Source organism: Daphnia carinata, chromosome 7 (assembly GCF_022539665.2).
Source record: "Daphnia carinata strain CSIRO-1 chromosome 7, CSIRO_AGI_Dcar_HiC_V3, whole genome shotgun sequence".
Taxonomy (NCBI): domain Eukaryota; kingdom Metazoa; phylum Arthropoda; class Branchiopoda; order Diplostraca; family Daphniidae; genus Daphnia; species Daphnia carinata.
The window spans coordinates 4,914,624-4,976,324 of record NC_081337.1 but is presented as its reverse complement, the minus strand read 5'-3'; the positions used below and the strand labels follow the sequence as shown (position 1 = coordinate 4,976,324).

At 36.5% G+C, this 61,701-nt stretch overlaps 2 protein-coding genes and 7 long non-coding RNA genes across 12 annotated transcripts; 6 read left to right on the top strand and 3 right to left on the bottom strand.

The window, feature by feature from the left end:
* Positions 1–1,236: 1,236 nt before the first annotated feature.
* On the bottom strand, positions 1,237–3,835 carry LOC130699889 (aromatic-L-amino-acid decarboxylase-like). The gene is made up of 11 exons (XM_057521955.2): positions 3,663–3,835; positions 3,185–3,305; positions 2,970–3,083; positions 2,790–2,909; positions 2,606–2,735; positions 2,385–2,533; positions 2,210–2,324; positions 2,026–2,143; positions 1,880–1,970; positions 1,615–1,815; positions 1,237–1,533 (listed from the first exon to the last, which is right to left on the bottom strand). The coding sequence occupies exons 1-11, from the start codon at positions 3,740–3,742 to the stop codon at positions 1,330–1,332; spliced, it is 1,443 nt and encodes a 480-aa protein (XP_057377938.1). The 5' UTR covers positions 3,743–3,835; the 3' UTR covers positions 1,237–1,329.
* LOC130699890 (uncharacterized) lies at positions 3,221–5,511 on the top strand. Its single transcript, XR_009003560.2, has 7 exons — positions 3,221–3,357; positions 4,115–4,241; positions 4,363–4,864; positions 4,927–4,977; positions 5,046–5,131; positions 5,194–5,298; positions 5,364–5,511. It is a non-coding gene; the product is annotated as an uncharacterized LOC130699890 (long non-coding RNA).
* Positions 5,512–6,144: 633 nt separating this feature from the next.
* On the top strand, positions 6,145–6,925 carry LOC132088161 (uncharacterized). The gene is made up of 3 exons (XR_009421438.1): positions 6,145–6,281; positions 6,347–6,394; positions 6,460–6,925. It is a non-coding gene; the product is annotated as an uncharacterized LOC132088161 (long non-coding RNA).
* Positions 6,926–12,284: 5,359 nt separating this feature from the next.
* Positions 12,285–13,134, bottom strand: LOC130699900 (uncharacterized). Its single transcript, XR_009003573.1, has 3 exons — positions 13,067–13,134; positions 12,893–12,990; positions 12,285–12,499 (listed from the first exon to the last, which is right to left on the bottom strand). It is a non-coding gene; the product is annotated as an uncharacterized LOC130699900 (long non-coding RNA).
* Positions 13,135–15,277: 2,143 nt separating this feature from the next.
* On the top strand, positions 15,278–15,833 carry LOC130699897 (uncharacterized). Its single transcript, XR_009003571.1, has 3 exons — positions 15,278–15,390; positions 15,457–15,507; positions 15,617–15,833. It is a non-coding gene; the product is annotated as an uncharacterized LOC130699897 (long non-coding RNA).
* Positions 15,834–22,021: 6,188 nt separating this feature from the next.
* Positions 22,022–23,346, top strand: LOC130699896 (uncharacterized). 3 transcript variants are annotated; one of them, XR_009003569.1, is made up of 6 exons: positions 22,022–22,106; positions 22,173–22,280; positions 22,341–22,470; positions 22,572–22,588; positions 22,660–22,814; positions 22,878–23,346. It is a non-coding gene; the product is annotated as an uncharacterized LOC130699896 (long non-coding RNA). The 3 variants fall into 3 exon arrangements; XR_009003570.1 differs by having other exon boundaries at positions 22,551–22,588; XR_009003568.1 differs by having other exon boundaries at positions 22,341–22,588.
* Positions 23,347–32,411: 9,065 nt separating this feature from the next.
* Positions 32,412–43,965, top strand: LOC132088137 (uncharacterized). The gene is made up of 9 exons (XR_009421394.1): positions 32,412–32,543; positions 32,693–32,956; positions 42,388–42,659; positions 42,715–42,848; positions 42,930–43,013; positions 43,098–43,208; positions 43,278–43,365; positions 43,434–43,548; positions 43,709–43,965. It is a non-coding gene; the product is annotated as an uncharacterized LOC132088137 (long non-coding RNA).
* Positions 33,679–41,064, bottom strand: LOC130699885 (serine/threonine-protein phosphatase 6 regulatory ankyrin repeat subunit B-like). The gene is made up of 5 exons (XM_059496289.1): positions 40,798–41,064; positions 40,228–40,733; positions 40,040–40,155; positions 39,936–39,964; positions 33,679–38,609 (listed from the first exon to the last, which is right to left on the bottom strand). Exons 1-5 carry the CDS (start codon positions 41,037–41,039, stop codon positions 34,001–34,003), a joined length of 5,502 nt encoding a protein of 1,833 aa, XP_059352272.1. The 5' UTR covers positions 41,040–41,064; the 3' UTR covers positions 33,679–34,000.
* Positions 43,966–44,008: 43 nt separating the features above from the next.
* On the top strand, positions 44,009–47,755 carry LOC132088138 (uncharacterized). 2 transcript variants are annotated; one of them, XR_009421396.1, is made up of 4 exons: positions 44,009–45,307; positions 45,395–45,476; positions 45,664–45,968; positions 46,034–47,755. It is a non-coding gene; the product is annotated as an uncharacterized LOC132088138 (long non-coding RNA). The 2 variants fall into 2 exon arrangements; XR_009421395.1 differs by having other exon boundaries at positions 45,395–45,968.
* Positions 47,756–61,701: the final 13,946 nt, after the last annotated feature.

Sequence of the window (61,701 nt, the reverse complement as noted above, 5' to 3'; positions counted from 1 at the left end):
GACTATTCCATTTGCTTGGCCAGGAATACTATTCGTGAATGAACAGTCTTCTGTGATCAGTGAAATATCAAAAAATGGGTTCAAAAACATCCTTCATGGTTTTGACCAAAGAAGTATTATACCTAAATGTTTTTAGTACTAGTTTCTCGTAACCTCTAACTAATCCGCTATTTCTCATTGGAAATGGGGGAATTATAGAAGGTGAAATTATATCAGTGGGCACGTTAGCATGTGACTGCTATTTGGTTTACGTGTATCAAGAAACTCTTACATGACTAAATTAAGATAATTTTAATATGAAACTGTTCGATCATAATGTTTGGATTTGGATGGTTTGCAATTCATTGCAATTAAAATTTTCCATTATGATCTATTGTTATGTTTTTATTTTGAACAGTAGTGAAATCGCCTAGTTTTTTGTGCATCTTGATGAAATTATAATTATCCGTTGTAATTGCAGATCCGTACCGTCTGCAAAGATCAAGAAGTAGCAACAGTGGAAATATTCTGTCTGCTTCCTCATTTTCTACGAGATGGAAGGATCAAGTCTAGTCTGGCAATTTGTAAATGTTTTGCAATATTTCTGAATGTAAATGTAATTTTTCAACTTTCTTCTCAGGAATATAAGTGTTAAGAAATGTCACTGGAGAATACACCTATTTGGTGAGTTATAAAAGTGTGCTACAGAGAAAATTTCAGAGGTTGGCTTTTACGTTATGGTTAGGAAGATCGTAAAACTAGTAGGAAGAAACTTGTTTTATAGTTCGCTAAGATTTGCACACACCTAACATAATGCGGGCATCGTCAACGAAGAATCCTCGAGTGTGGAGACCTCCATAGTATTTCAGTGGTAACCCAGTATATTGCTTGAAACATTTATGATTACTTCAATAATAATATGCAAATAGTTAATGGATTGTATACAGGAAAGTCTCAGCATAGCAAAGCTGTAAGGGATGTGGAAATTCCTAAGTATTTTGAAAGATGAGATACTGTTCATTATCATGTAACGCTGGTTGATAGAAAGAAATATTTGGTGGTGAAAAATGGTATGAAGTTGATGACGAACGTCTGTAAAAATTTTCCTGGCAGTGATTTCACAGCTTGAAGGTAATCACTTGTTTCATGTATGCGTTGCTGTGCTTTTCCATTTTATTTTATTAATATTTTCAATTCGACCTAAATTTTCTTCTAATGAACAGTTCGAAAGCAGTTTAAATGGCGTCCAAAACTTAATTTAATTTTGTTTTTGAAGGTTGCTGTATACATATATTATAAGCAAAACAGGGAAAAAAAACATCAAATAACATTTAAAAATGGTCATGAATGTTACAGCAATTCTGGCTGGCCCATGAGATTGTCGGCTTGACTGCTGACCTCTTGCCAAGCATAAACGATATCGCGTGATTCAGTGTAACGAGAGCAGACAGCTAAGCGGAGAACAAATTGTCCACGAAGTTTGGCCGGTACCATGTGTATGCGTCCAGAGTCGTTAATTCTTTTCAGTAGTGCCTCGTTCCGACTGTTTTCTCCCTTTTTAAATTCAACATTTTTATGATATAATTTTTCATAAGGTTCATTCGTTAAAAAAAAAAGGGGTAGGAGTTATAATACCTTCATACGGAAGCAAACAAGGCCCATGGCAGGTGGTACAGGAATTTCGAAACGGTCATCTTTAGCAACGAGTTGGTGGAATTCATTAGCCAGCTGAATCTGCTGGCGGATGTGACCCCGCAGGCCCTCTGCCCCGGAAGAGCGCATGACGAACCAGAGCTTCAATGAACGGAATCGTCTGCCAAGGGGGATCTGCCAATGCTGTTCGATACCGTGTAAGTGTAAAGTTTGTTGTCATCTTTAGTAAAGTGCATGTAATGACTACCCTGTAATCTGGGGCTTGTCCCTGTCGATCATGTTTCAGGTACAAAGGGTCCACGTTGAAAGCATCCACCACGTCATTGGCATTTTTCAACCTGTCAACAAAAAATGTATTAAAGTTTTATTATTATTTTTTTAACTTCTCCTTACCACATGGCGGAACAGTCGAAATTGATTAATAGCCATTTGTGTGGATTAAAGTTGAAAGAGTCAGCCATTTCAAGGCCGTTTAAATAATGACGATATTCGTCACAAATGAATGCTGAGCCTATTTTGAATCAGTTCTTGTATGATTATTTCTTTTCTATGTGCTAGGAAGTTGTCACAATGTTACCAGCGTATGCGGCGTCAACGTGGAGCCAAATGTTCTGGAACTCTTGGCAAACGGATCCAATCTCGGAAAGGTCATCGAAAGCGCAGGAAGGAGTGGTACCCAAAGTTGCGGTAACCTAAATATTGCATAACTATTTATTGGCTTGATGATGCTAATCAGGCTGCTTGTATTTTACGAAAAAAGGGATGAATCCTTTGGCTCTGTCTTCTTCCATGGCCAATTTGAGAGTTTCTCCCCGCAGACTGAAAAATTCGTCAGTCTGAAGAAGACGAACACGAACGCCGGCCAGAATACCAGCCCTTTCTACCGACGAATGAGACTGGTCTGGAATATGTTAATGAAAGTTACATGCTAAGTATACCTTCTTTAAATAATTTGTTGCATTGAAAGACTTACCTGACGAATAGGCCAACAGATTACCAACGATTTGGCTTTCATCGATGTTTGAGTCCATTAACTTCAAACGTTTAATGGCTTTGGATTTGGCCGCCAAGAGAGCTACAAGTGTAGCTTCACTTGCTGTTCCCTACATTTATAATGAGGTGAAATGGCATTTGGCTAGAAAAAGTGAATTGCATACCTGAATTACCCCACCTCCTGTACCCCCGGAACAAGCAAGGAACTGAGAGGGTAAACCTAATAATTGTCCCAGCCAATCCATCATGACTACTTCCAGGTCAGTGCAAGCAGGACTCGCAATCTTTATATATTATAACCGTCGATAACATTAAATAACAGATTTGCAAATGGTCATAATTACCCATGAAAAACCAATGCAGCCGATAGCGTCGCTCAACATGTCAGCCAGAATAGCCGGCCAAGAGTTTCCCGTCGGGAAATAAGCGTGAAAATGAGGAGAATGCCAATGCGTGACCTAAAGGCAAGTAAGGTTTTTGCTTTTAATATCTGCATTTTGCATTGAAACGTGTGTAAATTCAATTTTGATTAAACAGATGAATTTTTAAATATAATTACTCCAGGCATAATGATGCGTTCAATGTCCTGGAAAATGGCCTGCCACGGCTCCCCGCGTTCCGGAGCAGCTTCAGGAATCATTTCCCGTATGTAACCAGGCTGAACTGTTGGTAGAACACGCCTACATTTTTCATCAACGAAATAAGCCATACGACGAGGAGGAAAAACCCAATGTAATATTATTTTCTCCACTTCATTAGTTGCACGATAAGCTTGGTAATAATTCAGTCAAGACGAGATCCCAACTTAATTGGACGATGAATCAGACAGTCTTATTACTTTACGCAAAAGGCCAAAGAAGATGATGAAAGGGATGGGGAGAAGCTGACATTTCCCTCGGTTTGCGGCTCGAGTTGATAACACTCGCAACAGCTTCCCTTGGGAAATGTGGAGCTCACGAAAGAGGATCAGAATTCTTCTACTTTGAACGAAAAATGCGTATATCAACGCGCCAGACTAGCTGGAAAATGTTACAAACCTGCTACGTATGTTTTCCAGATAGTCGATGATAAAGTCGATCATTTCGTGGGCGGCAGCTCGAAATTGTTGCGCGTTCATCTTTGAATGAACAAAAACACTACTTATTTAGAATGCAAATCAAACAGAAGCGCGCGTTGCTTGTCGTCCAAGAAAAAGAACTGAGAAGAACAGTAACGAGGAGTGTGGGCTTTTATACGCGTTAGTTGAGAGGGACGGCTGCGCGCATGCCTGTACATTACGATGGGAAATGTAGTGCAGGAACGGCCATTGTTATGTTAAGAATACAATCAAAATTGATGAAATTACAGTTCAGCTCAATGGATTGCATTAGCGAATGCTGAGCGGTATGGAATAATCAAAGCGAGATCGATGGATTCAATTTTCTGAAAAAGCTTTCAAATGCCGGGGGGGGCAACGATCATTAATTCAACGTTTTTTTTGTATTTTCAGGGATCGGATCTTGAGTGCACCGTGATGGCTAAACAAATAGCGCGATAGAGAATCGGGCATTTCAAAGAAGAGGCAAGAGCCTCATCCATTACACTGACGAAATTGACATTCAACAGGATATCCGATGGTATTTCTTTTTTATTCCCTTTCCGTATTATAAAGAGTGCCGAAACTTAGATGCAATCTCGTAATGATTCAACATAAAAGTTTCTTTGTTTTTCATTTGTGTTTTGGTTTTTTTTTTTCAGTTGCAATCTTTAAGAACAAGTTGCAGCATCTGCGCGATCTACGTTGCCTGCGTGACAACCGTCTAATTGCTATTCTTTCCTCCTTTTCATTCTTCGCTGTCGTCATTCGTGAGAGGCGAAACGAATCATCTGGGTTGAAAGTGGCTCTATCGACGTTCCAGCACATCCGCAATAATCTCAGTTGAGTGAGCAACCATTCCAATAAAAGACAAATTGTCCTATACAAAAGAGATGTAACGAGCGAAGAGCGGATTTTCGACGAACGTGTCTCTTCGTATGGAAACTATTATTCTCTTTGACTCATTTTCTGTTCCATCGATTTTTTTTTAAAATTACAAATCGAGTAAAATAGGCACGGCTAAAAATGTACGAAGAGATAAAATCACTTGGGTCTATTAATTGGAAAACAATTGCGACAGTCGACACGATTATTATGAATTTCATTCGGATAAACAGATTGACACAGACGGGACATCAAAAGCCAATCGGCGGTAGGACCAAGGTATTCTTTTTCAATTTACATTTCATTTGTTTCAGTGTGATTCACATTTCATTTTGATGTAGGCGATGGTGTCCTGATGTAGGGATTGTTGTCATTGATTTTTGTTTTTAGCGGTAAATTTAATTTGTAATTGTTCGTTATTAATTTTTTTAAAATTTCATTTTCTCGATATGCATTTCAGACGGGCAATTGTTATTACGACGAGAGGAACTTCACGCGTGAAGCATCATCGCCAATGAAATGAGATGGCCGCCAAGAAGTTGTCAAGTACCAGTGTAAAGAAATATATCTTGTTTGTAATTCTATTTTTTTTTTTAAATCTATTAAAGGGATAACCAGACCGACAATCACTTTTCTATCTCCTTGCTATTCGGACCGACCTCGCCCTGTTTCGGACACGTGTAATAAACTGTTACTGAAGAATGAGGGAAGACGTGAGTAGAATGACAAATAACTCGAAGACATTCCCGATCATTAATACGTTTGCGTTTGTTGCCAGATCAACGAAGAAACCGAAAAGGTGGAGTCGTTCTATGCCAAACTCTATTGTGATGCATTCTGCCAGAGAAAAGTTGGACCAAACATCAGAGGATTTGCACTCATATTGTAACTAATTCATATTTTGTTATTTTCACATTACTCTTAAATTTCTGATGCACTGCCTCTTGTTTAGGGGTGATTCATTTTTTTTTTATGGGTGCTTTTCCCCAATTGCTTCGCTATTAATTATTAACAACTCTTTGCTTTGGTTTAGTTTGATTAGATGTTTTCTTCATAAACAAGGATGTATTGAGAAATTTCTTGTTCCTTCAAAGTGGTCCATTTGCTTATGCAGAGCTTGCAAGTGGCGAGCATCATAACATATGGCACATATATTAAAACTAACAAAAATCACAAAAATCACAGGTACTTGACCGTTTGCCAGTCGAGGAAAGAAATCTTCCATGACAAGATTGTTTTCCCCATAATTTTTTATGCCACTATCTTCTGTTGGAAACACATGAGAAGTGGTTTAATGTCAACAGGAAAAATGATTAATTTTAACTACTTGGTTGACGGTTAATAAAGTTTTTTTTTTTTTTTGCAAAGAAATTGTGATGATTGTTACTGCCAATCAGCAGAAACTGGTGAGCTGTTCAACTGGCTGTTAGCCACTCACCTTGAGTATATTGTATGATCTCATACAACGGTCAGATTGTATAAACTTTATTTTGCCAGCTTCAGAAATCTTTCAATTGTACAGAAAATTTTAACTAACATTAAGAAATTATTATAGGAAAAGAAATGCAGAATGCTACAGTTTCCTCAGTAGGCCTACGGATATGAACAGTGTAGCAAGTCCAGGTCACCTAACCTGTATGCCATGAAATCTCTAACAACTAGTTTACATAGATGATTTGAACCACTTATCCAAAGGGTAACAATTTGAAATTCATCGAAACAAAAATTCCAATAATGTTCTTCTTGACTTGTTCTAAATAGGAAATAAAATTCGACATGACTTTTTAAAAAGTATGGAGGAGTTAACAGGTAAACATTTCGATAAATGTCAATGATGATCAAGTAAGTTGAATTAAGCATCATTTCCATTTCAGGGCCTGATTCCTGAAACAGTGACGTGGGATAATACATTTGCAGGTCAATGGGTTACCTCTTACGCTTCCAATTCCGGATTGTGTTCCCGCAACAAGATGGTTGAGCACGTTCCTCAGTGATTTTGTTTTATGTTACTTCATATCTGTTTTCATATTTGCTTTTCTTTGTAAATGTGTGGAGTTATTAGCATTTAAGTTCTAGTAAAAATTACATAGAGATGAGTGTTGAGGGGGTGGTGGAGGGTAGTATGATGTAAATTTGAAATTAATTTGTTAGATAGATTGGGGTAGGTTGTGCTAATCAATCCTAACTTGCATGGGGGTAAGTTTCGAATAGGAAGTTGAGTCAACTTAGTAAAGTTCCTGACTTTTGTAGGCTAAAGGTGAGTTGGGGAAGGAGGAATCTACCACATGTTTGTTGTGTGCAATAGGTAAATGTGTGTAAGTATCGCGAAATTTAATCAAAAAAACCATACAATATGTGCAGGTAAAAGTATAATTAAAAAACCATACAATATGTGTAGGTAAAAGTATAATTAAATTATAGTAATAGCAGCATAGATGTAAGTTGTGTTGTAAACTAATCAAATGTTGGTAAGTTAAACATATTGAGGTTACCTGTTTTTCATTAATTTATATGAAAAGTTGGTAGTTAACTTATTTAACACATAAATATATATAGCTAAATCTTCTTATTACCCTAGGTTCAATCAACGCAGTAATTGCTATTATTGCCCTTGTAACCCAGCAGATTTTCGTTTAGTATTAACACCTTAAAGAATGCATGTCAATAAACTGACTACCATTTTATTTAGAATTAAAATGATAGCCAAAAGATAAATATACTATTGGAATGATATCGTTATATGTTAATTACGCGAAAAATTAACAATAAAAATTCAAGAATTTTTATCAGAAAGTGGCCGCCAAACAGTATCGCCATCTATTGGTACAACATTCAGTTGAACTATTTTAGACTCGGTTAAGAAACATGCATGCGTAGCGGAAAATGCTCTAAAACATATCCCCAACATTTGTACGTTAAATTGTATGTTAGCACCAAATAATAGTATTTAACAGTATTAAACGTCGAATAAAATATGAGTAACAACTTTGTATCATGAATTTCTTCCGCTGACGGTCCCCCAAACACTATAGCCACCTATTGGTACGATATTCAGTTTTTTACATTGGGTTTCAGTTTTTAATACTTCAAATGCCATAAGATTCACGTGTAAAAGACATCAATTTTCGTAATCCTTGCTTAATTTAGTTTAAAATACATTACTCCGATGCGGAATTGAACACGGATCACGAATATCGGCTCTGTTTTGGCATTGGGCTTAACAAAATGGAGAAAAACGAAAAAAATGACCGTGGGAAAATTGCCTCCAAAGCCGTCAAAAATTTACCATCGTCGGAATTGCTTGAAAATTACAGAATGTACTCCAAATTTAATGCTGATTCGATAAAATTGCTATTTTTGTCATAACATCAAACGTTTTGGAAATACACCGAATTTAAAAACTACTGGCGCGCCAGTACGCTACAGCGCTAGCGTGACACATCAAAGTTATTCAATCCTATGTATTTCCATATGTTATTTTCACTAGTCACACTTGTTGCAGTGTTTTACATGAGAAGAAACAATACAGTCCCCACGGTGTCGGGCTTATTTATTTTGTCGGGTTTATTTTCAAGCCCTAATTTCTTGAACATCGGGAGCCGTTGAGTGAAATATAACTGGATACCTTACCACTAGATGGCTATACTGTTTGATGGGTCGTCTGTCAGTGTAAATTCATTGTTTATCGTGCTGGTGCGTCAACATTAGGTTGAGAAAAGTCGGGATTATTTTTTCGAGCTTATTTTGTCGGGCTTATTTTTAAGCCTAACTTCTTGAATACCGAGAGCTTTTGAGTGAAGTCAAACTTGATTCCTTACCAATAGATGGCTACACTGTTTGGTGGGTCGTCAGTCAGTATAAATTCTATGTGTACCACATGTAAGCTTACAGCATTTTTGTTATGCTGGCATGTAATCTTAGTTTTGTAATTTTAGGTGATGGCATTCGCGTTACGTTTAAGTCCAAATCTACTCTACAATGGGATAAATTTTTCGTAGAATCTCCTAGAGCTTTGTGTTGCAGTGTCATGCTGATGGTAAAATATTTATTCAATTTTAAATAACTTTTGAATTTCCTTCTCTGTATTTGCAGCGACGTGACACTACTGGTTGGTGGGGTTAGCTAGGAACACATCTTTTCCATTTTCCCATCTAATCTGTGTAACAACTTTGATTGTTCGTTATAACTACACCAACATTCCCTACGTAACCCAGCAATACAAAACTTACCATTGTAAACCCGAAAGACAACCAGCCATCTCCTTGTTTTAATTTGTTTTTTGCATAGTATCTTCCTGTGCGGGAGAAAACTAAAAAGTTGTGTCTTAAATTGAATTCGCCGTATATTTTGAAATGTGTTGCAACGTAGCTTGAGTTTTGTGAACAGCCATCAGTCGCCATTTGCTAGTTCATTGTCGTGTGTGAAACATGTGGTGTGCATCTGATGGGCGAAATATTGGATACATCAGGCAGAATTGGTAGAGTAATACTTGAGTGAATGTTTCGTCAAGAAAACATTGTTAACCAAAGACATTGATTCTAATTCTAACAAAAACATTGTTCCACCAGAAACTTTAATTTGAGAATACCTGACGATATTTGAAACTTCTTTTCAAATTACAAAATGAATGGTACATTATTAAGAAGAAACCCTTGTTCTTGGCCCTCGTTCTCTCATCTCCATGCCAGATGGCCATCAAGAAGGATCATAAATGTGTGGTAATATCATTCTTATTTCAGCGGTTTACTTAGTTAGGCAAATCGTTCAAGAATGCTTTGTGTTACAACTATTTTTTAAATTATTTTTAATAAAAACATTTTCATTCACGACATTTGCAGGTACTGAGCACTGAGAAAAGATTGTTGCTGATGTAACGATGGACCCCACAGTCCATGACAGAAACAAGTAGGACAGAAAACACCATTAATAGCTTATTGAAAAGTTCTGCTTTTGTTTCCAGGTTTTGTTTGATATGCTATGTTTAAAGAACTGACGTTGGCACCAGCTTGATGGAAAAAAGTCATTTCCAACATGGTAGGAGATTTATCTAGAATTGCATTAAAATAGTAATTAAACACGAGAAATTTTCTAGGGCACAGGGAAACTTGGATTTATTTGGTGATCAAGAGTCGGATGGTTTTCCTGATGTTGCAGTCTGAAATAACCTTTCAAAGCCTTAACTCATCTTCGTAGAAAGGGACTGGTAAGTAAACAAGAAGCATTTGTATCTAACTTACATAATTTTCCATTCAATAGTTAATGTTGTTTTTTTTAAAATAAAGGTGGAAAGTAACACTGCCTCTGTAAATGTTCAATGTTCATGTTCGGCAAGATATTGAATAAACTGATTATTGGATGGAAGACATGGAATTTCTACACTTTATTCATACTCCCCAAACGGTATTTAAAATTCAAAAATTGAAGTGCATATCTGGGCTCCCTTCTTTCTGTAGCCCCGTTTCCCCTTGACTTTATAATAAGCCCGTAGGGGTCATGCCCCTACTGTCGGTATATTTAAAAACAACATATACCACGGTTTGGAGGGCTCTGGCCGGAAAGGGGACGTGGGGGTCCGCTTAGTTCGATGATGTATTCACGGAGGGCGACGTGGCTACCCGCAGATCCGAACTAAAGGTTAATCGCTCCTGTAAAAATGTTCCAAATCTTCGGCTCTTCTTCCGGCTTCTCTTAGCCAATCACCGGGTAATCTCCCCGGTGGGTCAACAAGGCAGTGTCTCCCCCTGCCTGGGTTGACGGCAACTATGAAAGGGCTATTGTGCTCTTTTTAAGTTGCAAAATAATTCTAAAGTGCAGAGAATTGTCAATAAATTTTTTTAAATAAAATATTTTCTGCAAAATTTATTTCTATCATTGTCTGTTATCGCACTTTTTGTTTATAAGTATACCTATAAATTCTTTTGGGGTTCGAACCCTAAACCTTCGGCATACTATTCCAATGCTTTACTATTACGCCATGTACACTCTTATATGTAACAAATTTCTTACTAAATATCCTTGTTTATACTGCAAAGGTAGATAGGCTTAAAAAATTGGATCACCTTAAGTACAGAATTAGGTAGCTCAGTGGTAGAGCACTTGACTGTTATGTAAAAGGTCTGAGGTTCAAATCCCAGTATAGTGTGAACGATTAACCAATGGAAACAATGCTAACCATCAAAGGTGGGAAAAACAATAGAGGTAAAATTGAGAAATCTAAATAATTTCATGTGTAAATACAGCGAAAACAGACAATGATAGAAATAAATTTTGCAGAAAATATTTTATTTAAAAAAATTTATTGACAATTCTCTGCACTTTAGAATTATTTTGCAACTTAAAAAGAGCACAATAGCCCTTTCATAGTTGCCGTCAACCCAGGCAGGGGGAGACACTGCCTTGTTGACCCACCGGGGAGATTACCCGGTGATTGGCTAAGAGAAGCCGGAAGAAGAGCCGAAGATTTGGAACATTTTTACAGGAGCGATTAACCTTTAGTTCGGATCTGCGGGTAGCCACGTCGCCCTCCGTGAATACATCATCGAACTAAGCGGACCCCCACGTCCCCTTTCCGGCCAGAGCCCTCCAAACCGTGGTATATGTTGTTTTTAAATATACCGACAGTAGGGGCATGACCCCCTACGGGCTTATTATAAAGTCAAGGGGAAACGGGGCTACAGAAAGAAGGGAGCCCAGATATGCACTTCAATTTTTGAATTTTAAATACCGTTTGGGGAGTATGAATAAAGTGTAGAAATTCCATGTCTTCCATCCAATAATCAGTTTATTCAATATCTTGCCCCAAACCAAGAACATTTACAGAGCCAGTGTTGCTTTTCACCTTAATTAAAAAAAAAACAACATTAACTATTGACAGAAAATTATGTAGGTTAGTTACAAATGGTTCATGTTTACTTACAAGTCTATATCTACGAAGATGAGTTAAGGCTTTGAAAGGTTATTTCAAACTGCGATCCAGAAAAACCATCCAACTTTTAATCACCAAAGAAATCCAAGTTTCCTGTGCCCTAGAATAGTTTTCGTGTTTAAGTAGAATGATAATGCAATTCTAGATAAATTTCCTACCACGTTGGAAATGATTTTTTTCCATCAAGCTGGTGCCAACATCAGTTCTGTCAATATTATCAAACAAACCTGGAAACAAAGCAAAACTTTTCAATAAGCTATTAATGGTGTGGTATGCTGAAGAGGTGTTCACCAAGAACTTGTGCTTTTACCTTTTAGAATTCAACTTCACATTGGAAAACACCCTAAGGAGAAAAACGATTGTGACAATATGGCACACTTGGCGATATACTGGGATTCGGCAAAAGATTTCCAATTCGCGAGGCAACCATTATTATGCGATGTAGCCCACTGACAACGAACAAATTGACAGTTGAGTAGAGTACTCAGTAACGAGCAATTCCTCCGCTAGATGTCTTCTAAATATAGGTGCTTTAAAAAATAAACAATTTTTGGTTACATGGTCACAAAAAATACTTGTCGCAAATATGTTCGTTTTTGCTACTGCAAGTGTTCCATGGCTATAAGGATAGGAGGTATTCAAAGTCCTAAAATAAATGTTTTATAACATTAACCTTGAGTAAAAAGTTAACAATAGAATGGGCAACATTACCAACCAATCACCAGACAAGGAAAATTTGTTCGAAGCAACTACAAATCTACATGGCTGCCAATATGTACTGCTCCTATTTATGATAACAATGTATGAAAGGTAGTAATAGCAAATGGTTTTATTGCTGTTTTGTTTCTAACCTAACCTTAAAATGCAGACCTTCCCTTTTGTTTTCAAAGAAGATGGAATTATCTGTCCTACTTGTTTCTGTCATGGATCGTGGCGTCCACCGTTACAACACTCTACATGAGCAACAATCTTGTCTCAATGCTCGGGATCTGCAAATGTTGTGAATGAAAAATTGTTTGTTAAAAATAATTTAAAAAATATTCTAACACAAAGTATTATTGAACAACTTGCCTAACCAAGGAAATGACCAACGTTTGTCTCCACAATCCTGACATGATTGAAATGACAAACTTTGTTTGTTTCATTAATTCTAATTTTAAAAAAAGTACAAAGCCCAACTGCATGGTTGAGCAGTTTGCCTTGATGCCTTTTTTAAAAAGCAAGAAGGTAGCAATAACTATTATCTCAATGTGCCTGTTGTGCTTACTTTTAATGACACGAGTTACCGTCCATGATAGCAAGCAAATAAACTCTTATTGTGTGCATGGTATGAGATAAAAATAATGGCAAAGAATAAAGCAATAATGGAAGAATGATATTACCACACATTTATGATCCTTCATAATGGCCATCTAGCATAGAGATGAGAAAACGGGGAGCCAAGGTACCACAATGTTTTGTTCACAACTTGTAAAATTCCCTAAAATTTAGAAAGAAACAAACAATTACTTAGAATGAAAAGAATTACTTCTTATAGTTTCTTATTAATAATGTACCTTTCATTTTGTAATTTGAAAAGGAGTTTCAAATATCGTCAGGTATTCTCAAATTAAAGTTTCTAGTGGACCAATGTTTCTGTTAGAATTAAATCAATATCTTTGGTTAACAAGGTTTTCTTGATGAAACATTCACTCAAGTATTACTCTACCAATTCTGCCTGATGTGTCCAATATTTCGCCCGTCAGATGCAAACCACATGTTTCACACACGACAATGAACTAGCAAATGGCGACTGTTGGCGGTTCACAAAACTCAAGCAACGTTGCCACATATTTCAAAATGTACGGCGAATTCAAATTATGACAAAACTTTTTAGTTTTCTCTCGCACTGGTAGATACTATGCAAAAAGCAAATTAAAACAAGGTGATGGCTGGTTGTCTTTCGGGTTTACAATGGTAAGTTTTTACTGTAAGAGAATTTACACGTTTCGCGGTGAATTTCCTGGCTTTTAATGCCGCCTGCATGAAAAAATGTTAAATTAATTTTAAGTGAGGAACCTTACTAAGTTAACCCAACTTCCTATTCAAACCTTACCCCATCCAAGTTAGAATTGATTAGCACCACCTACCCCAATCTACCGATCAAATTAATTTCATATTTACATCCTCCTACCCTCCACCACCCTCTCAACACTCATCTCTGTGTAATTTTTTTCTAGAACTTAAAAGCTAATAACTCCACAAATTTACAAAGAAAAGCAAATATTAAAACAGATCAGAACTAACATAAAGCGAAATCACTGAGAAATGTGCTCAACCATCTTGTTGCGAATTGGTTTTAGACCAAAAATAAGAGTTGATAATAACCAATCAAAGTTGCAACGGCCGAAGTCAACCATTGGAATAAATCCTCCATTTACATCGTTCGTTCCAAATGATTCCTAACAAAGCAAAAAACAACCTGGGTGATAGAATGCTTTACATCTATTTACCTGATTTTCTGAAGTTCCATTTTATTCTGTTTTTCCATTATTCAACATGACCTACGTACCAATCATCGTTAAATAATTGCATTATTTGCGGCTTTTTTTCGACATTTCAGCAAGGAATCCTCGCATTCGCATGTGTGCTGTTTTAAATAAACGACTTAAATCATTTCACTGAAATTTATTCATTTTAAATTACATTTCACTGTTACCTTCACCTGTGCTACTTCAATATTGCTTTACGTGGCTCCCATCAAGTGAATCATTCACAATATCCCATTGCCAAAGATAATGCTGTCAATTTGAAGAAAATAATGATTAATTAGTTTATTTGTGTTTACTTATTAACAATATTCCTCAACCATAAAACGGTCTGAACCCAGAAAATGTTTTGCCAACCTGTTGTTGAGTCGAGAATTCGAGTAACAAGTTGTTAATCCAATTCAATAAGCTATATTATATTTTCCATGTAATACCTTCAAAATTCTTCTGCACATGATGAAGCTGGGACAGGTATAGCAGTGTAAATTCCTCATCACCATAATTCCCACTTGCGAACTGCTCATCCACAGGTTCACATTGCCTTTTATATGAATAGAAAAGAATTACATTGTAGAATAACTTTTACAATTAATGTGATTCATCTACTTTACTTACACCAAGGTCAGCTCGTCATTAGCTTTTCTTGTCTTGCAAGACTACATCAGACAAGGCAGAGTAATTAATATTACATAATTGTTTTCTTGTTACATGCATAAAACGTGCGATTACCTTAATAATTGCCTTATTTTCGTACTTAAACTCAATAGAGTTTAGAATACTTGAGACGATGAACAGAACATCCTTCGTCCATCCGGATGATCGACCTAATGTGCCCTTAAATCGTGTCTAAGCGCGCCCAAATTTAATTTATCTAACGAACCAATGAAAACGAGGCTATTATAGCAGGTGGGTGTTTAGTAGCCAATGATACAAGTCGAACTACGCCATACTACGGCACCATACTAGGACTGTTTTGCATACTGATTTGCGTGTAACGCCCCTGGTGGCGATCGGTTATTGACCCTACAGGTTAAAAAAATAAACAATTTAAAAAAGAAATCATCATAATTTAACAGTTAAACAGTGCATATTTTTTAGCTTTAATTTCTAAATGCTACGAAAGGATAATATGATATTCGAATAGCCAGCTTAAACGGAACTACTACAACTTCGACAATTTTGGCGCGAAAAAAGTTAACTTTCTTTTGTTTTTGACGTCCTCATTTCTTCTTCTGAATAGCTATGTAAGGCAACCAATCCAGGAACTGAGTTTGTTGAACAATCAAAATTTATCTTGGACATTTACATAAAAAGAATGGAACATTATCCTGCAAATCACCTTCTTCCAAATGGTAGTTTTAATTGTTTATGGTTACGTAGATATATTTGGTCAATTTTTTGAAACTGTTATTTTACAGATCAACGGCAGGGATCTTATTCACCATCTGAAGAGCTAAAAATTAAATAAGGTATTGCTTTTGCTTACTTCTGCTGGTAACTTTTATTTTCCTAGTTAAGATACGGCTTTTATCTAAAATGGTTCAAAGTAACACCTAACTTTCTTTCTTCTTTCCTTAGGAAGTTAGCGGCAGTAACACAGATGTGTCATGACAATAGAATAAATGTAAAAGCGTGTTCTTCAGCAAAATAAGTGCCTTGCATTATTTACCACTAGTGAACAATTTTGAGCTGATGATACCTGGTATTATCACTTTCCTTGGTCTGCAAAGAATCTTGGATGTGATACTGTATTCATCTTTGGTCCCATGAAATGAAAAAAAAACTCATTAAGGTATACCAAGAAAATGCTAGAATATAATTAGTATGCAAACCTGTCTAGAATCCCCAGCATATTCAAAAAGATCCGGAATCCCAGAGACGAATAATTGCACTTGACACGTTGATGTAGGAAAGAAAACGTGTAGGATGGTGTCTTCTTTGACTTTCTTTCAGCAACAGCACATTTGTAGACAAATGGAAATCAGTGCACACCATCCATCAATCAATTGCACTTGTGTGTTCCAGCTTTCGACAATCATGGAATTGTGTTCTCTTTCTTTGTTTTCCACCGTCTCTGCCATTTACAAAACTCAAGCCACACTATTCTGCATAAAGAGGGAAAAAAACAAGGTTAGGAGTAGAGTCTTTGTTCTTCCCACTGGTTTTTCTCATTCAACCACTGAAGAATTAAAGACAAAACTTTTCTCTTAGCCGATGTAAGATTCATATAATACAAGCCGTTTATCTGAAATGATGGTAGGATTCACTGATGTTTGCGGCATAGTACGTCGAAGGTTAACTATAAATTCAACTTTCATTGGATGCATAAGGATCTCTTTAATGATAATTCTATCTTATACGATAACAACTATATTCTTCTTGAGATTAAGCACATCGTCTGCTTCATCCTTACCCTCACTAATGGCGAATTCCAATGGGTGCCCTAGAGTTGACCTAGGGCAATTTTTTGCCCTAAGTATGCTCCAATGGACTGACGGGGCAACTTTTTTTCGGAGCAACTCTGGTTTTTTGTGTTCCAATGGCTGGCCCAAATTTTTAGAGTTGCCCTAAAACTGCCCTTTCGAGCGCTCGCAAAAACTGACTTTTTTTCAGTTTTTCAAACCCTGAACGGGGTACTTTTTAGCAGACGAATTTTTTATTTTTTGGCAGACGAATTCTTTGTTGTTAGCAGATAGTTTGTTTGTTATTGTTATTTTGTTGTTGTTGTTTTATAGTGTGGAGACTTTTACTACGAGTTTCCCGATACAAAAAATGAGGATTAGAGTCCTACGTCAGGTAGAGTATTTCCCATTAAATAGAATTTTTAAAATATTTGGTAAGTTGCACCAGCGATCTGGAACGATCTTGGCTGATTTTCGCTCATTTGCCATTAATCATCAAGCTCTAAATTAAGCCATATCGGCGCAGTAACAGTAAAAAATGGTTTGAAATCACCAGGTAGGCTATTATTTACATGTTAAGGTACCACAGCACTGATTAACTCCAGTTATTTATAATATTACAGGAAACCATTTGTAGCCACAGCCACGAAAGCTCTCTCCAAGAATTAAAATGCAGTTATTGTAATGGTCTCTTGTGCGCTTTAATAAAAATAAAGAAAATATTTGAAGTTTTTTTTTGTATTGTTTTTTTCTAAATCAAGGTTTGCAATCATACACAGTTATTTATGAAAATTTTATAAATAATATTTCGAAATAAAAATAAAAACGGTTGGATTGAAATAGGACATAGGATGGTGATAGGAAGGTTTTAGGTATCTGATCTGATTCGTCAGAAGACGATAAACTTACCACAATTAATGATATTAACAAATTTATAACCTCAACACTTTCAATTTTTGCCATTTTTTGTTTACAAACTAGCGTTACAAGAGCGTCTGCTTGCACCAAGACAAAAAATGTGTTCCAATGGGCCACAAACCTGGCAATGCCCCGGCTGGTGCATGACGTCATGCCTAGTTTTCTGACTGCCCTAACCCTACTCTGTAGGGCACCCATTGGAATTCGCCATGACAATTGTGCTACACAACCAAAGTAGTGCTATTACCAATTGATAGACACGGGAAGTTTGATACAAGTATGGCGGCTTTCCGTACCACAAGTTTGACGCATTTAACACGTACATTAGCAGCCTCCCATACATTCTGTGAAAGAAAAGCGTAAGATTATAAGTTGTCTTGTTGAAAAACAACCGATAATGTTTGCTCAGCGTTTTGACGGCTTCTTTTACTAGTTAAACCTTCTCCCATATAAGTTATTATTTCACAATCATCTGCAGAATTACCCGTTGACTACAGTTCACATTTTAAAACTACGAAAACAATAGCAGTTTTCCGTGAACCTTTCAATATCTGGGCTTGGCATTGCTACGGAAACCATTCAAAGTATTGAAACATGACCCAACCCTAACGCACAAACACTGGTTTTGTTATGTTCATTTAATAAAATTAAGTTTTCGTGTAACAAAATAGTACGTTTGAAAAAAGAACAATGTTTAGTAGACTTGGATGAGTATGAATTCGTCGTTAGAAATTAAAAATTTTAATCCCTACTATTGTTAAATACGGTTAAAGAGTTGAAACGATCATCATCGGTACTTGCAGAAGATGACCCTATATAAAGCCACAGTTATTTGCTGGCGCCCTTGTTATTCTTTGGTAAAGTATGGTTTGTTTTAGAGGTTTGATGAGTAAGAGTGGTGATCTAAAGCTGCGTCTATACTGGCAATTTTTACAGACAAGTTACAGACATACGGCCATACAGACTCGATACAGACATACAGAGTCAGAAAGCTTATTCCGCCCAATCTACACTGGCAATTTTCCGTAGCCGTATGCCTGTATGCCCGTATGTCTGTAACGAAAAAAGTTTGAAAAGTTTCAAACTTTTTCCGTAAGCGAGAGTTTCTGTAAGCTAAAAAATAAGGTTCAACCAATCAGAATGAAGTATATATTTTTAAATACTTTTTATTAGTACAACAACACATAACTGCAACATTGTTTGTTGATGTTCGTATCCCACAGTTTTCGTGTGTATTTAAAAATTTAAATTTGAAAAATAAACGATATCAAAAACATGGGGCCTAAACTATCTCCAAACAAGAAGAAATCTCCGAAGAAAATAACAGAAAGGTAAATAATTGAATTGTATTGGTTACTTCTGCTCAGTTTTTGTAAAATTTTAATATTTTTTAGACTGAAACTAGAAACACAAGACATCGAGAGGTTCATTTTGTGTATAAAAAATCATCCTGTATTGTATGACACAGCATTGCATGATTACAAGAACGGACAAGTTCAAGCACAAGCCAGGGCAACAATTGCAGCCCAATTTTATTGCAGTAAAAGCACCATTATAATAATGCATATCAAACTTTAATCGTGGTCCTTTTTTGTTGCATTAGAAAGCTGTAGGGCTCATTCTAGTCCAGTTGTGAAACTGTTTTACATCACGGAGAGCAGCAGGTTGTAATAAAGTATGATACCATGAATGGGTATCCCGGTTTTTTTGCGTATTGTGTAGACGAGTCCACCTACGACCTTCATGAATTTTTTAAAATCAATTATAAAATTTCAAGTTTGAATATTATGAAACGTATATGACAGATTACCAAGAGGATGTTTCCTTCGATGTTGACGTTCCTTCATCATTTTTCTTATCTTCCACATAAGTGATAACATCAAAACAATTTCTGTGGTTTCAATAAGCTGGTCTAAACTAAGATCCATGGCTTAAAATTTAACAAAATACACAGTTAAGCGAATACTTCAGGAAGAACGAAACTTCGAGACTTGTTTCATCAACACTTGAAACAGACAGATTTGAGTTGACACTTGTTTGTTTTGACAACAAAGTTCGCCTAGCGGGATGTGCAGGAACTACCAAAAGGTTGCTCCGCCTTCTATAACGCCCATTTTCCGTATGATGTCTATAAACCTATGTGCAGTATAGATTGCGTTACGGAAAAACTGAAATAGCGTGACAGTAAGACTGTATGCCTTTATGCCTGTATGACCGTAACTTTTCCGTAAAAACTTCTAGTATAGACGCACCTTAAAATAGTAAAAAGCTGTAACAGATGATGAAGGTAATAAATGTTAGGTAGGGTAACGAACAAGCAACTGATTTTGTGTATGTTCATTTTGTTGTAAGAAATCTCCATGGATCTCTTACATCAAAATGAACTAGGTGGAAATTCAGACGTGTTGTTGAAATATAGCTTAGATATAAGATAAAGAAAAGACCGTCGAACAATATAGCAGATATCTGCTGCAGGATTGTAAGCTTAAGGGGGAGGTATAGGCTGTCTGAGGCATGTACGAACTCGTTGGCAACATCAGAGACGTTTGGACACGTTATTTATGTAACCAAAGAGCGTGAAGTAATAGGCGACGACTTATTGACAAATGGAGGAACATGTCGTCATCTTTCTCTTACAGATACAAAGAGAAATATGTAACGTTACGTAGACAGAGCCGGTTCTTTATATATTTTCCGTGTCGATATATATAGTCAGGAAACGGTAGATCACACATGTTCCTCATATGGAAAATGGTGCAGCGGAAGAAAGTAAATCGAATTTAGCTTGGATGCAGAGGCGACAGTAGAAGACCAAAGTTAACACACATCCCAGTGTTAGATTCTACAAATATCAACTGTGACAGCAGCAGAGACGTTTTTAGTTCGTGTGCAGCACTTATTACTTCCTAGGCCCATGAAGAATTTTCGTCTATTCCGTCGTCCACTCTTTCACATCCATTTCGCAAACATTAAATTGGAAGCCACGGAACAAAACGACAGACGCCGAGATGCACGTTCTAACACCCAGGTTTTTCATTTTCTTTGTTAGAACTTTTGCTAGACCTAGCTATGGGTCTATCACCAGTGAGTCACCTGCCCGGAAAATTGGAGAATTAGGATCGAATGACGATGTAATCTGAACACGTAGAAATGAGGATGATATGAAGTATGCGAAATGAAAGTGTATGAGGGTATGTAATTAAGGCGATAAATTTTTAACGTCGCTTAATTTTCGAAAATATGATATATCCCGTACACGTCAATTGGGATCGTGCAACCGTTTGTTTTTTTAGCACTTTTCTCAGCGATTCTGTTTTTCACGTCTTATTTGTTTTAATTTTGCCGTTCTTTGTAAAATTGCTGAATTTCTAGCATTCATGTTCTAAAATGTAATACACTGATTGGAGTGGAAAGGGTGAAGGGGGGATTAAATAAACGTAATCAATTGGCTCGATTAATTTTCAAAAGCAAGTTATTAAATCTTGCTCTTTGGATTATTTTTCTATTTAAAAGAGCTACTTCAATTAAGTGGATTAATGGTAGGATGTTAAATTTATTGATAGTATATATGGCTGGTTAAAAAAATAATAACCACAAACTATCGAGGTAATAATTTGTTAAATTTCATCAATGAATCCTTAAGAAATTATAAATATATATTATTACAGGTATTTAATTATATATATAACATTTATATTGTTTACTACCATTTAATATTACTGTATATGTATCATTGATTCTCGAATAAATGTAATTATACTGTAGACACAATCACGGTGTATACAGTAGACACGAGAAATAAACAATTAACATAAATAATTATCTGAACCACTGCGACAGACACAATGTCCATCTTCTAGTACAATTTACAACTTGACGATTTTAAATTGATAATACATGTTTATAACAATGTATGTTATTTGTCCCTAAAAAAAATTTATACACATTAATAGTAATCAACTACTCAGTCATTACTAAACTTAACAATTTCAACCATTTCTTGTCTGTACTACTACTGACTGTACTACCTCCACTGAAGCAATACATCAAAAATACAATATGACTTTTCAGTATTCTGTTATCTGTTGTGGTGGTTCCCAAAAGTAGAATAAGAACAATGTTTTGTCTTCGCATTACCTGGTATTAAAATAAAATTGAAGCAATAATGAAGGTTTCAGCCAATCGTACATGTGTACCTGTTTGTTTTTCAAATGAGAAGTTGGCTTACTAGCCGGAACAACGAGTGTTAGATCAAGTGTTAAGGCTAAGCTCCCATTGTATCAGCATTGGAATACTTTGCTTCATTCAAGATCGTTTCACAACTATTTCCTATTCTTCTGCTACTGTCAAAGCCAAAATTTAATACAAAATAGAGCTAGGGGCTACCATTGCTATCGTAGTCCATATCAGGATAAAATCCCACTAGAGTGAAAAAATGAATCTATGAATAGTGTCATTTCCCTTCACATCAATGTTCGTACACAGATCCTGTCACAAAATGAAAATAAAAATTTTGAATAATACAACGTTTACTTACAATACTTTTTTAAAATGTTTTCCGTTTTCCAATAGGCAACGTTGCAGGAGGGGGGAGGGGGTCGCTTGCTTCTGAAGTACCGGACTTATTCCCGCATTTTTCGCCGTCATTGTGGTCGATGTATTTGCTAGATATTGTTTGCCGCCATTCTGAAAATCGTCACTGTAAGAGACTGTTGTGCAGATGTTGCGTCGCACCTCAAAACATTCTGGTAATATGTTTGCGATAATTCTTCATTATCCTACTCCTACTTGCTTGGCTAATTGTCTTTTTTCAGAATTCTTTTTGGCAGATTTGATTATCCCACTTTTGAGAAAATAAAAAAAAATTTAAGGGGATCGTCTGTGGGGAACGCTTTAACTATTTTAATAAATTCGTCCTTCAGGTAAGCTATTTCTCGAAACTGTATTTCGTGATTTTAAAATATCTATTGGGTCATCTTTAGGTTACAGGAAAAGATGTACCTCAATATGTAACACCATTCGAAGAAACCTGCCTGCGCCATCCACTACTTCAAAGCATTAAAAATTCTGGCTACGTAAAACCAACACCTGTTTAGAAAGCTTCAGTTGCAGGTATTCTTGCCAAAAGAGATTTAATGGGTTGTGCTGTCACGGGCTCTGGCAAAACAGTAATCCAATTAATTAACGCTCAGTAATTTTGAAACCACTACAAGGTCCAATTGCATCTAAGGTATTCCATGTATTCCACTTTGTGCTATTCGTTGCTTAAGTCATCTAACATTTAACATTTTTTTCATGCAGGTGGCGTACTTGCAACGGTTTTGAACATTGTTAGAACAAGGTGTTGCTGCTGAGTCTCATGCCATGGAGCAAAAGCCAGAAGTTACCCACTCGTGAATTGGTCATTCTAAGTCACCGCTACACCATGGCCACTGATGTTCCTGCCCTTGGTCTAGGTAATGCTTTATGGGTTCTTCGTTCGTTTTTTACGTATTTGATGTTTGTATTGTTTTTCCTAGATATTGCTGGCGTCAACTATGTCGTAAATTATGACTTGCCAACTGAAATTGAAGAGTATGTTTATCGTGTTGGTCGAACGGGCCGCGTGGGAAATGTTGGAAAATCAATAAGGCCAAAAAGGAAAAAAACTAAAAATTGAAAAAGGAAGGAAAGATAAGCGGATTAGCTGCAAAGCTACTGCTCTTTATGAACTCGTCCATTCACATTGGTCTGGTACAAGTAAAATAAAGGTCAATAAACACGCGGTTTGACGGGGCATCATACGAAAATTAATCGGCTTATCCTGTCTGCGACTTTGTCCATCTGCCGCCAATTTAAATTGCAAAAAGAATATCTTGTTCGATGTATTTATTAACCGCCATTTTTTCCTATCGATATACAAAAGTCACATGGATGATGGCCCTACGATCTACGGATATCCGTGCAGGTAGATCCTGACATTGAATGAAATCGAATGAATGCAGTTGTAATTAGCTTTTGTTATGCTCAATACATGCGGCATATAATAAAGCCGTAGGCCTGTGTCTACGTATGTTTTCTGCCGAATTCAATAGGATTGGTTGTACTCTACTTTTTCTTATGTATTGGCCTTTGGCTGAATTAAGGAAAAGGTGCCGCACCGGAAAGATTTGTTGGCGCTTACCATTCTTTTGCATTCAACACGACCATTGACCAAGGAAGCCGACATGCTGCACCTCTAAGCGCCTTAAAAAAAATGACGAATAGTGTATGGACCAAAGACCAAGACCTTCAATATATACATATACTAGTCTAGACTATAGATACAAGTGGATTGCCCAACGCAAGTCAGCACGTCTCTATTTTCAGTCTACGTTAAAAGCCGAAAGCCAATGGTTTTTTGTGTCTATGAAAAGAGATTCGTTTTAAACGTTGGGGAGAAAGAAGCGCGGGAATCGGGTGCCGGTTGAACAATCTGACCAAGTGAACTTTTGGGGATCATACATACAAAAGACGAGAACAAAACAGTTTGACAAAAGAAGGCAAAAAGCCAAAGAGGGAAAGTGCACCGTCGATGGAAATGAAGAAATGCGGCGGATGGAACACAATGAACGGAGTACTAATATCGAAATGAGCAAAACGAAATGAAAAGGTGGACAACAGTCGTCGGCGTTTTTTAGTGGCTACACACACACGCGGACACAGTGTGTCCTTTTGTGTGTCACCTTCTTCCTTTTTTGCTCTCCTTATTTGGCCCGGATCATTGTGTATTTTCTACGAGTGTGTACCTCGATATCCGCCAATGGATCTCCCCAAATCTTGGCTTCTCATCTCTCTCTCTTTTCTAAGCTCTGCTCTAAAGATGGTCCACTTCCCCCTTAAAAAAAACCAATGCATGTATACGTTTATGCTCTTAGACTACATACGAAAAAGCCAAAAGCCGTCGGCTTCTCTTGTCTTCTTTTTGAAAAAAGGTTAGGCCACAAGAGGCAGGAGAGATGAAGCGGAAGCCCCCCTGCTTTGCCCTATCCTCGGCCTATAAGCTTATATAGAAAATGTACACACACATATATACGTCGATCTGCGCTGTATATAGTTTTTTTGTAGTAGAGAGATGCCGACAAGCTTTTTTGCTTCTTTCAGGAGGCAATGATTTTTTGTTTCCTTTCTTTTCTTTCTTTTTTTTATCATTTTATGATTTTTTTTTGAGCACGATTTTTCTTTACGGAACCAACAAGTTTGGCTTTTTTTTTTTTGTTCTGGCTGAATGCGTTGGTCGAACTTTTGGCTGAAAGAGTTATCTATACGAACACACAATTGTCGCTTTTTTATTTTTGCAAGTTCCGTTTCGGCTTGTTTTTTTTTTGTATGCGTGTAGTTCGTGTTAGTAAGTAGTAGCTGTTGAGGAGGCATTGTGTTCGATGAGTGAGCCAGCAGAATACGAGGCTTGTCAGCAGCTTGTGATTATTAGGGCTATAAGAGCAGCATTCAGTGGCGGCAGCTGTCAAAAAAAGTAAGGTAGCACATCGTCGTGTGTTTAACCGAGCGCATGAATTTACAACTAAAACACAACGTTTGGCATCGAAAAAACTATTCACGCCTGTTTAGATCTGGACACAAGCGGTGTGTGTTTATAATGCAAAATAGAAGAATGTAGACGTTCGTTTCTCGTGCCCTATATACGGAATGTGCAATTGTGCGGACAATGATCGATTGCATTCCTTATAATCTGTGACTTGTGCGTAAACGCCATCCTTACGTATGTATGTAGAAAAGACTGGGTTCAGCCAAGTCTATTATTATTAAACTTCCAATCGGCAGAACTGGAATTCAGCGTGTCCGATCTATCCGTGTTCTATATTCTCTTTATTTAGGAAGCTAAGCATTGGCTACTGATGGTTCAACCAAAGAAAATAGCTTTAGGTCTGACGAGTTAATCTCTTGTTCTCCACGCTTCCCATTTTATCCTCAACTGCGCCTTTGATGGGTTCTCGTTATACACAAAAAAACAAACCGCTTCCATTCATCTTTTGTTCACCTTCCCCCTCTCAATATTCTTTCGTCGATGGCTTGAAAAAAGATGCGCCTTTTTGATTAGGTCGTCCTTTTTTTTTGAAGAGCCCGCCCCTGCGATTCGATGGGCATAATGCAGCGTGACCGGCAGCCAACAGCACATCGTGTCTCCATTCAAACGACCAGAGGGAACGAGAAAATGTTGTTAGCAGCACTAACTTGAAAAAAGTGTCGATAACAAGGAAGATATGAACTGCTTGATAGGGTGTCCGTGTCCAAAGTGTGCAAGAGTCACACACCAGGCGGCACCGTTATTTAACCAATTCCGCACGGTTCATGAATAGTTTAGGCTTCTCCCTTTTCGCGTGTACAGACGAGCAGTTCTAAACATCACACAGCAAGTCCATATTGCCAATAGACGGCATTGGAATTCCCTTTTTTTATTGATTCAGGGGAGGTTTTTCTGATTTTATTCGCTTCTGTCTCACTTTTGTGTGCGCCATTCTTCTCGCTCTTTTAGCACACAACGACACAGAGAGAAACGAGAAGCAGAACACACGACTGCAATCCATCAGCCATTACTTATGGATGAATGAAAAGTGTTGGTGTCTCTATCCACTGGTCCTCTTGCGTCGTCACTGGCCCCCCTTGTTCACGTGGGTCTCTATGGCGGTCATGAAGTCAAAGCGGCCAGATGAGCCATTCTTATGTTGTGTTCACGCTTTGTTTGATAGATCAATATTGGTTCGACTATCCATACGGAGAAGCAGCACACAAAGTCTTGTATTACATAGAAATGGAGTTGTACAACATAATCGATAGACAGAAAAATAAAACCGCGACCAGCAGAAGAGAATTACCTTTTGGGGCTTTCGGATGCCGACATTGGCATACCTGCGAATTGGCCACCGTGAACATTCCAGTCTACCTGTTTGGCCGTATTGATTCTGTCTAGCTGCTGCTTCACACCCTCCATCATAAAAGAAATACATCTATATCTGAACGTGTATTTTTCAATAGCTTCACGGTGCTTTCTTTTAATCGGTCAATGTAAGTAGCAGCAAAAGGCAACAAGAAATTCCAATGGCATTCCTGATTGGAGGGGCTTTCCCCATTTTTATTCTTCCTATTCAGCATCAGTTGTATTCTGGCAATATTGCAAATGAATTTGCAGCCTGTAAAGTGCAATCCATCATTTGTGTGATTGCTTATGGCACTAGTCGTAGACAAACGAAAATTCGTTTTCATTTTTTGCGCTGCGGGCCCTAAGTGGGGCCTTTTACGGTGTCAAACAACAGGTCGGTATGTTTTCCTTCCTCCCAAAAAAATTTAGTTGCCAATCCTTTCCGTTTGCCTTCCGAGAAAAAAAAAGAAAATTCTCCCTTCTAGATGCAACAAGACAAAAAGGCGGGGAAACAAAACGGCAAAGTAGCCGTGGGAATAATCGTAGGATGGGCCATCAAAATGAACAGTTTTTCTTTTTTCTTTCAGAGATGGAGAGAAAACGTTTCGTTACCGTTACCCCCACACACACATGGCCATAATTCCAGACATCGTCGATCCAATGTCGATTTTGGAACGAAGGATTGCGGATTCTTTTTTAACGCTTCACTTGAGTACATTTCTAGTTATTATGTAGTTCCATCTTATCACACGGTGCGAGTCGAAGAAGAAAACCATAAAGAAAAAACCAAGACCGGCACGTGTCGCATTCGCAAGAGGCTCTCTTTGAAATGACTGAAATGAAAGAGGAAATAGTTCAGAAGCCCCGCGTTATAGCGACATTCATTTTTTTTTTTGCTTAGGACAAGAGTCATTGGACAAGACCAAGTGACAAAAACGAAACCGAAAGTAAGAAACGGTCGCTGTGCAATGACACACTCTTTCATTTACACGTGAATCGCATAGGCCTATTCTAAAGAAGTTGGAAAATATGTTGCTATATAAAGAAGAAGACGCAAGAGAATGAACCCGGCAGCTGATGATTGTCAAGGATTGCCTCAACTGTGTAAACGCTGACGTCTACTATTATATAGCCTACGACGCATTGAAGGCCCTTGGCTCTGCAAAGTCCAAGTTCTATATCTAGTCCGGGCTAACGGACGCCTATATATCCAACTAAACGCTATATTTCTGTTCGAGTGTTGATATACCCTTATATACAATATGCATTAAAAACACAACAACAAGGGAAAGTAAAAAATAGATAGAGAAAGAGAGAAAAAAAGGTGCTTTGTACATATCCACACCTGGTGGTAGTGGTGGTTTTTGCTGTGGTATATTGGACATGTAACAGCCGAGGTTCTCCATTCTCTCTTTTCATACTATTTATATATATAGATTTCCTTTGGCTTTAGCGGGGAGACCCTATTGGGCTTTTATTTTGGAAAAATGTGAAAAGGAGAAGCATCAGGACAGCTCTGATAACGAGGACTAACCAAGCGGGGATGAATAATGATCATCAAACCGTTGCGCAGCACCTCACGGCCGGTGATTAAAACGCCGCCAAAAGACCTTTTTTTTTTGCCGCTCACCAATTCAGCACAGACGTTGACGGAAATCAAATGAAAAAGACCAGCTTTCTCATTGATTCGGCTGATTCTCTTTAAAAAAAAATCGGCACGAGCTTTTTAAATGGGACATCAGCAAACATGAAAAAAGGCAAGAGGCTTTGCATTCGAATTGATCGTGGACGAATCTCTCATTCACCTCTGATAAGCCGTGATGATAATTTGCTTTATCGAGCGATTAACCATCGCTGAAAATATCCACTCATCGAATTTACGAAACAAAAACATCAACTTGGAAACGGAACGCGGCAAAGCTGACCATGATTTTGAATTTCATTCATTGTTTTTCGAATTGGATGTTGGTACGAGAGTAGAGGCTTTCGCAGCATGGGGCATCTACGTCGGCTCTACGTGTCATCCCATACAAACGTAAAAAATCATTTAGAATGAAAGCGAGTACTCGCGACATCAGGTCAAACTGATGGACAATAAAAAGCCCTGATTCCTACCACAAATGCTTATTTTCTAACCAAAAAGAACACGACGGGACGGCTAAAGCAATTCTCTGTTACTCATTCTTTGAAAAGGAATACGCGAAAGAGTAAAGCCTTTTTCTTTTTATTCGTTTCGATACACTGTCCAATGAGAAATCGAATAATAAGCCCCGCTACAGACAACGTATGGCATATAATTGTAGGCCCATAATAAATCTAAAATTTTTGTGTTTTATTTATGGATGGTACGCATCTTTTGTAACCAGACCAACTATCGTTGCAGACCCTCAAAAAATATTTCTGAAACAGCAAAATACATTTGAAATCTGGTGGATGTATACGCAGCAGGCCCCACCCCGCGATGGCCTCCCCTTCCATTTGTGTTTGTCTACAGTTCCGAGCGGACGTGTAGCGACGCTGCTGAATGGGTGTACGAGAACAAACGAGAAAAAAACCAAAGGACAGAGGGGTAGATGCATAACAATAGACACCAGCGTTTGATTTCGGTTGGTTGATTTCATCCAATAGCCGACGACGAATAAAAAGTGCCGCGTCGTCGCCCTATTATTTATTTATTTATTATTATTATTTAAGAAAAAAAAATAGCCTTTATGGGAAAAAGGGATGGCAGCGCAACGTAAAAGCGCATCTTTATCCAGGCCGTGCTCCGATAGTGTTTTATTCAAATTCAGTGCGACATAACACGGTAAGAAATTTTAATTTAATTGATTCAACTCGTATTATGAAGCAACTAATGCTTACAGATATTGCAATTATCATATTTATGTATTATCTTGTAAACTAACCTTTTGTGGAACAATTTCGATTTATATTCACCGGAACTTGTTTATAAATGGGTAGCACAACACGAGAAACACAAGCCAAAGTAAATTACCTGGTCAATCAATTTATATTTCGGTGTGACGTCCTGTGCGCTGTTCTCACATCCTAACATTGTAAATCATTTCTTTTAGCAGGCCTATCTCATCTGTATATAGGGCTTATAAATGGATACAACCCAAATAAGCTCGGCATAATCAACTGGCAAGACCTTGAGCTCAGCTGTATGACACGCCAAGTGAACGCGACACATAGTAAATATGAATCCATAATACGTAGGTAGTAAATAGTGCTCTCGAGATGAGACCTATATTCTATAGGCCTAAACTGGGCATCGTCCATTTATATTGCCCACATCGGTAGGGATCTAGAGCTTTTATAGTCTGTGTCGACGATGTATATATGATCAAATTGCTTTCGGGGCTGATCTGGTGAAAAGCTGATGCGCTATTGGGATTTTTATTACCAAGTGAGGTCTCTCTTGGGCCCTAACGCACAACTTAAAAACTTCAGGAAAAAAGAAAGGGGTTGACATACCTCCGACATCCGTCCACAGGCTCGAGCCCCGTCAATAGAAGCGGCAATTCTCATCAGCATCGAAGGCGCCAAGATAAGTCTGCCCATTTTTCCTGCAGTAGAAGCACAAGGCCTACGTATAGATATAATAAAGCTCCATCATAAAGCGAAGCAAATGGGCAAGAATGTACATGTCCGGGCTGCTTATACTCCTTTTATTGTTTGACAACAGAGTTTGGACAAATCTTGTTCAGGCACACGGAGAACCATGAATTAAAATGCTTAATTAAGCTGAATTAAAATACTTCGATTAAACAGCTTAAAATCCTCGTACAGATGCTGCCGTATGTATAACTGGTCAAGTATAAGCCAGGCCCAAGACATTTAAGTGGGACAGAAAGCCAGATACTCTCATAGCGGTGGGTCTCTGCTGTTTAAATCATATCCACAATAATCAAACAATCAATAAGCCAGCCGGGACCTCCTATAGGTCCATGTGCATAAATATATCAATACACACAGCAGCAACTTGGAAAAAAAATGTCCTGTGATAACTCAAGTGGGCCAGCATTATGAATTGTTTGGGTGACAATGAATAAAAGGCAAAAGGGACAAGAGCCTGTGAGAGAATTTTGAAGCTGGGCGGAAATAATAGAAGTTTTTTCAAGAGGTGTGACAGCAGCAGTGGGGTTGAAAAGGATCCAACTTTTGTGGTTGTCAACGACAATAGAGGCAGCAAAGATAATATAAGAGCACCCACCTCTGTTTGCTGCGTTTGTGAGCGTGATCGTGTCAAGAGGCTCGGTAGGGGATCATCTCTCCTCCATCTTGACTCTTTTGGCCCCCGCGAGTGTAGCAGCCACAAACTACATCAGCCATTTTTGAAGAATGGGCCTTCTTGCATTCAATGAAACTCTTGCTTGTTGTTTAGAATAGACGTGCTCACCTTGCCATGACGATCCTCTGTGGATATAAAAACCACCCATCACGAATTTCCCCTTTCAACTCTTCGCTATACCATTCTTTGCAGCCGTTTATATATGGGAAATATGGACATGTGCAGTAGTTTATCCTTTATTATCTGTTTTCCCATTCTTCGTGGGACTTATTTCGAGGTATCAAAACTGTAAAATAGTGCAGACAGGGCAGGTAAATGATAGATTCAAATAATCTACTTGCAATTAAGTTTATCTAATTTCTACATTTATATTGCAGAGATACAGGATGGGCCAGCCAACGGACGTTATATTGCTCTGAGCATTTGTTGGGACGTTACCTGTTTGCAGGAGTGAATGGCTATTGATACACAATTGATTGATGAATCGATGTGTTATCGAAAGGACAAGGCCGCAATGGTGTAGGGAACAAGAGGATACCCGGTGGGCCGTTGGACCTCCCAGCGCCAATTTTTCGTCGTTTCCTATGACGCAACACATTCGATAACAATAACACACGTCCTATACATAACAATTCGAAATCGAACGAGGAAAGGAAATGGCGCTGACGAATTGGCCACCATTGCGAGGTCTATACCAGAAATAAAGAAAGGAAGTCGATGAACGACCATCGTATATCGTTTGATTTGTAACAGTTAGTGAAGGGCCCCTTGCTGCTGTTGGTTTAGGACTTCCGTGTGATATCAAACAGCTTGCAAAGGTCCTCATGGCTATATAAAAAATTTTGTCCAAATTCACTGGGTTCTGTATAGATTTCAAACGGAAAAAGAAGCTTTCATTTCCTTCCGGACACCCACCAAGTGAGCACGAGGACAAGATTACTTCCTGCTGTCTACGTCTACTAATACATTGACATGGGAATTTTACCTCAAAAACCTGCAAAAACTGACAGTCAATGGAATTGGTCGAATATCACAGGATATACTCAAAGTTGAATACTGATTCCGGGAAAATTGTTATTTTTTTCATTAAGTCAACCGTTTTTTAAATAGATCGATTATTTGTGCTGCATGGCAATGAAAACTAGCGCGCCAGTACGTGACAGCACTTTGCATCGCCTTTTTTTAACCCAACTTTTATCGTTTTATTCAAAAACTATGAGTTCCCCGAGAAAACAACCCTCATATTCGTGATGCCCGTTCAATTCTGCATCGAAACCATGTATTTAAAGCGAAATCTAAAATTTTGCCAAAACTGAAAAAGTGAGAAGGCCTTCCCACTTTTGTCAAAATCGGAAAAAATCGAAATCTTTCGGAATGCGAAGAAAATCACACAGTATAACCTAATTTGAACTCTGATTCAGAAAAAGCCATTTGTTTTTGTGTCATGCAAGCCGTTTTTGAAATAATCGTCATTTAAAGATAAAGTCGGGCTTATTTTTTTAGTCGGGCTTATTTTTTTAGACCCAACTTCACCGTTTTTTACGTTTTATTCAAAAACTATGAGTCCCCCGAGAAAACAACTCTCATATTCGTGATGCCCGTTCAATTCTGCATCGAAACCATGTAGCTCTAGTTTTTGAATTAACCGTAAAAAAAGAAAGTCGGGTTTATTTAGTCGGGCTTATTTGAGTCGGGCTTAAAAATTTTTAACAGACTTAACTAGAAACGTGACCGTTAGATGGCGATAGCAGTAAAGCAGAAAAGAAGGCCAATATTTTTTATTTTTATTTTGGGTAAAACGGATTGCCATAGTTCTTGCTTTAGTGTTAGTCTTTAGTATGGTGGTTCTGGTGAGTTTTTGTCCTATGAACATGTACCTTTTCCCTTTGCTTCTTCGTCAGTATGTGAGAGCGTTGTCACCTTTTCTTTTTCTTTGCAATTTGTAGAAGCAGATTGGTTCATTTGTCATACAGCTACTGACTTAAATTTGTTTAGGTAAAAAAACATTTCTGTCGTAAAAACAGTTGCATCTAAGCAATCACCTGCAAATAATTTGTTAGCCTCTAGTATTGAGCTGAATGTTTATAATACGGTTCTTTTTCACTAAGCATTGATTTTAATAAGTTTATTTTGCTTTTGCATAGTTTGTTGCTGAACGTAATGAGTCCTGGTGATGAAACGGGCAAACTTGGTTTTAAAACTTGAAGAGATTGAACCTGGCCAACGGTTTAAAATGTTGGAAACATCACACGAAAAGCTGATTGGCCATCAATGGTTGACTGCTTACACGTCAGCTTACGATGAATAACAAACCAGCTCATTGGTGACCACGTTGCACTACTTCTCAAATGTGTGTGGTGTCTAGCAGATTGCTGTCATTCGACAAAGACTGTGTGGAGCATTTCCAGGTTAGTTTTCCTATTGGGGTTTTACATTTTACAAAGTTTTAGAGCTGTGCTTGCACGTTAGATTGTATGAGGTATCACATTGTCTTTTTTTATTTGTGTTCGTTTTTCTCGGAATTTTACAAACAAATTGTTTAAGTGAAGGCTTATTCAATGGTGACAAAGCACAGATCTATCATCTATAGAGTCCTTTTCATTACCCTCCACAATCAAGCACGTCTAGCAGTTAATACTCACTTGACGCTGGCAACGATTTGCTTTAGTTGATATTTCAAGAGAAAATAAATTAGGCTACTCAAATGGTGTTGTGCGGAATCTGTGGTTTTCAATAAGGGTTTTGCGCAGACAAGTTAGACAGTTTAATGCTTACGTTTGACGATTCCATTTAATTGTACAAAACAAAAATATTTCTATCGTGGTTGCAATGATAGGAGAGGACAAAAACAGCTAGTTATTTCCTTATCAAAGACGTAATTACTAAAAGAAAGGGATCAATTTTTCGTTACGTCTCCTCAAACACGTCCATTCACTTAGGTTATAACTTTCGCCTTAATCAGATTCTAGCTGATGTGATGCGCCTTACTTTGTGAGGTAGTCCATCGACCAGTACCTTATTTTTTTTCGAGTGTTAATTTATTTAACTTACATGCGTTGACATTACAGTTCGAAATAAATACTCTTTGCGATTGATCAATTTATGTAGTTAGCTGTGTTTTGCTGAGAATATCATTTATTGCAACGTAGCGCGTTTTGTGACTTTTCAAACAACCTTGACATCCTTGTAAATGCCATAAATAATATCTCCGAAAATTCACCTCATCAGGTTTTAAAGATTTCGTACAGGTTGCAGTTTGTAAGATTTGTATTGCGCCGACTCAGATCGTATGCATTCCATCCAAAGAAGGGGATGGTTTTTGCGTTTTTGTCAATACCGAGTTCGATCAAGAGTTTAATCGCATCGATTAAGTGTGGGCTTGAACTGTATTTACACAAGCGATGAAGCGCATTCCATCCATAGTTGTCCTTTGCGTCCTTGTCGATGCCGAATTAGATCAAGAGTTTAATCGCATCGTTTAAATGTGGGCTTGAATTATTTTGACACAAAAGATGAAACGCATTCGCTCCATCGTTGGTTTTTGCGTTTTTGTCGAAGCCGAGTTCGATCAAGAGTTTAATCGCATTGATTAAATGTGGGCTTGAATTGTAAGAACACAAATAATGAAGCGCATTCCATCCATCGTTGTTCTTCGCGTCCTTGTCGATGCCGAATTTGATCAAGAGTTTAATCGCATCGTTTAAATGTGGGCTTGAATTGTTTCGACACAAAAGGTGAAACGCATTCGATCCATTGTTGGTTTTTGCGTTTTTGTCGAAGCCGAGTTCGATCAAGAGTTTAATCGCATTGATTAAATGTGGGCTTGAATTGTAAGAACACAAATAATGAAGCGCATTCCATCCATCGTTGTTCTTCGCGTCCTTGTCGATGCCGAATTTGATCAAGAGTTTAATCGCATCGTTTAAATGTGGGCTTGAATTGTTTCGACACAAAAGGTGAAACGCATTCGATCCATTGTTGGTTTTTGCGTTTTTGTCGAAGCCGAGTTCGATCAAGAGTTTAATCGCATTGATTAAATGTGGGCTTGAATTGTAACAACACAAATAATGAAGCGCATTCCCTCCATCGTTGTTCTTCGCGTCCTTGTCGATGCCGAATTTGATCAAGAGTTTAATCGCATCGTTTAAATGTGGGCTTGAATTGTTTCGACACAAAAGGTGAAACGCATTCGATCCATTGTTGGTTTTTGCGTTTTTGTCGAAGCCGAGTTCGATCAAGAGTTTAATCGCATTGATTAAATGTGGGCTTGAATTGTAAGAACACAAATAATGAAGCGCATTCCATCCATCGTTGTTCTTCGCGTCCTTGTCGATGCCGAATTTGATCAAGAGTTTAATCGCATCGTTTAAATGTGGGCTTGAATTATTTTGACACAAAAGATGAAACGCATTCGCTCCATCGTTGGTTTTTGCGTTTTTGTCGAAGCCGAGTTCGATCAAGAGTTTAATCGCATTGATTAAATGTGGGCTTGAATTGTAAGAACACAAATAATGAAGCGCATTCCATCCATCGTTGTTCTTCGCGTCCTTGTCGATGCCGAATTTGATCAAGAGTTTAATCGCATCGTTTAAATGTGGGCTTGAATTGTTTCGACACAAAAGATGAAACGCATTCGATCCATTGTTGGTTTTTGCGTTTTTGTCGAAGCCGAGTTCGATCAAGAGTTTAATCGCATTGATTAAATGTGGGCTTGAATTGTAAGAACACAAATAATGAAGCGCATTCCATCCATCGTTGTTCTTCGCGTCCTTGTCGATGCCGAATTTGATCAAGAGTTTAATCGCATCGTTTAAATGTGGGCTTGAATTGTTTCGACACAAAAGATGAAACGCATTCGATCCATTGTTGGTTTTTGCGTTTTTGTCGAAGCCGAGTTCGATCAAGAGTTTAATCGCATTGATTAAATGTGGGCTTGAATTGTAAGAACACAAATAATGAAGCGCATTCCGTCCATAGTTGTCCTTTGCGTCCTTGTCGATGCCGAATTTGATCAAGAGTTTAATCGCATCGTTTAAATGTGGGCTTGAATTATTTTGACACAAAAGATGAAACGCATTCGCTCCATCGTTGGTTTTTGCGTTTTTGTCGAAGCCGAGTTCGATCAAGAGTTTAATCGCATCGTTTAAATGTGGGCTTGAATTGTTTCGACACAAAAGATGAAACGCATTCGATCCATCGTTGGTTTTTGCGTTTTTGTCGAAGCCGAGTTCGATCAAGAGTTTAATCGCATTGATTAAATGTGGGCTTGAATTGTAAGAACACAAATAATGAAGCGCATTCCATCCATCGTTGTTCTTCGCGTCCTTGTCGATGCCGAATTTGATCAAGAGTTTAATCGCATCGTTTAAATGTGGGCTTGAATTGTTTCGACACAAAAGGTGAAACGCATTCGATCCATTGTTGGTTTTTGCGTTTTTGTCGAAGCCGAGTTCGATCAAGAGTTTAATCGCATTGATTAAATGTGGGCTTGAATTGTAAGAACACAAATAATGAAGCGCATTCCATCCATCGTTGTTCTTCGCGTCCTTGTCGATGCCGAATTTGATCAAGAGTTTAATCGCATCGTTTAAATGTGGGCTTGAATTGTTTCGACACAAAAGATGAAACGCATTCGATCCATTGTTGGTTTTTGCGTTTTTGTCGAAGCCGAGTTCGATCAAGAGTTTAATCGCATTGATTAAATGTGGGCTTGAATTGTAAGAACACAAATAATGAAGCGCATTCCGTCCATAGTTGTCCTTTGCGTCCTTGTCGATGCCGAATTTGATCAAGAGTTTAATCGCATCGTTTAAATGTGGGCTTGAATTATTTTGACACAAAAGATGAAACGCATTCGCTCCATCGTTGGTTTTTGCGTTTTTGTCGAAGCCGAGTTCGATCAAGAGTTTAATCGCATCGTTTAAATGTGGGCTTGAATTATTTTGACACAAAAGATGAAACGCATTCGCTCCATCGTTGGTTTTTGCGTTTTTGTCGAAGCCGAGTTCGATCAAGAGTTTAATCGCATTGATTAAATGTGGGCTTGAATTGTAAGAACACAAATAATGAAGCGCATTCCATCCATCGTTGTTCTTCGCGTCCTTGTCGATGCCGAATTTGATCAAGAGTTTAATCGCATCGTTTAAATGTGGGCTTGAATTGTTTCGACACAAAAGGTGAAACGCATTCGATCCATTGTTGGTTTTTGCGTTTTTGTCGAAGCCGAGTTCGATCAAGAGTTTAATCGCATTGATTAAATGTGGGCTTGAATTGTAACAACACAAATAATGAAGCGCATTCCCTCCATCGTTGTTCTTCGCGTCCTTGTCGATGCCGAATTTGATCAAGAGTTTAATCGCATCGTTTAAATGTGGGCTTGAATTGTTTCGACACAAAAGGTGAAACGCATTCGATCCATTGTTGGTTTTTGCGTTTTTGTCGAAGCCGAGTTCGATCAAGAGTTTAATCGCATTGATTAAATGTGGGCTTGAATTGTAAGAACACAAATAATGAAGCGCATTCCATCCATCGTTGTTCTTCGCGTCCTTGTCGATGCCGAATTTGATCAAGAGTTTAATCGCATCGTTTAAATGTGGGCTTGAATTATTTTGACACAAAAGATGAAACGCATTCGCTCCATCGTTGGTTTTTGCGTTTTTGTCGAAGCCGAGTTCGATCAAGAGTTTAATCGCATTGATTAAATGTGGGCTTGAATTGTAAGAACACAAATAATGAAGCGCATTCCATCCATCGTTGTTCTTCGCGTCCTTGTCGATGCCGAATTTGATCAAGAGTTTAATCGCATCGTTTAAATGTGGGCTTGAATTGTTTCGACACAAAAGATGAAACGCATTCGATCCATTGTTGGTTTTTGCGTTTTTGTCGAAGCCGAGTTCGATCAAGAGTTTAATCGCATTGATTAAATGTGGGCTTGAATTGTAAGAACACAAATAATGAAGCGCATTCCATCCATCGTTGTTCTTCGCGTCCTTGTCGATGCCGAATTTGATCAAGAGTTTAATCGCATCGTTTAAATGTGGGCTTGAATTGTTTCGACACAAAAGGTGAAACGCATTCCATCCATCGTTGTCCCTTGCGTCCTTGTCGATGCCGAGTTCGATCAAGAGTTTAATCGCATCGATGAAATGTGGACTTGAATTGTTTCGACACAAAAGATGAAGTGCATTGGATCCTTCGTTGGTTTTTGCGTTTTTGTCGATGCCGAGTTCGATCAAGAGTTTAATCGCATCGATTAAATCTGGGCTTGAATTGTTAAAACACAAAAGATGAAGCGCATTCGCTCCAAAGTTGGATTTTGCGTTTTTGTCGAAGCCGAGTTCGATCAAGAGTTTAATCGCATCGATTAAATGTGGGCTTGAATTCCATTGACACAAATAATGAAGCGCATTCGCTCCATAGTTGTTTTTTGCGTTTGTGTCGATGCCGAGTTCGATCAAGAGTTTAATCGCATCGATTAAATGTGGGCTTGAATTGTTCAAACACAAAAGATGAAGCGCATTCGCTCCAAAGTTGGATTTTGCGTTTTTGTCGAAGCCGAGTTCGATCAAGAGTTTAATCGCATCGATTAAATCTGGGCTTGAATTGTTACAACACAAAAGATGAAGCGCATTCGCTCCATAGTTGTTTTTTGCGTTTGTGTCGATGCCGAGTTCGATCAAGAGTTTAATCGCATCGATTAAATGTGGGCTTGAATTGTTCAAACACAAAAGATGAAGCGCATTCGCTCCAAAGTTGGATTTTGCGTTTTTGTCGAAGCCGAGTTCGATCAAGAGTTTAATCGCATCGATTAAATCTGGGCTTGAATTGTTACAACACAAAAGATGAAGCGCATTCGCTCCATTGTTGGATTTTGCGTTTTTGTCGAAACCGAGTTCGATCAAGAGTTTAATCGCATTGATTAAATGTGGGCTTGAATTGTAAGAACACAAATAATGAAGCGCATTCCATCCATCGTTGTTCTTCGCGTCCTTGTCGATGCCGAATTTGATCAAGAGTTTAATCGCATCGATTAATTGTGGGCTTGAATTGTTTCGACACAAAAGATGAAGCGCATTCGCGCAATCGTTGGTTTTTGCGTCCTTGTCGATGCCGTTTTCGATCAAGAGTTTAATCGCATCGAGTAAATGTGGGCTTGAATTGTTTTGACACAAAAGATGAAGGGCATTCGATCCATAGTTGTCCTTTGCGTTTTTATCGAAGAGTTCGATCCTGAGATTAATTTCGTTCATTAATTGTGAACTTGAATTGTTAGAACACAAATGATGAAGCGCATTGTATCCCCATTTGTCCTTTGCGTTTTTATCGAAGCCGAGTTCGACCAAGAGTTTAATCGCATCGATTAAATGTGGGCTTGAATTGTGTCGACACAAATCATGAAGCGCATTCCATCCATCGTTGTCCCTTGCGTCCTTGTCGATGCCGAGTTCGATCAAGAGTTTAATCGCATCGATGAAATGTGGACTTGAATTGTTTCGACACAAAAGATGAAGTGCATTGGATCCTTCGTTGGTTTTTGCGTTTTTGTCGATGCCGAGTTCGATCAAGAGTTTAATCGCATCGATTAAATCTGGGCTTGAATTGTTAAAACACAAAAGATGAAGCGCATTCGCTCCAAAGTTGGATTTTGCGTTTTTGTCGAAGCCGAGTTCGATCAAGAGTTTAATCGCATCGATTAAATGTGGGCTTGAATTCCATTGACACAAATAATGAAGCGCATTCGCTCCATAGTTGTTTTTTGCGTTTGTGTCGATGCCGAGTTCGATCAAGAGTTTAATCGCATCGATTAAATGTGGGCTTGAATTGTTCAAACACAAAAGATGAAGCGCATTCGCTCCAAAGTTGGATTTTGCGTTTTTGTCGAAGCCGAGTTCGATCAAGAGTTTAATCGCATCGATTAAATCTGGGCTTGAATTGTTACAACACAAAAGATGAAGCGCATTCGCTCCATTGTTGGATTTTGCGTTTTTGTCGAAACCGAGTTCGATCAAGAGTTTAATCGCATCGATTAAATGTGGACTTGAATTTTTACAACACAAAACATGCAGCGCATTCCATCCATCGTTGTCCTTTGCGTTTATCTCGATGCCGTGTTCGATCAAGAGTCTAATCGCATCGATTAAATCTGGGCTTGAAGCGTTATAACACAAAAGATTAAGCGCATTCTCTCCATCGTTGGCTTTTGCGTTTTTGTCGATGCCGAGTTCGATCAAGAGTTTAATCGCATCGATTAAATGTGGACTTGAATTGTTCAGACACAAAAGATGAAGCGCATCCAATCCATCGTCATCCTTTGCGTTTAAGTCGACACCGAGTTGCATTAAAGATTCGATGTTATTCCTATAATCTGTTGTGGGACATGTAGACAGCTGATGAAGCTGTTTTTCCTTTTCGCTCAGCTAAATGGAAAACCTTTGTTAGAAAACTAAAATTTCACTGACGAAGAAGGTGTTAAACTTGTGTGAATTGCTTACTTTGATATTTATGGATTCAAGCTGATTAACAACTTCTTCAGATGTAATTCTAGTATCAGGTGTGTTGTTCAGCATTTGTTCTATTAAGTTACGTGCTAAATGTTTCTGGTGAATTTCTATTTTTCAAAAGATTTAGACATTTAACTATTATGGTTATGTTATATGATCTGCCTCAAAAGGTAACTTACTACTCATATTGGCTAAATTGTTCTGCTTCATGTTCAACACAATATCATATTGATTTTCACCGTAGATATGTCTTCCTTTCAAGAGGATATAACCGAATAAGAGGCCCTCTGCGTAAACGTCGCTTTGATAGGAGCCTTTAGTTTTTTCAATGCGTAGGTCTCTGCCCACAATTTCCATCTCTTCTGGAGAGAACCAAAGTAGAGTCCCTCTGATTCCACTCATTGTGAATGTTCCTTGGTCACTCACTTTTCGTGACAATCCAAAATCAGCCCACTTGATCGTTATGTCTTTACCTTGTTTAGCATGTTTCACAGAAATGAGAATGTTTTCCGGTTTAATGTCCCGATGGATTAGTTTCTTCGAATGAATGTATTTGAGACCAGTTGCTAATTGGGAGAAAACCTCGAAATTATTTGGTAATGCAGGTCCTTTATATTTCCGAGGATTGTCCTCTTTTAGGAACACCTGATCCAATGATGCGTCGCATAATTCCAAAGCAAAGTAACTGAATCGCAAAAATCATATGGAAATTTTCTTTTTAATTCAAAGTTATCACACAATAATCTTACTTGAAGTTGATATCGCTTGCGGAGTGGGCAAATTTAACTATATTGGGATGATGTAACTGCTGCAGAATCTTTAACTCGTTGTTAACTGCTTGATCTTTGCCATTGATCTTCAGAATTCTTTTCACTGCTACACTTTGACCTTTATATCTACCACGAAACACTGAGCTGAAGCCACCACTACCCAAAAAATCATCGCTATCGAATTGGATGCCGTCTACATTTACGGCAGTAGTTGATGACATTTTAGACTTAATTGTACCCGAAAGTAGCGAGTCGAGAACTTTTACGAGCTCTATTGGAAAATACCGTTTAACACTGAACAACTCTCACTTGCATCCCGAAATCGCTTTGAGTTTATCAGTCAGTTTATCTGTCTGTAAAGCAAAAAATATAACTGACGAGTCCAATGTAGATAATGATGTGTTATCGCGTCATCTACCTGTTGATCCCTGTGAAATGTCAGCAAGGCTTTTTCATTTGCTCCTTAAAATTACGCATCAAATCATTTTTATGAGACTTTTTTCTCGTTGACGAAAGCTTGTCAAATGATCTGTATCCAATTAATAATCCGTTCAGTGTATCTCAATCGTTTCTTTTAACGCTTTCTGCGTGTAAAGCATTTTATCCTAGTTTGACTAATTGCCCTCTGCACTGTTCACTTTCGACACGTATACCTTATCGCATGATTTTCTCGTTATCTTTCCTGAAGCTTCCCCCCTTCCTTTCTTTTCATCTAAATATGCTGTGAATATCGTCTGCTTTATTTCTATAATGCACATGGGATATTTATTAAATTATATTTGTTGGCGCTGTTTAGCTGAAGCAAACAAAGTCGACGTTGCCTCGAGATAGGACGCGTTGGTTCAATAATTTTAATGTACGTTATGCAATTGTTATTGACAAGTTGTTTACCTCAACTCAAGTTCAGCCAGATAATAGCATTTCTGTTTGGTTTCGACTTGTTTCCCGTACATACGTTTGTTTTGTTTCAAGATAAGCTTGGGCTTATCAGTCAGTTGTTATTCTCTTGGTAGGGTTGCTCCCTGTGTGTTGCACCATAACTTGAGCCATAATTACATTTCAAATAAATGTAATTTGGGTTATTTCTTCAAGTTAGCAAGCAAGGAAAAGACGAACAAATTCCCACAGTCATTTCCTTCGTTTGTTACAGCAATAGCTGAAGTGGCGAGAAAATGAATATGTTTCCCGAAATCAGCGTTATATTTAGAATATAACGTATTATTTTCATCAAGTTCCAAGCGACAATTGTTTTGTGCATATTTGAAGCAATAATTAGGGAAATCCCCTTCCAAAATTGTTGACTTTTTGTCTTTCTTAGATGATCAATAAATAGGGATAGCTATACACGACTTAGATTCAAAGCTAACATAAAATTTATGTTTCATGGCATAGAAGAACCAAGTTAAAGATTCTAATGCACTAAAAGACAGTTGAACTCGGTGTACGGAAACCAATTGCATGCGATAAATTGTTTACGAAAGTGCAATCATTTTTTTGGCTGATCATCGGAAGGTTTTTTTTTAAATAATGTGGTTTCATTGAATCCGCCATCTTCTAAAATGACAACAGAGCTATCGGTGTGACCCAGGAACTGAGCCTTGCCACCGCCCCGGTGTAGAAAATGTCCCCGTCATCCCGTGAATGGCCCATTCCAGGCATGGGGCAGAGTGGTGAGCCCCGGATCACAGCCTATCAGTTGTTTAGACCCGACTACTGCTTTCGTTTCGCATTACGGCTGATTTGGAAAAGTATGGCAACAAAGCATGAGGCATTTTCTGGCGCTTAACTGACAAGAAAGAAAAAGGCTTTCTTCATTTGGGCGCAAAATTTTTAGGCAAGAGGTAAAAAAAAAATATCTAGTTCCTTAACATAGTAAACGAATAACTTAACTCGCAGATTCCTACAAATAATTTCCGTTCATTGGCCTGTTTGAGAAATGCTGTTTGTTTCCATCTCTTGTCAGACAAAAATGAAGCATGGCATTCAAAAGGGCAGTTTTCTTCTCTGAGCTAACATCCAGCATAAACAAGGTGAGCTTTAAAATGTAGATTCGTCCGTCCGCCGTAGCCTTCCTAATGAAAGTGTTTTTTGCCATGCCTGAAATAATGAAGGAATAAAGGTATCTAATCAGACCTCATCTCGCTCAGTGACATGGACGATGAACAATACATTGTTGGGAAAATTCTTCATCTGAGGTTAGTTTGGAAATTTATCTAAATTTCATATGTTAATATACATTTACCGTCTTGTGATTATTACCGAACCTGAAATATCATTAGGAGAAGGATGCTGAAGTTTGGTATTTGCTGACAAGGATTGGGGTTTCAAACAATGGCAATACTTGGGAGCCAAAGAAAATCTTGATTGTAATAATTTCATTGGAATATTAAGTAGAATCACTTTTTCTGTAATGGTATTGATAAGACTGTTGATAACTAATAATTTCTATTTACATTCAGGAATAGCAGGTCAGTAATGTGATATAATGTACAAGTTTTTGGATGACCACCAGCAATAATAAAATCTAGCAGACACAATGAACATACAGTATGGTACTATAAATGTTTTAAATAATCAGTGGTACTTAACAATTTTCAATTCCTCGTTTGATGCAGTTTGAAAGGCAGCCAGAGTATACACTTCAGCACCTACTCACACACGGATTGGAAAACAGTCATTCATGTTGCGAGCATCTGACGCGCGAAATATTGGATATTTGAGGCAGCCATGGTAAAGTAATATTTGAGTGTATATCGCCAAGAAAATATTAACATTTACCACCATCAGAAACTTTAATTTGAGAACACCTAATATGTGACATTCCTTTTCAAATTACAAAATGAATGGTATGTGATCAAGAAGAAATAACCAAAAGTAATTTTTCATGCAGAAGCCTTGTATTTTTTCTTCTAAAAATTTGGAGAACATCACAAATTACGAACAAGACATTGTTGTCTTTGCCCTCGTTCGCTCATCTCCATGGCAGATGGTCATTAAGAAGGATTATAAGTATGTGGTAATATCATTCTTCCACATTCCACTATTGCATTATTATTTTCTATTATTTTCGTCTCATACCATTAACGAGTATTAGATTGTAAACAATTCATTTAAATTCAACAATTAATTTTCTTTCATGTTTTCAGCTCTCCCATAGAACGTGACGTAACTTCTGTTACATTTACGTGGGACCTAGAACGCAGACACTTTACCGGTATAAGTATAAAGAAATTATGTTAATAATGTATAATAACACAATTTATGAATCACGTTTTCTACTCAAGGTAATGAACATACAATGTAAATACTTCAACTAATTATAACTTCTATTCAAGAGAAAATAATATACCTGATGTGCGACCATGATGTAGTTGTAGCAGCACAGTTACACAGGACGATCCTTGTCCGAATGTGAAGTTTCAGCGTTGGCTACCTCCTTAAATACTCGCAGACACGTGCCACGTCATTGCTTTCCCGAAAGAAAAAGGTAGGGTAGGGGAACCTAAGTCTGAAGGTCGACAGGTCAAATTTTTATTTCCAGATAAGCAAGAGGTTGTGGCCATTCCCCCTCGATTGACCTAATGTGTTTCCAAGGGCCTAAAACAGTTGAATAACCTCGGGCAATTCACAAAAAGAAGAAAAGGAAGACAAATAAAAAGGAAGTGGCTCAGTACTTCGTTTACCACCACGCCATGAACAAGTGTAGATTTCTTGCCTGCAATCCCGGTGTAGTGATTCACAGAACTTTCGCACGTGCACTTGGTTCTCGTCCCCAATCTGTTTTGGTTTCGTAACTAGTAGATTCATTAATTACGCACTAACAACGCATCAGTATCTGGTTTAGTCTCTGCACTGGTTTTGTTCAGTTGTTGAATTGTGTTAAGTTGGGTAGTACGATAAGTTTAGATGCAATAGATATACCTAGATTGTGGTAAGGATAAGTCAATCTAAGATTAAGTTAAGACTAGCGCTACTTTAAGTAAGGTGTATTGCATCTCACTCGTTCTGGTTGCACAGCACTACCTCGGCCATTTTCCTTAATTTACCTGTAGTGTTCGTTCGCGAAACATTTCCAAGCAATTCCATGTTATTACCTGTTCACACATCTTGCCAATGCCCCACAAATCCCAACATCCTCCCTATTGATACATAACGAATCTATTTTTTGTTTTCAGGAACTTGTAATTAAATTTGATTGTAATTATTGCATGTTAATTCAAATTATTTAAGCGTATTTTTTTCTGTTTTGTTCGCTCATTCAGGAGTGGGGTGAATATGTTGGACGTCGCAGATCGCCAACGAAACAACTAGAACAGCGCCAAGAATTTGCAAAGTAAGGTATTTACCTTAACAATTTTTGTGAACACGTTTTTTTTTAATATATTGAGGGAGACTATACCACTGAAGACGGGTGAGTGACTAGGATCGTTGCTGTGACATCAGATTTATTGCTAAAATCTACACCAGGATTATTGCTAAGGTTTGCAAGGTATCAACCTTTTAAGATTTAATGCAATTTAATAATTTTAGGTTTATGCATATTTTAATCGAATTTTTTTCTTTTTTTTGTATACAGAAGAGGTAATAGCACCATTGAGGAAGATTGTTGGAAATTGAGGCTTGTATCTGGAGTTACCAAAAATGGACATTGGTCTTGGGTATTAATTCTAAAATTTTACATTGTTGGGCTGTCATTTGTGTTTTTTAAATGTATGTCGGTGGTCTTGCGATACTACCGAGGAGGGTGATTGGGAAATTAGGGTTATTACCAAGCGTTTTACGGTATTGACCTTAAAATTTCAAGTATTGAATGCTGTGTTTGCTGTTTCTATCTTATGTGTCTAGAAAGCAAAAGAGGGGAGATGTTGCACATTGAAGATCATCTAGTCCCGAGATGGAAGCCCACTAGGAGGGTTGAATAATGGACGATGAAATGGATAAGTATTGCCAAAACATCATTTGTTTACTTTTTTTTACAATGTTATTTCATCGTTAGTTTCCAGAAAAATGACGAAGGAATGTAAGGTACCAACCTAAGAAATTCATGGTAAAACGTGTTTTTTTTTGTTTTGTTTGTGTTTTTTTAGAAGGGGTAATAGCAACACAAAGGAGCATTGGACAATGACGTGTACCGTTGGGCTGATCGCCAAGTATTCTTATGTATTAGACATGTAATTTCAAATATTTAATCTTATTTTTTGTTTGTTTGTTTTAGAATGTTATAGAGGAGATTTGAGACTGGAGTCAACTAGCTGTGTGAAAAAATTGGTCGATGATTCAGTTAAGTATTGCTAAATTGTCATTTATTTCATGTTTAAACTGTTATCTGTATGTTTTGTCTGGTATCCTGCAATTGCTTTTTCCCCACTAATATGTTCTGGCTATTGGGTTATGGTTTCACCTTGCACCGGCACGCACTTTAACTACACGTTTGCCCCGTGGTTCTTTTACTGCTTTAGTTAAATTGTATGCATCGGGTAGGGATGGTTGTATTTAGATTATGTAGTACAGCTAACATTGGTATAACGGTTGATAATGGGTTGGTGTATTTTAATTAACACTAATTTTTTTCACAGGATGAATTGGTTTGATTTTTTCTGTTTTGTTTTGAATGTGGACATTTCTGGAAAATGGAATGGCATAATTTACCCGGTCGATCGGTTCAACCCGTTTTAATAAGCCGATGAAATTTGATGGTGCCAAAACACGTCACATTCTGCAGATATTACATATTTAATAACAAATTCAAGTGTTATCTTACCGACTATTATTTTACAGGCTAGGCTTGAAGACAAGATTGAGCAATATAAACAGGCTGTAAATCTGGATTACCATGCGGGGGTATGTGTGCTGCAGCATCAATTGTTTCTCCCATTTAACTTTTATTGAGTTTTTACCTCAGTTTTTTCTGAGTGTATAAAGTTAAGCAAATCAAGGATACCGTTACATATTTCAAATTTCATGTTAACGATTCTTTATTTGGCATTAATTCACGTTTGATTGTTTTAGAATATACTGAAGACTGTAAGTGAACGGGAAGATATGGCAGAATAATCTACACTGTAGATTATCACTTGACATGTCGGTGTAGTGATTCAGAGAACATGTATATATGCAAGTTCATGTAGTTTTCGTATACAACCTAGATATGTTCGTTTTTTTCTTACAAACTGACTAGAATAACAAATTTGTTAAATGAACTGGTGATATGTATGTAGGAAAGTCAGACCTATTGTCATAAATTAAAAATTTTAAGACGTAGCGAAAAAAGATATAAGAAAAAGATTATTAGGAATAGTAGATTATAAAATATTTCTTTCCGATTGGGTTTCATTTAATACGTTACCGCACGGAAAAGAAATAATATCGCCTAATAATATAAATAATCTATGTAAAATATCAAGCACTTCTAATGATTAGGGTGGAAGGTATTAATGGAGATGGAATATTGGATGGTAATATTGATATTTGATTAAAAAATCGGTGACGGTTGTTGTACATATGTTGTGGTATAATAACAATTATTGAGTCAAAAGTCGGTAGGTAAAAAAAGATTTATATTATTTAAATTATAAATAAAATAAAATTAGTAAATTAAAAAACGCGCAATAAATTATGAAGAATAAAAAAATGGAACACTGTTTAACATATTTGCACACTCCTCTGTTAAGCAAACAAGTATAAATGATATGTTTTACAAATTCATTCAAATTCAACCTTGGTTGTAGAAGTGACGCGAATCTATAGCATCGCTTGTAGTAGGGCTTTACGTCGTAAAACTCTGTCATACTGTATTGGTCTAATATCAGTAAACAGATTGAGCTTATCTTGCTACAAATAAGACTTTGTCTTGCATCCACACTGTCTTGAGCAAAAGATGAATTATTATTTTGCTTTGTTGTTTTGTTCTTCGCTTAATTTTTTTAATGTTAATTTGTTCTGGTGTCTACCTTGTGCTCGCGTTTGATGAGCGAAGGAATTGTATGTATTAATTTAATTTGTGATTTAACATTGTGTAGATTAGAAGAAGCGAATTATATTTATTTGTTTAACTTTCTTTATTTTCTGTAACTGGAACAATCATTTCACATTAACACATTTTATTACAACTCATACACATACACACATATAATTGACATTATACACAACACATACCTATACTTTTACAACTAATCAATTCAGCAACTATGTGGTATCGAACCCTCAACTTCGGCGTAGCTTGCCGATGCTCAACTATTGAGCTATAGTCACTTACGATTTCAATGTTTTATACCTTGAGTCAACGCACGAACATATTATCTAGTTAATATTTAAATCTTAATATACTATTGGTCAGTCTGACCAGCATTTGTAAATGTATCATGGCATATCTGTAGATGGTCCGGCTCCGATGACAGAAGCCAGAGGTTCAAATCCAGTAAGGGGTAAAATAATCAAAAATAAGAATTGAAAGTAATTAATTAAAATTTCTGTCACTTTCACTCAAAATTTTTGAAAATATGTAAAGGATGACGATTCGCTATACCATTGGTTAGTCTGACCATACAATCCACAAGTGCTATAGCTTATGTGTAGAAAGTCCGCTACGGTAACAGAAGACTGAGTTTCGAATCATACGCACTGCTAATGCTATCGGCAAACGTATACTAAATACTTTTAAGTGTATTATATTGTATTTATTGGATATGTGTAATAGGAAGTCCAAAGAATACTTTAAAAAATGATAGTCGGTGGAATGTAACTCATGGCTCAATGGTTGAGCATTGGCTTCGTAAGTCAAATGAATAGGGATCGATCCCCAAAAGAGTTCAATTATAAAATAAAAGATTCATATGAATAAAATATACAACATAGTATATTCAAAGTTTCCTAAAAATGCAACTGCTGCAACAATCCCAAATGTAGAAACCATCATAATGTTCGGAATTCTATCAAATATTGCGATATATATGCAGCATTCTAAATGCAAAGACTGTTAAAAATTTTCCTTTCTGCACAGCGAACTTAGCTGAATTGCGTGGGTTCAAATCCCATATAACTATGTCGATGCTCTACCATTGAGATACTTGTGACACTTCAGGAAAGTTTAAGTCTTTACCACTTACATAACGTAACAGTGCGCGCAAGTCAATAAAAAACCTGAACCCATTGGGGGGATATAGGGGGGCAGATGCCAGAAACGCAAAGCGTCCGCTTCCCAACACGAAGGTTCCTGGTTCGATTCCCAGATCAGGCTTCCGATTCCACAGGCCTCCTACCTTCCCAGGTGTCACGATTCCACGAGGCCAGTCGAGTTGGGTAACTTCGTGCGAAGCACGCGAACGGATATTTTACAAAAAGTTCATCTCGAAAATTTAAAAAATTTCAATAAATATGATATGTTTCTGTTTATTGAGTACATAGAAATTTTTATAGTTTACAACGGGTTTTAACCGTAGTATAGTAAATATAATGTTCCTCTTTATTGAGAATATAGAAATTTACAACGGATTTTAACCGTAGCCATTATCCGCTTTCTAGAGATGATTATTAATGAATGTTAGAGATAATAGATGAATTTTATTAATTTCATTTAATATCATGGCTTCTACTTTTGCGATTGTTTCATAGCAATTGTAATCTTAGAAACCTCTCTTATTGTATAATTTGCTCATTTGAATCGTTTATTTTATGGTTGAACTCTTTTGGGGATCGATCCCCAATCATTTGACTTACGAAGCCAATGCTCTACCATTGAGCCATGAGTTACATTCTGCCGACAACAATTTTTGGAAGTCATTTTTAGACAACCTATTACACATTTTCAATATATACAATTTAATAAACATAAATATATGTATTGCATGCATGCAGATTATTATAACATTCCATAAGATTTGAAACCAAGTCTTCTGATACCGTAGCCGGGTTCTCTACACACAAGCTGTAACACTTGTGAATTGTATGATCAGACCAACCAATGGTATAGCGAAACGTCATCTTTTACACATTTTCAAACATTTGAGTGGCAGTAAAATTCTAAAAGTTTTTATTTTCAGTTTCAATCCTCATTTGATAATTTTACCCTTCCCTGGATTTGAACCTCTGTCTTCCGACACCGTAGCCGTACCCTCTACATTTACGCCATATTATATTTGCAATAGCTGGTCAGACTGACCAATAGTATAGCAAGATTAAAATATTAACTATACAATATGTTCGTGCGTTGACTCAAGGTATAAAACATTGAAATCGTAAGTGACTGTAGCTCAATGGTTGAGCATCGGAAAGGTACACCGAAGATTAAGGATACACCGAAAATTAGGGTTCGATACCCCATAGTTACTAAAAATTGCATTGGTGTTAAAGTGTATATATGTGTTGTGTGTAGTGAGTAAATTATATGTGTGTTTGAATTATAATAAAATGTGTAAGTGTCAAATGGTTGTGTCAATGTTTCTCAGGTATTGAAAATACAGGAATTAAATATAAATCGGTTCTTCTAATCTACACGGTGTTAAAACACAATAAAAACGCCATTATAAAATACATCCTCGCTCTTCAAACGTAAGAACAGCGTTGCCATCAGTAACATATAAAATATATACTAAAAATTTAACGAGGAAAATATCACTAAGTGAAAAACTAAAACGAAGAGAAAACAAAGTTTTGAATGAAATTCAGTTGTTAAAGTTCACAAAGGAATGGTTAATGGCAGATATTTTTTGCAAGATAAGTTTAATTTGTTTACTGATATTAAAACATGACTGTTAGAGTTGTGCAATGAAAAATCTTACTACAAGCTTTCCACAAATTCATGTCACTTTTACAACCAGATTAGATTAGACCCCTTTTTTTAAATACTGGTTAGTGGTTTTATACCATTTACATAATTGGTGAATTACATACAGATTTTTAAGTCTATTATATTGACAACCTGCTCATTTGTGCCAAATTTAAGGCTAATATATACTTATTTATACAGTTTTTTAATGACAGCTTGTACATTTTACTAATCAGAAGTAAAATATCTTAACCATCACCAGATTTATCTACTATATGCTAATATCATCATAGTATAATAAATTTCCCATATTTATTTCATTATTTTCTTTTTTACCTCTTTCAAGCATCAGCAAAAAATCCATTGCATACTTGAAACATACTTCATTGTCTATCTTATAATTCAACTTGAATTATCTTTCTCAGCTATTGGTTTTAGTTTTCCTCACTATTGGTTTTAGTTTCGCTTTTCTTCACTTACCATTTCTTCGAATCCATAGTACAATATTCATTCCTACACATTCCAATGCAGTTCATTGGATAACCTTGTTATTTTGATTAATCTGTAAAAGAAGCATCACATTAATACATACTATTTCCAAATATTTTTAGAAATAAATATACGTATCCTATAACTTATGCCTTTCCGCGAAGCTGAATTCCAAATTCAATGCAATCTAATTTGCATTGTTCAGCCAAGTTTACGATGATTAATGCCTCTCAATTGTGTTATCAGATATAACAATCCTCAAACTACATTCAGAATTGCTACATAGCCACCTGAAACAAGTAGAAAAAATATAACAGGACCATTTACCAACACAAATGTACTATAAAGCCTGCCATATAATATAAATACCTACAATTCCTCAGCCACTTAAACCACAAACATCAGGTTGCTACCCTATGGCTAAAACCCTGAAAGTTATCAACACGAATAAATATCTTTAAATAATGCTATATCCTTTTAAACCTAGAAATCAATACCTGCTTAAATTGGCACTGATGAGCCATAATTGAGGTAACACCCAACCTATTTATATGTATAAAAACAAAGGTTTAAAAAATCAAATCAATAATTTTCTTACAGAGTAAGTTCTTCTCCACACCAAATTGAAATGAAATTCTTCTGTTCCCTCGACTAAATTGTCAAGGTGGACAACCATCCATTGAACGCCACAAGGCTGAAGGGTTTGGTCATGATATACAACAAGCCAGTTTCGAAACTGATCTGTGCAATTGTTCTGAGATGCACCTTGCTGAAATGATATCTACCTGTAAGCAAAGCATAAGATCAAGCAAGATACAAAAAGATACAGAAATTCAACTCACAGGTCTAGTCTGTTTTTCAAAATCAAGGAGAATTTCTATAACTTCGTTTAAATTCTATTCTGTGGTGAAACTTTCTGGTTGGAGTGATGTCGTCGCCATAATGAACTATAATCCCCCGCTATCGCTACCCGTCCTCAAGATTTTAAAATTATTAAATCTGATTAAATACCAAATATAACTTCGCCAATATGAAATTATCAAATATTCATCGGTATTTCTGGTTTTCTTACAAACTGTCTGCTCATAGAAGACTAAACTTCATATGCACTTTTGCAGACATTTGATACAGCGTTGCAAAACATCGAATTGGTCAAAGAAGGACTTGTCAACTTCACAGCCCCGCTTCGATCGGGTCGGGTTTTGTTGAGCGGGTTGTTTATATGGTTGGGTGGTGACATGGTGGGGTAATAACCATAGTGTGATACCGACTAAAGAAGGACTATGTAAATTAAATACAAACAACCCTAACCGGTGCATTACAGCTAACAAAAGCAGTAAAAGAACCACAGTGCAAAGGCGTAGTGAATTTACGTGCTCATTAAAGTTAAAACCATATCCCACAGTACTTCAATGGAAAATAGTGGTAGGGAAAAGGAATGACAGGGAGCCTGATTGAACACACAAATAATAGTTTGAAATGTATTATGATCATAGTATTATGATTTAGCAATACTCACCCATTTTATCTGCTATTCCCCCCCCCCCCCCTTCTTGTGGGCTTGAAGTACTGGACAGAACATCTACAATGCCAGGTATCTCTCCTCTGTAGCCGATTAAATACATAAAAAAAAACACATGATTAAACAATGGAAATTTTAAGGTTAATACCCTGTAATGGTTGGCGATAATCCTGATTGTCCATTGATTTTCCTCGGTTATGTCATGAGCCCACTTATATGCAATACAAAAAAAAACACATACATAAATGAAATCAATTAACACTTAAAAATTTTAAAGTTAATACACTAAACCTGATGACAATTTCTGGTGCCTCCTGAACATTCTGGTAAGTAACCTTCACTTAATTCCTCTCGTTGTCCAGTGGTCCTCTTCGGTAGTGTAGTGGATATCCCCTATATAAATTGAAAAAAAAAAAAAAAAAAAAACAGATACAAATAACATATATAGATTTTGAATATGAATAACTTGACATCGTTGACGATAATTCCGAAATAACCATCAACGATCCTCGGAATACAGCAATCTCCCTCATTTGTGCTGTCAGCCTTTTTAAATACACACAAAAACACACGGTTATATACTAAAACTTAAAAGATTATTACTTTTCAGGCCTTGGCGATTATTTTGGTGGCACACACACGTTGTTCACTGTTCCCCTCTGTCGTGGATCCATCTATATGTATATCAAGGAAACATCAATTCATAGACAAGACCCTCCTAAAACGACAAAAAGCTAACATGTTTAGGCATTTAAAAGTTTGAGGTAAACACCTGACAAATGCTTGGCAATGATCTTGATGACTGGCGTCGACCCTCGTTGTCCAGGGTTACTTCTTCGTTAATATCGTTGACCACCTACATACATAAAAACGAAAACATCAATTAATACTTGAAATTTTTTAAATTAATAACTTGCAGACCTTGGCAATAAATATGATTGTTAAGGTAATACTTGACAATCTTTGGCAACTTCACCAGCAATCTTCGAGGTCCAGTAATCCTCCTTGGTGATGTTGCTAGCCCTCCTATACATAGAGTAATACATAGAACATGGTAAGACACTTCAAATGTTTTAAATACCTTGCAATTTTGGGCTAGGATCTTGGCAGTGAACCTCACTGTTCACCAGTCCTCTTCAGTAATATAGCCCACCTAGGTATACACCATTAATTTAAAAAATCACACACGGTACACAATTGAATAAAACAGTGAAGAAAATGGCTGAGATAATGTTGTGCTAACGTAACGAATTGAGGTGGACTACACTTACGCCTAACTTACACTGGCCTAACTCTTAAATTAGCTTTAGACCTACTTATCCTTAACTTAATCTATGTTTCTCTATTTAATCGAGACTTAACGTACTACCCAACTAAACAAAACCAGTGCAGATGCTACACCATGTGCTGATGCAGTGCGCAATTGATGAATCTACAATTTGCGAAAGCTAAAAGCACGTGCGAAAATTCTAAGAATAATTAGACGTGGATTGCAAGAAAAAAATCTACACTTGTGCACCGCGTGCAGGTGTAGGAGCTACTGATCTTCTAGATTCTTTTTTTCTTCCTCTCCCCCCTCCTTTTTTGTGAATGCCCGAGGTTCTTCATTTGTTTCAGGCCATTGGAAACAAAATTAAAAAATCAAAGTAACGTAGGGTCAATCGATGGGGAATGGCTATAACCTCGGGCTCACCTGGAAATAAAAATTTGCCCTTCAACCTATCGACCTTCAGAATTAGGTCAGGTAAGTTGAATTAATGCTAACATGCTTCGTTGTCTTCTATAATTGTATAAAGTAAGAAGATATCAACTTTGATTAAGTTAGCTGTAAATCTATGTTAGCAAACTAATTAAGAATAATTCAAACTGTTACCACTATTGTTTAAATGACAATTCTTCAGTCCTTTTGCGAGTAGGTGCTAAAGTGTTTACTTTGGCTGCCTTTCAAACTGCACAAGATGAGGAATTTAAAATTAAGTATCACTAATTATTAAAAAAATTTATAGTACCATATTGTATGTTCACTGTGTCTGCTTAATTTTATTATTGCTAGTGCTCATCCTGCAATCCTATGGTTTACAATTCTCCAACTGTTGTTATACATGATCAGTCTGTATTAAGATAATGTTATTATAATAAAAATCCTTTTTATTCAATAGAAAAGGTAAATGTTAAACAAAACATACATTTACCCAGGAATAAATATTTGTATCCAAGACCGGTCAGATGTCCTGCCACTACAATTCCATTGAAAGGCTACCACCGAGCGAGCAAATGTGTTTGTAACTCTGGTCACCAACAACACAAACAATAAAACTAGATAAATAAATTATAAATATAATAATAATAAGTTATACAGAAAAATAATTTAACTACAATTACCCAAAAATTATTTTAGACAATGTCTGTGTTCACAAACAGATGTCCAATCAGTTAACAACATTGCAATATTTCCTGTTAATTACTTATTAAATGCGCAATATTTCCTGTCAAATTCAAGATTGATAATAATAATAATGGAAAGGGCTCAACCTACATTTCAATCAAATCCTGTTGGAACATTGGGCATCTATAATAACATGAAGAAAACTATAGATCTTGATGTTCATTGTTTCTAGTTAAGAATGAAAGATTAACTAAGAGATGAAATTTAAAACAGACCTGTGTTTCCGAAGTAATGTTATGCTAAGCCATATTATTCTAAGCACTGAAAACAATGATTGTTGAAACACTGCCGCGACAATGTGTTTGTAATTCTGGTCAGCCTGTAATAAAACATAGAAATTTACTTATATTACAACTAAATATACAAATGAATATATAGAATAAAAATAAAACTAGACATCACAAGCTGAATGTCCTAACACTACAATTGCAATAATTCATGTTCCAGCAACATTCAGCGGCTAAAAAGACTATTTATAATAAGAATGGAACAGGATTGTATAGAAGACTGACTCCCCTGCCCTACAACCACCATTCTTTACACATCACTACAAATTTCTAAAAGAAAAACAAAAATCTCCAAAAGGACATGGAAAATCACTTCAAAAGGACATGGAAAGTTTTACATAAAACAAAATTTCAATATCGGTTCTATATAGTTTAACTTAAAACATCATCCCTATAGTTAAATTTTATTGATATTTGCATTTTGATCAAATCAACCTTACTTGTTGTTTTTTATACCACTATGCGAAGCACCAAAAAAATTTCCTTTATAGGGGAAATGAAAATTGTGATTACAACTTTGCTCAAGAGCATTTTCTACAACTTCAGATGTTTAAGATAAGTGACTACACACCTTCACTGCCGGACTTCGTCTGAAGTTTAGCATAGCAGAAAAAGTTGGCGGGAACTACTAGTGAGGCTGCGTTGCCTAACCGTTATTTATCTAATGGTTTTAACATGGTATAACATGGTGAACAACAAATTTCATTTTCGTGAATCTTGTTAAATTTAGCATCTAAATCATATATAGTTATCTAGTTTTATTGATATTAATATTTTAGGTAAAAATCGAGCTTGTTGTTTTGTCGGGCCTTAAATTTCTAGCGTACCTATTTTTATATTTGAAATAACTCAATAACCATTAAATCTACATGAAAACAAATTTCATATTCGTAATTCTTGTTAAATTAAGCATCTAAATCATGTATAGTTATCTAGTTTTATTAATATAAATTTTTTAGGTAAAAATCGGGCTTGTTGCTTTGTCGGGCCTTAAATTTCTAGCGTACCTACTTTTACATTTGAAATAACTCAATAACCATTAAGTCCACATAAAAACAAATTTCATATTCGTGATTCTTGTTAAATTTAGCATCTAACTCATCTAAAGTTATCTAGTTTTATTAACACAAATTTTTTAGATAAAAATCGGGATTGTTGTTTTGTCGGGCCTTAAATTTCTAGCGTACCTATTTTTATATTTGAAATAACTCAATAACCATTAAATCTACATGAAAACAAATTTCATATTCGTAATTCTTGTTAAATTTAGCATCTAAATCATGCATAGTTATCTAGTTTTATTAATATAAATTTTTTAGGTAAAAATCGGGCTTGTTGTTTTGTCGGGCCTTAAATTTCTAGCATACCTACTTTTACATTTGAAATAACTCAATAACCATTAAGTCTACATAAAAACAAATTTCATATTCGTGATTCTTGTTAAATTTAGCATCTAACTCATATAAAGTTATCTAGTTTTATTAACATAAATTTTTTAGGTAAAAATCGGGATTGTTGTTTTGTCGGGCCTTAAATTTCTAGCGTACCTACTTTTAAATTTAAAATAACTCAATAACCATTAATCTACATAAAAACAAATTTCATATTCGTGATTCTTGTTAAATTTAGCATCTACCTCATATAAAGTTATCTAGTTTTATTAATATAAATTTTTTAGGTAAAAATCGGGCTTGTTGTTTTGTCGGGCCTTAAATTTCTAGCGTACCTACGTTTACATTCCAAATAACTCAATAACCATTAAGTCTACATAAAAACAAATTTCATATTCGTTATTCTTGTTAAATTTAGCATCTCAATCATGTATAGTTATCTAGTTTTATTAATATAAATTTTTAGGTAAAAATCGGGCTTGTCGTTTTGTCGGGCCTTAAATTTCTAGCGTACCTACTTTTACATTTGAAATAACTCAATAACCATTAATCTACATAAAAACAAATCTCATATTCGTGATTCTTGTTAAATTTAGCATCTAACTCATATAAAGTTATCTAGTTTTATTAACATAAATTTTTTAGGTAAAAATCGGGATTGTTGTTTGGTCGGGCCTTAAATTTCTAGCGTACCTACTTTTACATTTGAACGATTATTCCTTGCAAAAAAAAAAATAAGGGTACTACTAAACTAAGCGCTTAACAATGGGAGTTTATTTTGCTTTTCGTACTAGTGGTGTACCATACGTTTAGTTAAAATTGAACGATTCTGGATTTACAATAAAGCTTCCACCATGAGGTAATTCCATATCATTATTTACTGATTTCTTTAAAGATTTAGAGAGAACGCTTACAAAGACATGCAATAGACTTTACGTGAAATGAAATTCAAATTAAACACAATGATGAGACGAAAAGAAAAATGCCTGGAAGAGGAAGTTTAGTAAATCTGCTAACACTCAAATGCCAGAAAATTTAAGATGCACGTACTTGAAAATCTTGTTAATTACTTCTTAGATAACAACAGATTTTACATTTTAAACCAGTGTCTGCCACTACTGCGAGGAATGGTACCATCAAGATTCACAAGGTATTTCATTCGACAATGGTTAGACATTACTAAAGATCAGAAAGAAACTTTTCGTCACTGATTTAGCTTCTCTATACTGATTTTGATAAAAACCGAAAGTATGAATATTTTCTAACTAATGAACTAAAAGGTATAGTAAATATTTCAGAATTTAGAGTAATTACTTCTAAAAAATTGATTAGTTCTATTTCCTTGTAGTCGTACATTCTGCCAGAAAATTAAACTCAACCTACCTTTTTAATGGTTTTCATCCCAGATTGGTAATAATTCAACAGTCATCTTTTCGTACTGTTTGAATTTCTAGCGAGGAAGTAAAATGTGGGTAGTAACAGTTTCAGAAGTGATGACGGAACTTTCCTGGTTTTTCATCCTAGCAAGACTGCTAACAAAGGTAAGTTGTATTTTTGTGGTAGGTATAACCTCAGAGAAGGTGTAGCCAACTGTATCAGTGGCAATATTGAAGGGATTAATCCTGCACCAGAGGGAGTTATTTGTAAACAATATATCTTGAGGATGGTATGATACAAGTAAAGTTTTGTGACATAAGTGCTGTTATAGTGCTGAATATATATAGCAATGGAACAATGATTTTGCTGCAGAACTTGCTTTTTACATTTATCCTGCTGTTATGACACATCTTCGTCACTCTAGCTAACTTCCTAAGCAGCTCTTTTGAGAAGAAGAAGAAAAGTTAGATGTTAGTTTAAACTCTTTTTGATAAAAGCCATATCTTAACTAGGAATATAAAAGTTACCAGCAGAAGTAATCAAAAGCAATATCTTGTTTAAACTTACATTCTTCAGACAGTGAGTAAGACCCCTGCCATTGACCTGTGAAAAAGAACAGTTTACGAAGAATTGACTGAATATATCGTGTAACAAGAAATAATTAGAACTACCGTTTGGAAGCAGGTGTTTGGCAGGGTAATGTTCCATTCTTTTTTTGCAGCTCTTCAAGATAAGTTTGGTTGATCAACAAACTCAGTTCCTGGATTGGTTGTGTTTCATAGCTATTCAGCTGTATCATGAAATGGCTTTCATTTACCTAGAATTTCTCCAATACAATATTTGTTCACATAACTTTTGCCATTCTCAGAATCTTTTGTAAAATGTACTTAAGAGGTTGAACACTGTCAAGTAGATTTTCACTCTGCAGATAGCTGGTCAACATTCCATGGTTGAATACCTAGAATTATAAGAAATATATATAGATTTACACAGATTATGATCAGTCTATCACAAATTTTTGTTTAATACATTGTTTTCATGAATGGGTTGGTACCATTGCACAAGTAATTTCCATCTAATACCGGTACGAGAACAATCAAAATGTTTTTTGTCAAGTGCTTTTCGATTCCATGGCATTTCGAAACAGCCATGTTAAGTGTAGGAATAAACTGATTAAATACAAAAACTTTCTGTTAATGATCTTCTCAATACCAATTTCCAGTATTTTCTTTACAAAAAAGGTGATCCCAGGACTGTTAGGGTTGCATTTATTCACATGCAACATACATTTCCCACAAAGGGAACCAATAGAAGGCAATGTGACACCTGAATTTAAAAATATTTAATGATTTACTTGAACTGTTTGCAATCAAAATAAGTTTACCTGACTAAAGCAACTTTTTTTATAATAAAAATAATATAACAATTACCACAACTCCTTTTGTTTGAAATTGAAACAGTTCATCTGCTAGTAACTGAAGTGTAAGTTTGTCTATAGGGACCTACAGCTAACAAAGCTTCGACAAAGGCAGATAAAAATTAGTACAATTGTTTCCAATTTGTTGGGATAACATGAATTCATCGCTATATATACTTTACCACAAATAGCCTGGAAAATGGTTTTTAACCTGTTAAAAAATAATAATTTTTATTATAAAAATTGTCACCTTTTCCCAACAATAATTCCAAAGTAATTACTTATCATTAGAATATTTTTACAATTTCATATTATTACTATTATTATTTCACTTACCAATTCTTGAAACTGATGATAGTTTTCAATCAATGTGTTTGTGATTCTGGTCAGCCTGTACTTAAACACGATACTCCTACCATAATAGAACCCCTTCTCAGTGACATATTCTGCATTCAAACAGCATTATCTACTCCAATACCAGCCATATAGTGTCACATTACTTGAGTAATCTAGATAAGTGAGATATTTTATACAGAAATGTATACAAAACACACAATTACCATGAATAGATTCTTGTTTGGAATTGAAAGGCTGTTCAACTGCTAGTTTTCAAAGTCACGATGTTGGTGACAAAGTTATCATCCTCGAAATAATCTACAGATGAAATCTAGACACAATGTTTGTGTCCACACAGAGGGATGTTTAATCGTCCAACTAGCCAGATGTCCTGATGCTAAAATTCCAACATGTTCTGTTCCAGCTACATTCAGTGACTAAACTGACAAAAATTAAAGCAATAAAAATGGATAGGTATCGTATAATGGAATGGCTCTCATTACCTGCAACCACCATTCTTTACACATCAGTACAGCTACCTAAAACCAAATAAAAATCTCACTTGAAAATGACATAGGAAAGTTTCAACAAAACACAAAACAAAGGGTTACCAACATACTTTCTATACAATGATGAGGCATATAAGGGATAAAATGGTACGTGTGTTTCAGCTATACGCCTCGGCTTCAACAGGAGTAATACTGAACAGGAAGTCCTTCGGCTCGCCAATCTTTCAGTGCAATGCCAGAAATTCCTGGACAAAATCTCACCCACCCTCCTGTGATATGAGTACATGTTAATATGTCTAATAGGTGTTACATCTCATGTGTTGAAGCCACGTACACACATCCGACAAACCCTAAAGAATAAAAAATGTTTGGTGACTAAAGCCCAAATGAAGAAAACCTACACAAATACTTATTATTTGATTTGAGAATACTTGTTCACTTATATATATTCATGCCGAATGAGTTGCCACCTTACTATGTTGTTGTTTCTATCGTTCATTGTCCATCCAGGAACAGCAGTAAACCAAAACAAAAATCCTGAAAGAAAAACATAAGATAAAGATTGTTTTTTGTACCACTATGCCAAACAACTTAATAAAGGGGAAATGAAATTGATTACAACATTGCTCAAGAGCATTTTCTAGAACTTCTGATGTTTAAGATAAGTGACTGCACACCTTCCCTCCCGGACTTCGTCTGAAGTTTAGCGTAGCAGAAAAAATTGGCGGGAACTACTAGTGAGGCTGCGTTGCCTAACCGTAATTTATGTAATGGTATAACGTGGTGAACAACAAATTTCATTTTCGTGAATCTTGTTAAATTTAGCATCTAAATCATATATAGTTATCTAGTTTTATTGACATTAATGTTTTAGGTAAAAGTCGGGATGGTTGTTTTGTCGGGCCTTAAATTTCTAGCGTACCTATTTTTATATTTGAAATAACTCAATAACCATAAAATCTACATGAAAACAAATGTCATATTCGTAATTCTTGTTAAATTTAGCATCTAAATCATGCATAGTTATCTAGTTTTATTAATAAAAATTTTTTAGGTAAACATCGGGCTTGTTGTTTTGTCGGGCCTTAAATTTCTAGCACACCTACTTTTACATTTGAAATAACTCAATAACCATTAAGTCTACATAAAAACAAATTTCGTATTCGTGATTCTTGTAAATTTACCATCTAAATCATCTATAGTTATCGAGTTTATTAACATAAATTTTTTAGGTAAAAATCGGGCTTGTTGTTTTGTCGGGCCTTAAATTTCTAGCGTACCTACTTTTAAATTTAAAATAACTCAATAACCATTAATCTACATAAAAACAAATTTCATATTCGTGA

What these genes read in the sequence shown, in the direction of transcription:
- LOC130699889 (XM_057521955.2), bottom strand. Translation starts at nt 3,742, where the DNA reads ATGAACGCGCAACAATTTCGAGCTGCCGCCCACGAAATGATCGACTTT. An exon ending in AAGGATTCATCCCTTTTTTC is followed by an intron (nt 2,325 to 2,384) that starts GTAAAATACAAG and finishes TGCAATATTTAG; the next exon opens with GTTACCGCAACTTTGGGTAC. An exon ending in CGTTGACGCCGCATACGCTG is followed by an intron (nt 2,144 to 2,209) that starts GTAACATTGTGA and finishes GATTCAAAATAG; the next exon opens with GCTCAGCATTCATTTGTGAC.
- LOC130699885 (XM_059496289.1), bottom strand. Translation starts at nt 41,039, where the DNA reads ATGTCATCAACTACTGCCGTAAATGTAGACGGCATCCAATTCGATAGC. An exon ending in CAATTTAGCCAATATGAGTA is followed by an intron (nt 40,156 to 40,227) that starts GTAAGTTACCTT and finishes TTTGAAAAATAG; the next exon opens with AAATTCACCAGAAACATTTA. An exon ending in AAGGAAAAACAGCTTCATCA is followed by an intron (nt 38,610 to 39,935) that starts GCTGTCTACATG and finishes TGCGCTTCATCT; the next exon opens with TTTGTGTCGAAACAATTCAA.